Below are 69,708 nucleotides of genomic sequence, written 5' to 3'. Positions count from 1 at the left end.
GCCAGCCGATCTTAAGACGTCTAAACTGATTTGAGATCAGAACAGGTGGTCTAATACAAGGTACGATCAGCCGATCTTATGACGTCTAAACTGATTGGAGATCAGAACAGGTGGTCTACTACACGGTACGATCAGCCGATCTTATGACGTCTAAACTGATTGGAGATCAGAAAAGGTGGTCTACACGGTACGATCAAGCCTCAATAACAATAGAGTTAGTTTTGATGGCTGTCGCTGGTGAAGTTGGTCCTGAAGATATAGGTTCTGCCTCCAGAATAAACAAAGCTGTTGTCATTTACTTTAAAAAATAAAGTTTTAAGTCATTGAGAGTGGGTTGTGAGTACGAGACAATTTCTCATCTCTGACGCCTTTGTTTGCGCCGGCAACAAAAGTGACAATTTCGAATGTTCCGCCGTTCACTCTCTCTCTCCCTCTCTCCCTCTTTCATTCTCTCTCCCTCCCACTCTCTGTCTCTCCCTCTCTCCCCCTCTCTCTCTCCCTTTCTCCCTCTCTCCCTCCCTCCTTCCCTCCCTCCCTCTCTTTCTCCTTCTCCCCCTCTCTCTCTCTCTCTCTCTCTCCCACTTTCTGTCTCTCTCTCTCTCCCTCTCTGTCTCTCTTTTGCTCGCTCTGCCCCTTCAGATCATCATCAGGAGGCGGCCCCTCCTGTACGTTGTCATCTTCCTACTTCCTGTGCTCTACTTCCTGATTCTGGATCTGGCTTCGTTCTTCATCAGCGAATCAGGAGGGGAGAAGCTGAGCTTCAAGGTCACCGTCCTATTGGCCATCTCCGTCTTACTGCTCATCCTCCATGACATGTTGCCCTCCACTGACGAAAACATGCCTCTGATTGGTGAGTCTGCTTGTCAATCATGACATCATGTCTCTCATTGGTCAGTCTGTTCGTCAGTCATAAGGCATGCTACTGGATTGGTCAGTAGGATCAGTAAAAGGACCCAGGTAAACATGTTAAAATGGTAACATGGGACCAAAAGTGACGAATATAATGTGATTAAAAGATGTTAATCACCAGGTAATCGTGAAAGGTGATTCACAATAATTATTTACAATTGTGACTTTAAAGACAGCCACAGTTCAAAGATAACCAGAGCAATTGGAAAGCAAACAGACATACTCAAATACAGACTTCCATTTATAAATTCAAATACATTCTTACATTGATAAACTCAAATACATACTTACATTTATAAACTCAAATACATACTAACATTGATAAGCTCAAATACATACTTACAGTATTAAACTGTAATACATACTACTGTGTTAATCAGTAAATATGTGTTTCCTCTTAGGGATCTACTGTATTGGGGTCTTCACGTGTGTGTGTGTGTGTGTGTGTGTGTGTGTGTGTGTGTGTGTGTGTTTCCTCTTAGGAATCTACTGTATTGGGGTCTTCACGTTCGTGGCTTTGAGTCTGCTGGAGACTATCTTTGTGAGTTTCCTCCTGCGCGTGTGGACAGACGGGTGTGTGGGGTCCTCGGTGATGCCCACGGACAAGCCAGACGGGCGAGTGGGGTCTTCGGAGATGCCCACGGACAAGCCTAACAGCCAGCAGGGTAAAACGTCTCACTGCACACACCACAGGCCTAACAGCCAGCAGGGTAAAACATCTCACTGCACACACTACAAGCCTTTAGAAGACAAGTCCGTTTCAACTCACCAGCCTGTCACCAAAGAGTAGGAAATGTGTAACATAATCACATGCTATGTGGTTATACGTGTGTATTGGTTAACCAACAGGCACAGTGTAAGATTTCCGGAATTCCCTTTTAGGTCATGGTGTTTTAGACAGTTGACATCCTAAGTGCAGCTCCAGTGGCTGACTCTAGAGGGAGCTATTGAGAAGAGGGAATAAATCACTAATGTTTGCTGTGTTTCAGGTGTGAGGAAGGTGGCCAAGTGCATTCATGTGGTCTACTTCGTCTGTTACCTGTTGAGCATCACAGTGTTCCTCCTGGTGACAGGACAGAAGTGGTTCTACTGACTCCGGTTGGTCCAGAGCCAGAACCAACCTTTCCTGATCATCAGGTGGGTCAGAAGTGGTTCTGTTGGTAGTGCTCGGACTGGCGAAGGGACAGCATGAGTTCTGTTGGCTCTGTCTGAGGGGTTCTGTCCACTCCGATCCATATTATGGCCTCCCGCTGAACGGTCTGACTGTTACCACACACACACACACACACACACACACACACACACACACACACACACACACACACACACACACACATGTGATGCACACTTATAAATAAAAAATTATACCCTCTGAGTACATGTGAGTCATTTTGTAAATGTCAAAGAATTCTTGAAAATGGATTTGTGCCGTAACGAACCGACTCAGAGATGGTAATCTTGAGGAACAGAGTTTATTGCAAACGGAGACAGCCAGGAACAGACAAGACAAACGACAGGTTGTAGAAACGCAGATGACGAGGAAACCTATCCTCTGGCACAGGCAAAACCCACGGAGGGGCGCAGGCTTGAAGCACTGTTGGCTACGAAACTCAGGAAACTGGCACTCAAGGCGAACAACGAATCAAAACACGAGTCACACTGGGCGATAAACAAAACTATAACTAAGGCTATGGTCATAACTGTAACTGAGGCTATGGTCATAACTGTAACTAAGGCTATGCTCATAACTGTAACTGAGGCTATGGTCATAACTGTAACCAAGGCTATGATCATAACTGTAACTGAGGCTATGATCATAACTGTAACTGAGGCTATGATCATAACTGTAACTAAGGCTATGGTCATAACTGTAACTGAGGCTATGAACAAAACTGTAACTAAGGCTATGGTCATAACTGTAACTAAGGCTATGGTCATAACTGTAACCAAGGCTATGATCATAACTGTAACTGAGGCTATGATCATGACTGTAACTAAGGCTATGATCATAACTGTGACTAAGGCTATGGTCATGACTGTAACTAAGGCTATGGTCATAACTGTAACTAAGGCTATGGTCATAACTGTAACTAAGGCTATGATCATAACTGTAACTAAGGCTATGGTCATAACTGTAACTAAGGCTATGATCATCACTGTAACTAAGGCTATGAACAAAACTGTAACTAAGGCTATGATCATAACTGTAACTAAGGCTATGGTCATAACTGTAACTAAGGCTATGATCATAACTGTAACTAAGGCTATGGTCATAACTGTAACTAAGGCTATGATCATAACTGTAACTAAGGCTTTGAACAAAACTGTAACTGAGGCTAGAAACATAACAGAGGTAATCTTGAACGCAAACTATGGTAATAAACTATGGTAATACCCATCCAAATGTCAGGCAAGCGGGAACTCGAAAGTAATCCGTGTAACCAGACACAGAGTTAAGGGAGTGCAAGGTAAAGGTACAGTGACCTGGGTGATTAGTAAAAACTATGAAGCACTGGATCACTGTCTAGGAAGCTGAAGCCAGTGAAGCAGTGCATCAGAACTTCACTCGGTCTGCACTAATGCACTGCTCAAAGAGACTTAGTGGAAATATACCTTTGTCTCAGTAAGAACAGGTGGTCAAGTAAAAGCCATAACTTGGCTTAGTCGCAATTTATGGCACTAGTAATTTTCCATCATACTTTTCAAACCACACAGCCACCTTGTCTTCTGCCATAATCATGTTATATATTTCATGCATATATCCATGTTTTACTTGTACACCAGGAAAGTGGGTAATCGTTTAATGTTTGCACCGTTTTAAACTGTTCTCTGTGTCACCTCTGTTATGTTATGCCCAAACCTACCAACGCACAGTTTTTACATAATTGCAGAATTTGTAAGACGTGTTTGGGGATTCATACGCCATTGTGTGCTTCACATGCCGTAGTCCAACTGTTGTTTTCACTCAGACACTAAAGAATTTGCGGAAGATTGTACTATACTACTCTTTCAGTGGGGTTCGTTGCCACATTGCATTTACAGAAATACGTATTTTCTGTGGTTTTGAAAGAAAGCATCAATATAAATCAATGAAATACTACAGCATATTAATATGGCTAGGCTAGTTGATTGTAGAACTAAATTCATCATATAAAGCAGGAACATAGCATGCCCCCCCCCCCCCCCCCCACACACACACACACACACAGGCCAGTGCTCCCTCAAGAGCTGAAAAAAGGTTAACTGTGACTCCATGTTGATGTGAGAATAAGGTTTTAATAATGTCATGAATTATAATAATTAAGTAATGTTTGAATGATGAGGTAAGTGGAGTTGGTCTTGCAGTGAGTTAATGATTATGTGTTTGTACGTGTCCTCATGTACCCCTGGTCCTGGCCAACCTCTTCTCTGTTTGTGGTTCAAGGTCATTGTGGCTCTGACATCTGATATGCTCCATGTGTTTAATTTGTTGTGTAACAAATATGCTTACTTCCTGATGTAGTCAAATAATACCCTAATTACCCTTCATATTCCTAATGATTGTGTATCAGACCCCTAAATGAAGGTGTTTCAGTAACTTTGATTTGTGAATTGTTATTCATCTATTATAATTACATTCCTAAATGTATTCCAAGAGGCATAGTGTGAAAACATTAGCAATCTGAACCCAGGTGTACCTATTCTTAGTGATAATCAATTGATTTGCACTGATTATATCTTTTTTTGGTCACTCAATGTCTACAGGATGAACTATAAAAGATGTATGGTGGATAGGTATGTGTGACATGCCTTCACACTCATTACTGCTGTGTTCTGTGCTGACTTTGAGCCTTGAGCCTTAAAGTCACAACAACCCTTATCTCACTGTGAATAATTCACTCACTCCCCTCTAGAACTTCCCAATCTACAAATAGAAATCTACAAATCAGAAATGAGACCTTTCTCTTAAGCAATGATGTGTTTTTCAGATCAGATGTTCTACAATCCTGGCAGTGGTGAGGCTCCAGATGTTCCAGTGGAGTAGTGCATTGGAGAGAGATGCAGATGTTTAAAGGGAGTAGCGGCTTAGAGAGAGAGAGCAGGGGATTCATCCAGGGCTCAGTCATCGTGGCCAAGCTCAGACCAGAGCCCTCGGGGGTAGTTAAGTGAGGGCAGGAGAGAGAGAGAGAAAGAGAGAGTGAGGAGTGAGAGATGAGAAAGAGGGAAAGAGAGAGAGAGCATATGGATAGAGAGATTTTAAGGTAATTATGAGAAATATGACATCATATAACTATAGGGCTGTAACAAGGGGCAGCGAGCCTTGAAAGATTCAGAAAACCCAGTGCTAGATAGGAACCCATGGTGGTGTGTGGACCTGGATCCTTTATATTAATTTTTTTTTTTTCTCTGGGCTCTCAACTTTTAGCTATGCCTCTGGGTCAATATTTGTATATGCTTTCTGGCTTCACGTGGCTCAGAATTGGGCTTTCACATGAAATACGATACATATTTCCAAGACATTTTATCGCTCAGTGCAGTCCTTTTTGATATCACTAAAATTAAGATTTTTAGCAAAAACAGACACAATGTTCAAACGCAGATCAAAATTATTTTACTTAATCTTTTACTGATGAACTTTAATTTTTAGAGCATTTTTTATTTCGTCTTTGGATTGTGGAGTTCCACGTTCCCCAAGGGTAAGTATTAAATTATCCCAGTTTGATAGACGGTGTCACGTTAGCATTGTTTGTTTATTAGCTTGACTAGGTACGGCAGTGTCACGTTAGCATGTTTGTTTATTATCTTGGGTAGCTACTACAGTGCATCTGTAACTTGCTAGTTTGTGTTTTTGAACGTACCCAACCTAAGTGGCTGTCATTTTCAACCTTAATTTATATTTTATTTATTTATTATTATTAGTTATAAACGTATATTCGCTCGGTATGAACTCTTCAAGGCTGGCGCCGGTCGTAATGTTTACTGCCAAAATGGCGTCCGACAATCAAAAGTCACGTGACGCAGGAGCTCTATATAATGTGTGTGTGATGCATGTGTGTGTGTAGTAGGGCCATTCTCTAATATAGACACCTATATAATGTGTGTGTGATGCATGTGTGTGTGTAGTAGGGCCATTCTCTAATATAGACACCTAGAATGTGTGTGTGATGCATGTGTGTGTGTAGTAGGGCCATTCTCTAATATAGACACCTCTAATGTGTGTGTGATGCATGTGTGTGTGTAGTAGGGTCATTCTCTAATATAGACACCTATAGTGTGTGTGTGATGCGCTGTCCTTATGAAGTATGGTGGCTTTAGACCTCTAAGAGTCTGAGATCTAGGCAAATGATGACTCGAGGACTGAGCTAATAATGGATTCGAGGAGACTGCCACCGCCATCTTCAACAAGCGGACACACACCTTGACTCTCACAGTGTCTATAATTTAACACACACACACACACCGACTCTCACAGTGTCTGTGAGCTCTCTCTCACTCACTCACTCACTCACACACACCAACTCTCACAGTGTCAGTTAGCTCTCTCTCTCTCACTCACTCACTCACTCACACCAACTCTCACAGTGTCAGTTAGCTCTCTCTCACTCACTCACTCACTCACACACACCAACTCTCACAGTGTCAGTTAGCTCTCTCTCACTCACTCACTCACTCACACACACCAACTCTCACAGTGTCAGTTAGCTCTCTCTCACTCACTCACTCACTCACACACACCAACTCTCACAGTGTCAGTTAGCTCTCTCTCACTCACTCACTCACTCACACACACCAACTCTCACAGTGTCAGTTAGCTCTCTCTCACTCACTCACTCACTCACACACACCAACTCTCACAGTGTCAGTTAGCTCTCTCTCACTCACTCACTCACTCACACACACCAACTCTCACAGTGTCAGTTAGCTCTCTCTCACTCACTCACTCACTCACACACACCAACTCTCACAGTGTCAGTTAGCTCTCTCTCACTCACTCACTCACTCACACACACCAACTCTCACAGTGTCAGTTAGCTCTCTCTCACTCACTCACTCACTCACACACACCAACTCTCACAGTGTCAGTGTTATCTCTCTTTCTCTAAAGTAAATTCTATGTCTTGGCATACCTCAGCTTTCTCTAAACTGATCCCACAGCTGGAGTGACCCACTGTTAAAGTCACCTCTCTGATGTCACAGTGTGTGTGACCCCCCGTTAAAGTCACCTCTCTGAGTTTCATGAATAAATGACATTTCCAGATGTGGTGGGGTGATGATGCTGTGTGTGTGTGTTAACACTGCGCTCGTACAGCTTTGCTTTGACAGTATTTGATTGGCTATCCCTGGTGCCCCCTAACAGAGAGCCAACAGGAAACTGAGGAGTTTGAAACACACGGTTAGTTGGTCACGAATATAATAATAATAATAATAATAATAATAGTTCATTTAATTTATATGGTGAAGTTGTCCACACTAAGAGACACAGGGTTGGCTGCTCATGAATGTGGTGAAGTTGCCCAAATTGCCCAAAGCGAAATTTATGCTACTCCGATTCACGGAGTAGGAAACAGGGAACGCCTCTCCGAGGTGAAGCTCACTGAGGAAGCCTTCGATTTGAACCTGAACAGAAAGAGCCAGTTGCATTACAAATTCAGGCAGTGAACCCCCTGATTGACTCTGTGGGATTTTGACTATGAAGTTGATGTCAGGACATAAGCGTCATTTGGGGCAGACAGGAGATAGACACAGACAGGAGATAGACACAGACAGGAGATGGACACAGACAGGAGATAGACACACAGACAGGAGGTACATATGTGTCCAGCGTGCAGCTTTGGAGTGGAGCGCTGGTGGTGCAGCGGTAGTGTCCACGCTCCACACCACCAAGGACACCGGTTCAAACCTCAGCACAGGAGAGAAGGTGGTACTTGCTGCAGGAGAGAGGCTGGTGGGATGTCTGGATGGATTGCAAAGAGAAATACTTGGGGGGGCTTACTTGGCCCCCCGAAACTTTCCAGTAGAAAAGCTGGGGATTATAGACTTTTTTTTTTTTCAGTGGGCCAACTTGACTTGAACCCACACTACTACCTACTGTATAAATACATATACATACTAGTCACTGAAAAAAAAAAAGTCTATAACCCCCTGCTTTTCTACTATATTGTTTTGGGGGGCCAAGTAAGCCCCCCAATGTCTTTCTCTTTGCAATCCATCCTGACATCCCACCTGCTTTAGGGCCTCTGAGTCTACCAGGTACTCTCCACCTTCTCTCCTGTGTTGAGGTTTGAACCGGTGACCTTGGTGGTGTGGAGCGTGGACACTACCACTGCACCACCAGCGCTCCTCTCCAAAGCTGCACGCCGGACAGATATGTACCTTCTGTCTGTGTGTTTATCTCCTGTCTGTGTCCATCTCCTGTCCTGTCTGTGTCTATCTCCTGTCCTGTCTGTGTCCATCTCCTGTCTGTGTCTATCTCCTGTCCTGTCTGTGTCTATCTCCTGTCTGTGTCTATCTCCTGTCTGTGTCTATCTCCTGTCCTGTCTGTGTCTATCTCCTGTCCTGTCTGTGTCTATCTCCTGTCTGTGTCTATCTCCTGTCCTGTCTGTGTCTATCTCCTGTCCTGTCTGTGTCTATCTCCTGTCTGTGTCTATCTCCTGTCCTGTCTGTGTCTATCTCCTGTCTGTGTCTATCTCCTGTCTGTGTCTATCTCCTGTCCTGTCTGTGTCTATCTCCTGTCCTGTCTGTGTCTATCTCCTGTCTGTGTCTATCTCCTGTCCTGTCTGTGTCTATCTCCTGTCCTGTCTGTGTCTATCTCCTGTCTGTGTCTATCTCCTGTCCTGTCTGTGTCCATCTCCTGTCCTGTCTGTGTCTATCTCCTGTCTGTGTCTATCTCCTGTCCTGTCTGTGTCCATCTCCTGTCTGTGTCTATCTCCTGTCCTGTCTGTGTCCATCTCCTGTCTGTGTCCATCTCCTGTCTGTGTCCATCTCCTGTCTGCCCCAAATGGCGCTTATGTCCGGACATCAGCTTCATAGTCAGAATCCCACAAAAGTGTTACACATACACTGGTGTGCTTGCCCACAGTCCTCTGATTGAACGGGTCAGATGTATGATCCACTTCACCACAGTGGGATTAGAACCTCTTACCATCAACATCACAAACTGCAAACGTACCACTGCCCCACCAGGATCCTGTCCTCACATAACATAGTGGGGAACAAAAGCCTAATATGTCAATCATGCCACGCATGCACGCACGCACGCACGCACGCACGCACGCACGCACGCACGCACGCACGCACGCACGCACGCACGCACGCACGCACGCACGCACGCACGCACGCACGCACGCTTACGTTTTAACCGCTCTCTCCGAACCCTCTCTGAGCACCTCGGAGAGGCGGTCGTGCACCTACTCATTTTTCTAACTTCCCGTACGAGAGCCTCTCAGAGGTGCTCGGAGAGGATTCGGAAAGAGGGCTCGGAGTGCCATACATTTAGCTTTAGACACACAGGGTTAGTCATGAAGGTGGTGAAGTTGCCCACACTAAGAGACACAGGGTTAGTCATGAAGGTGGTGAAGTTGCCCACACTAAGAGACACAGGGTTAGTCATGAATATGGTGAAGTTGCCCACACTAAGAGACACAGGGTTGGGGTTAGTCATGAATATGGTGAAGTTGCCCACACTAAGAGACACAGGGTTGGGGTTTTCTGAATATGGTGAAGTTGCCCACACTAAGAGACACAGGGTTAGTCATGAATATGGTGAAGTTGCCCACACTAAGAGACACAGGGTTAGTCATGAATATGGTGAAGTTGCCCACACTAAGAGACACAGGGTTAGTCATGAATATGGTGAAGTTGCCCACACTAAGAGACACAGGGTTGGGGTTAGTCATGAATATGGTGAAGTTGCCCACACTAAGAGACACAGGGTTGGGGTTTTATGAATATGGTGAAGTTGCCCACACTAAGAGACACAGGGTTGGGGTTTTATGAATATGGTGAAGTTGCCCACACTAAGAGACACAGGGTTGGGGTTTTATGAATATGGTGAAGTTGCCCACACTAAGCTCCCCCTTCACCAGCGCTCTGTTCCGTTATTCATACCCTCCGTACCTACCATCCTTAGTTTGAGTATGTAGGGTGTTCCGTTTTCGATCGCGGCGAAAAGAAGTATACCCAAAGGACCCGTATGTGTACTCATAACGGACAAAACTTTGAGTGTGGAACCAGGGTACACTTTCCATTCTCAACGGCCGCCATCTAGTCTACGTAGCGGAAGAGACGGAGCCAGGCAGAGCTTTGCGTTTTATTTCGAAATCAATGGCGGACATAATGGCTACGGTGGCTACGATAGCAGAGTCAGAAGACCACAAGGCTACAGACCGTAAATGTCAATATCAGCAGTAATTAAACAACTGTACTGATATTAAATGTACTACTAACATGTCATTCTCAAATTAAAGCCAGTGACATGAGTATTTTGGTGGTTTTTAACGATGTATACGGACAGTTAGCATACCTAGCTAGCCTAGCTTGGTAGCATTACCATTGGTTCTGAATGGCAGTTATGCTAAGCAGCTGGCTATCCCCCCACCCGGGACTGGGGGTAGTTAAGTGAGGGCAGGAGAGAGAGAGAAAGAGAGAGTGAGGAGTGAGAGATGAGAAAGAGGGAAAGAGAGAGAGCATATGGATAGAGAGATTTTAAGGTAATTATGAGAAATATGACATCATATAACTATAGGGCTGTAACAAGGGGCAGCGAGCCTTGAAAGATTCAGAAAACCCAGTGCTAGATAGGAACCCTGGTGGTGTGTGGACCTGGATCCTTTATATTAATTAAAGTTTTTTTCTCTGGGCTCTCAACTTTTAGCTATGCCTCTGTGTAAATATTTGTATATGCTTTCTGGCTTCACGTGGCTCAGAATTGGGCTTTCACATGAAATACGATACATATTTCCAAGACATTTTCTCGCTCAGTGCAGTCCTTTTTGATATCACTAAAATTAAGATTTTTAGCAAAAACAGACACAATGTTCATACGCAGATCAAAATTATTTTACTTAATCTTTTACTGATAAACTTTGATTTTTAGAGCATTTTCTTTTCGTCTTTGGATGGTGGAGTTCCACTTTCCCCAAAGTCTTGCAACACAGCCTCCTCTGTCTAAGCTAGCCTGCCCACACCCCCAAAACCCACTGTTGCAGGTTACGGGGGAAAGTAACCTGAGGGTAGGCTTAAGGCCAGCTTTCGTCTCTCCCCCATCCTATTCCACAAATGCAGTGACACCCTGTCTTTTATAGTATCCGTTTACTGCTCGAGGTTAGACTTCACAATCGGACCCCGCTTAACATTTGTATTATTTAGGCTACGTGATAGCTACACTGCATCTAAACAATTGCGAGTAAACCGTTTCTTCCTCGGTAAGCATCTTTATTATTCCAGTATCAACTATTTATTGTTTCATTGTTTTAGTATGAAATGTTTGCAAGTAGCTATATAACGGGGCATTGTACATGGAAACCTGTTTTGCCCATTTGATAGGTCGTTACAGCTCACGTGAGACTAGCAGAGAATGCCTCATGTTACTTATTATCGTTAGGGATGGGTATCGTTTGGGTTTTTTCCGATACCGGTACATAACCGATACTTTTAAAACGATACCGGTGCCTAAACGGTGCCAGAACCGATACTTTTTTTTTTTTTTTTTAATTAAAGACATTAGGCTTATTTATTGCCAAGGCAAATAGTTTTCTTCAAATTTAACAATATATTAACTGTTTAAGGTATACTATAAATAAAAATACAAAACACTTGGCTTCAAACCTTTTAACTTCAACTATGAACAATATATTAACTTATAACAACTGTTTACAGTATACTTAAATAAATATAAATAAATACATAACACACTCTGTACACACACTTCACACTTCAGTAATACTTTTGCAGAAATATGAGCATGTTTGCCTTCAGAGTAAAAAAAAATATTAATTAGTTTGCATTTATTTAAACCCACTGGTTTCGTGAATGTGTACTGCCCCTTTAAGAGTTTAGCTTCAGAGCCTCTTGAGTTCTCTCCCCCAAACACGCAATTTTGTTGTTGCATATGCTGCACGTCGCGTTGTTTGAATCTTTTTGTGCGAAATACAGCCACACTTTTGATCGTTTACCTTTTGACATTTTCTCCGTTATATTGATGGCTAGCTCTGTTTGTGCTTGCTCTGTGCAAGGCTGCCTGCTCTTCGCTGTCAGACTGTTGCAATGTTATTGTAGCGTCCGAGTGCTCTCTTAAGAACTCACATTGAGAAGGAATATCTTTGGATGAGACGGTAGCTCTCCGTTTAATAAAGCGTATCCAACTTCTGCTTAGAACAACCACACTTATCTTGAAACCGAAACCACACGCAAGTCAACCCATTACCATGGCAACTACTCAACACAAATCTCGTTTCCACTAGTCCCATACGGAATGCAGCGTGAGCGACACAGGCGAGAGTCTACATTGGGAGATGGAGCAGTTTTATATGTGCCCCACGAAATCTGTTAGCAACACAAAAAAGTATACAGATCGTACTCAGAAAGATCTACGCCACTAACGTTACATCTCGTTAGCTATCGCTAGTTTTGTTAAATTATAAAAATTAAAAAAAAAAAAAAAAAAAAAAAAAAAAATCTGATCAGGCACCGAAAGGAAGCACCGAAATCTGCGTTGCATTTCGGTCCGGGTAGGTATCGGTTGTATGGAACCGGTGCCGTATTGGTACCGGTTCTCGGTACCCAACCCTAATTATCGTTGCTATTTGTGCTATCGCCAATATAAATATATTGTAGGTTCAGGTGTATTTAGAGAAGACTTCTAAACTCTTCACCTGATTGGACATCATTTGCACACCACCCTAAGGTCAGAGCAACATTTAACTGGCCTCTGGAAGAGGCGTTTGGATAGTGTGGGAGGTCCGTTGTATGTGTTTGCCTTTTCCATAGAGACTGTATTTCATTCATAAAAATGCCGACATTAACAGACATATTGTATGGGCCTATCGTGATCTTCTGCCTGTTATTCAGTGAGCTGGATTCAAGGAGTCTGGATTGGCTGGATGGTGAGTGTATTTTGATGTCCTTTTTTCAATTAAATGCTAATTTAATTCTATATGTTAGAACTTAGACTACTCAGACTACGGAAGCGTATTGCTGCCAAAAAAAAAAAAAAAAAGGTCTCAGTATCAAGTAATTACGTGAAAGTTTCTTGTTTTAACAATATCTTTTTCACGTTTTAACATGATAAATATCATGTTTTTACATGAAATTATCACGTTATTTCATGATAATGATATTTTCACGTTATAACATGAAAATATCATGTTATTTCATGATAATGATATTTTCAGGTTTTTACAAGATATGTATCATGTTATTACATGAAATGATCACGTTATTTCATGATAATGACACTAAACGAAACGAGAGGCAATAGGCTGGAAGCTATACTTTGGGTCCTTTGCACGAGTCAATCAACGGTAGGGCAGCTAGTGTTGAACATGGAGAGAGTGGCAGTGGACATGCAGTTTAGATGGTGGATTTTGTACCCATGGAGCCGTCCTCGGTGATGCCCACGGACAAGCCAGACGGGCGAGTGGGGTCTTCGGAGATGCCCACGGACAAGCCTAACAGCCAGCAGGGTAAAACGTCTCACTGCACACACCACAGGCCTAACAGCCAGCAGGGTAAAACATCTCACTGCACACACTACAAGCCTTTAGAAGACAAGTCCGTTTCAACTCACCAGCCTGTCACCAAAGAGTAGGACATGTGTAACATAATCACATGCTATGTGGTTATACGTGTGTATTGGTTAACCAACAGGCACAGTGTAAGATTTCCAGGATTCCCTTTTAGGTCATGGTGTTTTAGACAGTTGACATCCTAAGTGCAGCTCCAGTGGCTGACTCTAGAGGGAGCTATTGAGAAGAGGGAAGAAATCACTAATGTTTTCTGTGTTTCAGGTGTGAGGAAGGTGGCCAAGTGCATTCATGTGGTCTACTTCGTCTGTTACCTGTTGAGCATCACAGTGTTCCTCCTGGTGACAGGACAGAAGTGGTTCTACTGACTCCTGTTGGTCCAGAGCCAGAACCAACCTTTTCTGATCTTCAGGTGGGTCAGTAGTGGTTCTGTTGGTAGTGCTCGGACTGGCGAAGGGACAGCATGAGTTCTGTTGGCTCTGTCTGAGTGGTTCTGTCCACTCTGATCCATATTATGGCCTCCCGCTGAACGGTCTGACTGTTACCACACACACACACACACACACACACACACACACACACACACACACACACACACACACACACACACCACACACACACACACACACACACACACACACACACACACACACACACAATGACTGCCCCATCATCACAGACAGCATTCCCATGATTCCCCCTGTCTGGAGCTGAATGTATCTCATTAAAGTTTTCATTCATGGGCAGATGACACAACAATGTGTTATTTTAAAATCATTCAAATGAAAATTTAATTTACTGAATCATTCTGATTATTACTCATTTTTGCATTACAGAAAATCCTTTGATGTTGATTGTGATGCACACTTATCAATAAAAAATTATACCCTCTGAATACATGTGAATAATTTTGTAAATGTCAAAGAATTCTTGAAAATGGATTTGTCACGGAACGAACCGACTCAGAGATGGTAATCTTGAGGAACAGAGTTTATTGCAAACGGAGACAGCCAGAAACAGACAAGAGAGACGACAGGTTGTAGAAACGCAGATGACGAGGAAACCTATCCTCTGGCACAGGCAAAACCCACGGAGGGGCGCAGGCTTGAAGCACTGTTGGCTACGAAACTCAGGAAACTGGCACTCAAGGCGAAGAACGAATCAAAACACGAGTCACACTGGGCGATAAACAAAACTGTAACTAAGGCTATGGTCATAACTGTAACTAAGGCTATGGTCATAACTGTAACTGAGGCTATGGTCATAACTGTAACTAAGGCTATGATCATAACTGTAACTAAGGCTATGATCATAACTGTAACTAAGGCTATGATCATAACTGTAACTAAGGCTATGGTCATAACTGTAACTGAGGCTATGATCATGACTGTAACTAAGGCTATGATCATAACTATAACTAAGGCTATGATCATAACTGTAACTAAGGCTATGATCATGACTGTAACTAAGGCTATGATCATAACTGTAACTAAGGCTATGGTCATAACTGTAACTAAGGCTATGATCATAACTGTAACTAAGGCTATGGTCATAACTGTAACTAAGGCTATGATCATAACTGTAACTAAGGCTATGGTCATAACTGTAACTAAGGCTTTGAACCAAACTGTTACTGAGGTTAGAAACAAAACAGAGGTAATCTTGAACGCAAACTATGGTAACTATGGTAATATACTATGGTAATACCCATCCAAATGTCAGGCAAGTGGGAACTCGAAAGTAATCCGTGTAACCAGACACAGGGTTAAGGGAGTGCAAGGTAAAGGTATGTGACCTGGGTGATTAGTAAAAACTATGAAGCACTGCATCACTGTATAGGAAGCTGAAGCCAGTGAAGCAGTGCATCAGAACTTCACCTGGTCTGCACTTACTAATGCACTGCTCAAAGAGACTCAGTGGAAATGTACCTTTGTCTCAGTTACAACAGGTGGTCAAGTAAACTTAGTAGACTTAGTTGCAACTAATGGCACAAGTAATTTTCCATCATACTTGTCAAACCACACAGCCACCTTGTCTTCTGCCATAATCATGTTATATATTTCATGCATATATCCATGTTTTACTAGTACACCAGGAAAGTGTGTAATCCAGGGGTGTCAAACTAATTTCAGTTAAGGGGCCACATACTGCCCACTTTGATCTCAAGTGGGCCGGACCAGTAAAATCATCAAAAAGCATAATAACGAATACGTAATGACAATATTTCTCTATGTTTAAATCATTGGTGAAGGTTTTGGATGATAAACCCTATTTTAAGGTCTTTCTAATATATCACAAACATAAAGACATCAGCCCACTGTTTATGGCTCTCCTCAGCATATTCCCTCGCCTTGCGACGCGTTTGGCGTCTGCAGCGGAGCAGACATCGCATTTACGCTGTTTTTAAAGCCATTACTGGACCGTTTAAAAAAGTGACAAAACGTTGGTACTCATAAACTTCCATATTCTTAACAGACATTCTGATTCACAACGCTTGACATTTATTAAGAAAACAAGTGCAATTTCATATTGCAAAAGAGACTGCAATATGCAGTGGAAGGATGTATCCAAAACATTAAGATAAACAACGAAGGGGACACATCAATAATCAATGCAAAAGCATACAGGTCTCAATCAAAAACAAACCCTACGAGCTCTTCATTAAATGCAACCAGCTCCCCCTTGCATACTAGTCATGTTCTTTCACCGCTGGGTAAGATCTGTATATAATATTTCAAACTAGCTAATTACCTTCAAAGATTCTTTATGTTTAGTCTTTATTCCGTCTCTGTCGAGAAAATCTGGGGAGGTATCCATCTAGCATAGCTAGCTAGGGTGATGACAATCTACATTAACATTTTGACGGTAATATTAACATTTTATTTCAACATTAACACATTTGTTGGAGAAACTAGTTTTATACTAGTAGTGGTAATAATACTAATTGACATGTACCATAACTGTTCAGGGATGTTCTCTCAACTAGATAGTTAGCTAGATAGCAAGGTTCGCTAGCTAGCTGCTAGGTGCAAGCAGCTTCATTAACTGTTAGTTAATGGTTCTCAGTGTAATGTTATTTTAACAGTGCGGCCCCCAGTGGACTGATTAGGTATTGCAGCGCCTTTTGTGCAATTTATGTCTTTCTTTTCACACTAGCAAAGTCACCCGACGGGCCGAGCTGGACACCCTGGTGGGCCTGATCCGGCCCGCGGGCCGTATGTTTGACACCCCTGGTGTAATCGTTTAATGTTTGCACCGTTTTCTACTGTTCTCTGTCTCACCTCTGTTATGTTATGCCCAAACCTACCAACACTGCACAGTTTTTACAGAATTGCAGAATTTGTAAGTCGTGTTTGGGGATTCATACACCATTGTGCGCTTCACATACAGTGAAACTGTTGTTTTCATACACTAAAGTTTTTGCTGAATGTTTGACTATAATACTCTTTCAGTGGGGGTTCGTTGCCACATTGCTTTTACAAAAATAAGTATTTTCTGTGGTTTTGAAAGCATCAATATAAATCAATAAAATACTACAGCATATTAATATGGCTAGGCTAGTTGATTGTAGAACTAAATACATCATATAGGAACATAACATGCCCCACCCCACACACACAGGCCAGTGCTCCCTCAAGAGGTGAAAATAGGTTATTTGTGGCCCAGTGGAATCCAAATACTGATTGTGACAATTGAACTGAGACTTTCATTCCTGCTCAGTTGTTCTCCACTTTAGAATAGAATAGAATATATTTATTTGTCATTGCACAAGTGCAACGAAATTGAGGTGGCAGCTCTCAGACAGTGCTATTGAAAAATAAAAAACAAAAACAATACAAATATATACAATATCACTATACAAATTTAATTTGTGCATTATTAAGTGCTATGATGGCTCTTGGATAGAAGCTGTTTCTCAGCCTGTCTGTTTTTGCTTTGATGGTGCGAAAGCGCCTCCCTGAGGGCAACAGTTCAAAAAGGTGGTGACCAGGGTGTGTTAAGTCTCTGAGGATGCTGTGGGCCTTCCTGAGGCAGCGTGTTCTATAGATGTCCTCCATAGGTGTCAGAGAGCAGCCAATGACTCTTTGTGCGGTGTTAATGACCCTCTGGAGTACCTTTCTTTCTGCTGCTGTGCAGCTGGCAAACCACAGCGAGATGCCATAGCTCAGCACTGACTCCACAGAGCAGCGGTAAAAGGACACTAACAGTTCCTGTTTTAATTTATTTTTCCTGAGTAACCTCAGGAAATACAGCCTCTGTTGTGCCTTTTTCAGCAGTGCACTGGTGTTGTGTTTCCAGGAAAAGTCCTCCTCAATATGAGTGCCCAGGAACCTAAAGTCTGATACCCTCTCCACTTGCTCCCCATTTATAACAATAGGCTGCATGTCTGATGTTTTCCTCCTAAAATCTACTAACAGCTCTTTTGTCTTGGAGGTGTTGAGGACCAGATTGTTTAAGGTGCACCATGTTGACAGCCTTTGCACCTCCTCCCTGTATGCAGTCTCATCTCCTCCTGAGATGAGCCCCACCACAGTTGTATCATCTGCAAACTTAATGATGGCATTGCTCGGGTGGGTTGGGGTGCAGTCATGGGTATAGATGGTGTAGAGAAGGGGGCTCAACACCCAGCCCTGTGGGGAGCCGGTGCTGATGCTGAGAGCTGATCAGTGAGGGGATCCTACTCTAACCCTCTGGGAACGGTCTGTCAGGACGTTTTTGATCCAGAAGCAGATTTTTTGTGAAAGCCCTAAGTCCATCAATTTTGTGACCAGTCAGCTCGGTAAGATTGTGTTGAAAGCAGAGCTGAAGTCTATGTAGAGCAGCCTCTCTGTTCCACAGAGTCTTGCTACATTCAAACTGAAATCATTTTAATGACAAATTATCCATTTTCAAGAATTCAATAACATTTAAAAAATGATTCACAGGGTTTAATCTTTTATTCGTCAGCATAACAATCAACATCAAAGAAAGATTTTCTGTAGTACAAAAATGATAAAACAGAATGATTCAGTAAATACAATTTCCATTTGAACTATTTTAAAATAACAAATTCTTGCGCCATCTGACCATGAATGAACCTTAAATGAGCTACATTCAGCTCCAGACAGGGGGAATCATGGGAACACTGTCTGTGATGATGAGGCAGTCAGCTCAGACATACTGAGGACGGACAACAAACAGGTAGGTAAGGTCATCTGGACACGGGATGGAAATGTTGTTTGAGATCCTAGCCTCATCGTTCTTGAATTCTTGCACATGGAAGACATATCTTCCTCTACAGGCTAACAGCAGTCGGTTGCTGAACTGGAAGCTTCTCGCATTCTCTCTGATTTGAAGGCGGCCAAAAAATGTTTTGCACTTATAGCCGTAGTTGAAGCAGCTCTGATCGGTTGAAAAGACTTCAGCAGCCCATGGAATAGATCTAGATGAATAAGTGGATGAGATAGGTACAGGGGTGTTGAATGTCTTAGACCTTTCATAAGAATTATATCTGTCATATGTCCTGGCCAAGCTTGTGAGATTGGAGCTAACGCTCCAGGGATTGGCAGTGTAAATCCTGGGCTGGAACTGCTCACTCTGTCCATCCACGTGCCCAGTCAGAGCGGAGAAGTTCAGTGCGTGGAACTGGAACCCCAGTAGAATGGCAGAGTGGAACAGCTCTTTGTGGCTGCTGTAGAGGCGGGAGGTGAAGGGCAGCTCATACAGCTGCACTGGGGTCATCATGGGGAAACGCACGTGACCCAGCAGAGCTGCCTGCTGCTCAGGGTTCACCTCCTCACCTTGTGCCAGCATCCAGGCATCCAGCGCACCCAGGAGCCAGGCCTCGTCTGGCAGCACCAGGTCTGAGCGGACCAGCAGACCCTTCAGGAGCTCCTCTGGAAGGCTCTCCCACTGGGCTGAAGCCACCAGCGGCTCCACATTCCAGCCGAGGTAGCGCAAGACATTCTCACGGAGCAGGTCATCACCGGACCGCCCAGCGTACCTGCACAGCGCCACCTGCGTGCGGAAGGAGGAATCTTTAGGCAGCAGGGGCACAAGGAGACGTCCAATGTCCTCCATCAGATGCTCTGCGCCAAACTCAGAAGCCAGCTGATGAAGACACTGCATGGAGGAGGAGGTGACTGTGATACTGCGTGTGTAGAGGTACCTGTTGGGGGCAACCAGGAGGTCAGTGAGCCACTCCATGGGTGAGACAGCATGGGGGCCATGATGAATATTACAGAATAACGAAACTTTTTAAATGCTCAGGAAAACAAGAAATATTGGTAGTGATATGAGATTAATATTTGTGCAGTGAAATGAATGACATCATACCGTACGAATTCTCGAATGTAATGTCGGCAGTTCAAGCTGACTTCCATTTCATAGATTGAGTTGTTGGTGACCAATTTCGGGAAGAGAGAGAGAACCAGGCTGTGCACACAGATACTCTCTTTTGTGTTGCTAGCAGGGGCCTGAGGTGTCTCCACTTCCAGTGAATCTTCCGGAGGGTAGGAGAATGTGAGGGTGAAATCACAACCCTTTCCACTGTCAAACAGCTCCCCCAGCTGGTCAAATATCTTAATGCTGTGATCCAGAGGGTAGCTCTTTGTGTTGTTAAAAGCTGGATCTGTGAGGATAGGCACAGTCAGTAGCATGGTTAATCATGTTCCTTTGTAATATGATTATGTCCTTAAGCCAACCAGTTATTTGGTAAATCTTTATTGGTCTGATCGTCTATGGCACACATGTTTGTATTATTCCTTTGAGTTAATGAATGGAAAAATCTATTGAGGTGGATTCATTTGTTGATTAATTGATCTTCAATCTTCAAATCGCATCTCATAATTTATGACACAATTCTTACTATACTTGCTTACTAAAAATAATTGACGCATTCAGTTGAGGTAGTTTTCTATCTGTTTCCATTTTAGTCAGCAGTTTGTTTGTGTTTCAGTAGGGGGCTTACCAACGTCACACACCACACCAGCATCCTCTGAATGGGAGCAGTCAGTCACTCCCCAGCCTTTAGTGGCACAGCTACTCAGGGAGCTCTCACTGCCTTTGCATCCTAGGTCATCCAGCCAAATATTTCCAGAACCTGATAACCACACACATATACACACGCTGTGGTTGTTGTGTAATAGCTGGAACAAAGACACCTCTTCCTAAAATCTATGTATGCTGTGTTTGTTTAAATGCTCTTGTTAATAAAGAATCCGCAACATTTTACAGTTTGGTCCATGAGAGATTCAGCTGGGCCGTACAGGCTTGCAAACACAGTTTTCATTCTTAAAATGGCAGTTAGAAGACTGGTGATCCAGATGACTTACCTTGTCCGAACTTCCCTCCTGGTTCTGCAGAAAGGGCACCACGGAAACCCAACTGGGCGCACACCACATGCGCCTCCTGTGTCCCCCAGTCATCATCACACACCGTCCCCCAGCTGCCAGCATGGAACACCTCCACCCGCCCCTCTGATGGCCATCTCCCACCCACCAGACGAACATCGCCCTCCTGTACTTGCCGTCGCCCACCTGAAGAGGGAGACAACAAAAGGCCACCAGAGATCAGAAGACAGACAGACAGACAGACAGACAGACAGGCAGGCAGGCAGACAGACAGACAGACAACACACTTTGTAAAACACATGTCATTACTGGCAATTCACTTACTGTGTGTGTGTGTGTGTGTGTGTGTGTGTGTGTGTGTATATAACATGCAATATTAAAGCAGCACAACGGATAAATAGCTATTCGCTAACGGTATGCTAGCAGCTAAAACTAACAAAATCTCTTGAAATGTGCTGACTGACATTATGACAAACTAGTTACTCAACTACTGTCCTTACACAGTCAAACATCAAGCAAATGCAACACAAGACGGCAAATAAGCTACTTACTAGCTCGGCAGAACGTAAACAAGTCGGGCTGCCATAGGCAAAACTACATAACGAAGTTATGCCTATGGACACTGGTATGGCAATGGCACGGAGGCGATTCTCCATATTAAAAGTCATTGTAGCGCCCCAATTTTTTTCAAGCTGTTTTTTTTAAGGTAAAACTGCGTATCCTTACCCTAATCCTGAAGTATAATTGTTGCATAGTGTTACTTTAACATCACATATTTCTTCCCCACATGTAGGTCTGTATTCTTCATCAGTACTAACATGTAGAAATTAGTATATGCTACATATTGCATCATCATAGAAGATCATATCTGTGAAATTTTGCACAAATGTAATACTCTGAGTAGTCTAAGTTCTAAAATATAGAATTATATTAACATTTAATTGAAAACAGGACATCAAATGCACTCACCATCCAGCCAATCCACACTACCTGATTCCAGCACACTGAATAACAGGCCAAATATCACAATAGGCCCATACAATATGCCTGTTAATGTTGGCATTTTTATGAGTGGAATACTGTCTCAATGGAAAAGGCAGACACCTGCAAAAGTGAAGGTGGAACCTCTATCTAAACATCTCTTCCAGAGGCAAGAGAAATGTTGGTCTGATCTCAGGGGTGTGTGCAAATGATTTACAGACGACCTGTAAACGCGTCACCTGATTGGACATCATTTGCACACACCCCTATACCCCTATGTCTTGCCTCTGGAAGAGATGTTTAGATAAAGGTTCCCCCTTCACTTCTGTATGTGTCTGCCTTTTCCATTGAGACTGTATTTCACTCATGACAATGCCAACATTAAAAGGCATATTGTATGGGCCTATTGTGATATTTGGCCTGTTATTCAGTGAGTTGGAATCAGGTAGTCTGGATTGGCTGGATGGTGAGTGCATTTGATGTCCTGTTTTCAATTAAATGTTAATATAATTCTATATTTTAGAACTCAGACTACTCAGAGTATTACATTTGTGCAACATTTCACAGATATGATCTTCTATGATGATGCAATATGTAGCATATACTAATTTCTACATGTTAGTACTGATGAAGAATGTGACGTTAATATTGCATGTTATAAACACACTCACACACAGAGTAAGTGAATTGCCAATAATGTCATGTTTTTTTACAAAGTGTGTGTGTCTGTCTTTTGATCTCTGGTGGCCTGTTGTTGTCTCCCTCTTCAGGTGGGCGACGGCAAGTACAGGAGGGCGATGTTCGTCTGGTGGATGGGAGATGGCCATCAGAGGGGCGGGTGGAGGTGTTCCATGCTGGCAGCTGGGGGACGGTGTGTGATGATGGCTGGGGGACGGAGGAGGCGCAGGTGGTGTGCGCCCAGTTGGGTTTCCGTGGTGCCCTTTCTGCAGAACCCGGGGGGAAGTTCGGACAAGGTTAGTCATCTGGATCACTAGTCTTCTAACTGCCATTTTAAGAATGAATATGGTGTTTGCAAGCCTGTACGGCCCAGCTGAATCTCTCATGGACCAAACTGTATAATGTTGTACCACAATCAGATGAGATGATTCTTTATTAACAAGAGCTCTTAAACAAACACAGCATACATACATTTTAGGAAGAGATGTCTTTCTTCCAGCTATAACACAACAACCACAGCGTGTGTATATGTGTGTGCTCTTCAGGTTCTGGAAACATATGGCTGGATGATCTAGGATGCAAAGGCAGTGAGAGGTCCCTGAGTAGCTGTGCCTTCAAAGGCTGGGGAGTGACTGACTGCGCCCATTCAGAGGATGCTGGTGTGGTGTGTGACGTTGGTAAGCCCCCTACTAAAACACAGACAAACTGCTGACTAAAATTAGAACAGATAGTAAACTACCTCAACTGAATACGTTCATTATTTGTATTAAGCAAGTATAGTAACAAGTGTGTCATAAATGATCAGAAGTGAATTGTAAGTTTAAAGATCAATTAATCAACAAATTAATCCACCTCAATAGCTTTTTTCATTCATTAACTCAAAGGAATAATACAAACATGTGTACCGTGGACGATCAAACCAGTAAAGATTTACCAAATAACTGGTTGGCTTAAGGACATAATCATATTACAAAGAAACATGATTAACCATGCTACTGACTGTGCCTAACCTCACAGATCCAGCTTTTAACAACACCAAGAGCTACCCTCTGGATAACAGCATTGAGATCTCTGGCCAGCTGGGGAAGCTGTTTGACAGTGGAAAGGGTTGTGATTTCACCCTCACATTCTCCTACCCTCCGGAAGATTCACTGGAAGTGGAGACACCTCAGGCCCCTGCTAGCAACACAAAAGAGAGTATCTGTGTGCACAGCCTGGTTCTCTCTCTCTTCCCCAAATTGGTCACAAACAACTCAATCTATGAAATGGACATCAGCTTGAACTGCCAGCAGTACATTCGAGAATTCGTACGGTATGATGTCAATCATTTCATTGCACAGATATTAATCTCATATTACTTCCATTATTTCTGGGCCTTCAAAATGTTTTGTAGGTCTGTAATATTCATCATGGCCCCCATGCTGTCTCACCCATGGAGTGGCTCACTGACCTCTTTGTTGCCACCAACAGGTACCTCTACACACGCAGTATCACAGTCACCTCCACCTCCATGCAGTGTCTTCATCAGCTGGCTTCTGAGTTTGGTGCAGAGCGTCTGATGGAGGACATTGGGCGTCTCTTTGTGCCTCTGCTGCCTGAAGATTCCTCCTTCCGCACGCAGGTGGCGCTGTTCAGGTACGCTGGGCGGTCCGGTGATGACCTGCTCCGTGAGAACGTCTTGCGCTACCTGGGCTGGAACGTGGAGCCACTGGTGGCTTCAGCACAGTGGGAGAGCCTTCCAGAGGAGCTCCTGAAGGGTCTGCTGGTCCGCTCAGACCTGGTGCTGCCAGACGAGGCCTGGCTGCTGGGTGCACTGGATGCCTGGATGCTGGCACAAGGTGAGGAGGTGAACCCTGAGCAGCAGGCAGCTCTGCTGGGTCACGTGCGTTTCCCCATGATGACCCCAGTGCAGCTGTATGAGCTGCCCTTCACCTCCCGCCTCTACAGCAGCCACAAAGAGCTGTTCCACTCCGCCATCCTACTGGGGTTCCAGTTCCACGCACTGAACTTCTCCGCTCTGACTGGGCACGTGGATGGACAGAGTGAGCAGTTCCAGCCCAGGACTTACACTGCCAATCCCTGGAGCGTTAGCTTCAATATCACAAGCTTGTCAAGGACATATCACAGAAATAATGGTTATGGAAGGCAAAAGACATTCGACACCCCTGTACCGATTACATCTACTTATTCATCTAGATCTATTCCATGGGTTGCCGTAGTCTTTTCAACTGATCAGAGTTGCCTCAACTATGGCCTTAAGTGCAATAATTTTTCTGGCCGTCTACAAAAGAATGGCCATCTGGGAAAGTATGAGAATAGCTTCCAGTTCAGCAATCTGCTGTTGTTAGTCTGTAGAGGAAGATATGTCTTCCATGTGCAAGAATTCAAGAACAATGAGGCTAGGATCTCAAACAACATTTCCATCCCGTGTCCAGATGACCTTACCTACCTATTCGTTGTCCGTCCTCAGTATGCCTGAGGTGACTGCTCCATCATCCCAGACAGTGTTCCCATGATTCCCCCTGTCTGGAGCTGAATGTAGCTCATTAAAGTTTTCATTCATGGACAGATGATCCCAGAATGTGTTATTTTAAAATCATTCCAATGAAAATCAAACCTAATCAAATCACCCTAACAAATATTTTTTGTATTCCAGAAAGTAATTTAAATGTTGATTTTCATGCACACTGATGAATAAAAAGTATACCCTCTGAGCACAAGTGAATGATTTTGTAAACGTCATGAAAGAATTCTTGAAAATGGATCCTTGGATTTATACTTATGTTTTTGTTTATAACTATGAATCATGTTTTCGTAAGCTTAGAAAGAGCCCTTCATATTTCCATCGAGGTGACCTGCCATGTTTTGACAGTAGTCCAGATCAGACAACACTGGCCTTAGAGAGGGCCCCTTGAGTTTTAATGTTAAAGTTGCAGCTTGAATTTGATGGTGACGTTTGGAAGACGAAGAAGAGGAAAGAGGATAAATCAGCGGTTACTGGTACTAGCTGAGCATTTCAGCCCACAGCTGCTGAAAATCATTGCCAATACAACTGTAATGTTCAAGAGGACCTCTTATTCTAATTTTCAGTGTTCATTACTTATTTTGGGTCTACTAGAACAGCTTTAAATGCTTCAATGATCCAAAACACATTTGAGATGTTCAGTATGAGACCAATAATCACCCAGTCTGAAACTTTGTCAGGGCTCCTGTCTTAAAGGGTTAGCTCCTCTCTTAAAGCTTTAGCTCCTGTCTTAAAGGGTTAGCTCCTCTCTTGCCTATAAGGTCAAGGAGTAATTTAAAAATAGAGGGACCAAGGTGGAAGTGGAAGCTCAGTGTTAAAGCAGCACAACGGAACAATAGCTATTCGCTAAAGGTATGCTAGCAGCTAAAACTAACGAAATCTCTTTAAATGTGCTGACTGACATTATGACAAACTAGTTACTCAACGACTGTCCTTACACTGTCAAACATCAAGCAAGTGCAACATAAGACAAAGCAACACGGCAAATAAGCTACTTAATAGATCGGCAGAAAGTAAACAAGTCAGGTCGGCGGGTTGCGGCAGGCAAAACTACAGAACGCAGTTATATGCCTATGGACCCTGCTATCGCAATGGAACGGAGGCGATTCTCCATATTAAAAGTCATTGTAGCGCTGTTTAAGCTGTTATTTTAAGGTTAAACTGCTTATCCTAACCCCAATCCTGAAGTATAATTGTTGCATATTGGGGCTTTAAGCTCTTACAGTGGTCCTGAAGTGCTTTGCCCCATGTAAGTGAATGGGAGTACGTAACTTTGCATAAGCACTAACAGTCGTCTGACTGGGGATCTGCGATTTAGAAATTCACTGGGGAAACGACAAAACATAAAAAGAAAAACTTTGGTTAAGTAAATATTTATTACAATTAAGCATCAAAACCAACAGTATTAAATCAACAATCATATGAAATTAGAAAGTGCAAACTAAACATGGAAGACAAAACATCCAGATAAGAGATGAGTTCAGTAAGTAGGTTGTGACTGAACCAACGTCCCACTGGTTTCAACAGCTTCAGTCCTTGGCCTTTGGAGAGAACATGGCGACGTAGGGCCGTCGTCTCCTCATGCGGGGGTCAGGCTCTTTGTCCTCCTTGATATAGCCTGGTAATAGCAGGGCGCATTAAATATGGAAAGCTCAGAGCTTCAGTGGGTTCTAACTGGTATTAAGTGGAAAGTGAAAGTGATAGTGACTCTATGGCAGAGGTGGTGTAGACACACACACTCTGGAATCCACCTCTGCATTTGACCCATCCAGGGAAGTGACACACACACAGTGAAGTGCAGTTACACACTAACACACTAACACACACTAACTAGTATTATTGTCGGCGTCAAACACACGCTAGTTTACCTCTTTCCACACACGTCTGAGTCGACGGGAATCCAACCTCCCAGAAGTTCTCCGGAGTTGAAGGAGGGATGTAGCGGAACCTGTGGCGGGAGCAGGAGGCCAGCTTCTTCTCACGCTCTTCTTCTGGGAGATCCGCGTAGTACTGCAACAAAGCACAAGGTCAGCGCAAAGTGAGGTCAGGTCAGCGCAAGGTCAGCGCAAGGTCAGGTCAAGTCAGGGCAAGGTCAGGTCAAGTCAGGGCAAGGTCAGCGCAAGGTCAGGCAAGGTCAGCGCAAGTCAGTGCAAGGTCAGGTCAATAAGGTCAGGTCCAGGTCAAGGCAAGGCAAGGTCAGATCAGCGCAAGGTCAGGCAAGGTCAGATCAGCGCAAGGTCAGGCAAGGCCAGGTCCGCAAAATGAGCGCAAGGGGATTGGGGTCTGTTTCTATATCTAAGAGCAGCATCAGCTCCGTGCTCATGAGCAGATAAGAGGTTGGTTCTGTTACCGAAATCAAATGGTAGTCCGAAGTGAGCGCTGTCTGATACCATAACCAAGGCGTCAATTCTGGCGCTACAATTAGAGTGGGGTTCATTCCGTTACATACAAAGCTTTAAAAATAAACGTAGTACAGAGGTACAGAATATTTTGCCTGCCACTCAAACTTGTGGCATATTATTGAGGGACTGGTAACATTAACTCACTGAAAAACAAGCATTTGTACTTCAGACAATATCAGTAGCTTACAGGGCATTATAAAGCATCTTCTCATAATCTCATCTCATAAGAGTAACCCCCCCCCCCCCGGGGGTCGATGATTTAGAAATTCATTGGGGAAATGACAAAACATAAAAATAAACACTTTGGTTGAGTAAATATTTATTACAATTAAGTATCAAAACCAACAGTATTAAATCAACAATCATATGAAATTAGAAAAGTGCAAACTAAACATGGAAGACAAAACGTCCAGATAAGAGATGGAGGTCAGTAAGTAGGTTGTGACTGAACCAACATCCCCCAGACTGAGTGCACTTACTAACCCCCCCCCCCCCCCCCAGACTGAGTGCACTTACTATTTCACACTCCTTACAGGTGTGGCCCTTCAGCTTCCTCCTCTCGTCTTTGTTACGCACCACGTCCACGTAAGCGTAGCCAGGCTCCGTACTGCGGGCGGAGATAAAGAGCTAATGAAGGCTGTGTGTGTGTGTGTGTGTGTGTGGAAATAAAGAGCTAATGAAGGCTGTGTGTGTGTGTGTGTGTGTGTGTGGAGATAAAGAGCTAATGAAGGCTGTGTGTGTGTATGTGTGTGGAGATAAAGAGCTAATGAAGGCTGTGTGTGTGTGGAAATAAAGAGCTAATGAAGGCTGTGTGTGTGTGTGTGTGTGTGTGTGTGTGTGTGTGGAAATAAAGAGCTAATGAAGGCTGTCGGCGGACACCACCGAAGGTCAAAGGTCGAGCCCAGGAGGATAGTCTCACCTCTTCCTTGGAGTCCCCTTCACTTTCATAGCTGCCGCATACGCAGGGTCACAGTTCTTCTCTGAAAGAAAACAGAGATGAAAAGGTCATTATTCCCATGCTCCCAGTCATCTGCCCATGCCAAGCATAGGTGTATTTCTCCTTGATGTGCATCACGTTTTGGAAAAAAGGCTCCTCTCAGGAACTGCAGATCAAACAGTTCAGTTTCACCACCATCTTGTCACTTCTAGGTCAGACCTGCTTGAAATGTGTACGGTTGTTCTAAACTCCTTAATACATTTTTTTTTTCACATTTACATTTAGTCATTTAGCTGCCGCTTTTATCCAAAGCGACTTACAAGGATGTATACACTGATGGCACACTGCACATCAGGAGCTATTAGGATTGTTGATTAATACTGTTGGTTTTGATTTACTTAACCAAAGTTTTTCTTTTTATGTTTTGTCGTTTCCCCAGTGAATTTCTAAATCATCGATCCCCAGTGAGACGACATTGAGTGCTTATCAGGGGCTCAAGGACGCATCGACAGGGAATCGAACTAGCAACCTTCTGATTACTAGACGACTACTCTACCTCCTGGACCACTGTCGACACAATAGTTCTATTCACCATGCCCAGCTTTCTCCACTTCCTCCTCTTCTGCGTCCTCCTCGTCGTCTTCCTGGTTCTCCTCACAGCCCTCCTGGTCCCGCTCCTCCTCAAAGCTTCCATCCTGTGGACACGACTCGTACTCCCCGTACGCCGTCTTATCAAAGATCTCAGCCAGACTGTCGTTAGCCTTCAGACCAATCCCTGGATCAATACACATCAATCCCTGGATCAATACACATCATGCCAACATCTCTTTAGCGCTCTTTTTAAAGATTTAAAGACTAAAGATATACACCTGAGTCATAAGTTGGACTGCCATTGGTGGGCAGAAATGAGTGTGCGTGTGTTAAGCTATGCGTGTGTTAAGCAGTGCGTGTGCTAAGCTGTGCGTGTGTTAAGCAGTGCGTGTGCTAAGCTGTGCGTGTGCTAAGCTGTGCGTGTGTTAAGCTGTGCGTGTGTTAAGCTGTGCGTGTGCTAAGCAGTGCGTGTGTTAAGCTGTGCGTGCGTTGGACTGCCATTGGTGGGCAGAAATGAGTGTGCGTGTGTTAAGCTATGCGTGTGTTAAGCAGTGCGTGTGCTAAGCTGTGCGTGTGTTAAGCAGTGCGTGTGCTAAGCTGTGCGTGTGCTAAGCTGTGCGTGTGTTAAGCTGTGCGTGTGTTAAGCTGTGCGTGTGCTAAGCAGTGCGTGTGTTAAGCTGTGCGTGCGTTAAGTTGTGCGTGCGTGTGTTAAGCTGTGCGTTTGTTAAGCTGTGCGTGTGTTAAGCTATGCGTGTGTTAAGAAGTGCATGTGTTAAGCAGTGCATGTGTTAAGCTGTGCGTGCGTGTGTTAAGCTGTGCGTGTGTTAAGCTGTGCGTGTGTTAAGCAGTGCATGTGTTAAGCAGTGCATGTGTTAAGCTGTGCGTGCGTGTGTTAAGCTGTGCGTGTGTGAGGGTGTTTGTGCATGTGTAAAGCAGTGTATGTTGGTTTTAAGTGGGGCAGAATGCCACAAATACCTGATCTCAACAAAAGAAAGCTGCATTTTGTGAGTAGACTGGGACCTTGAAGATGTAGTGCTCGTTAAAACCGTACCTGATTTATCATGTCTGTTTGTGGCCCGTACGAGCATGCTGTGGCTCAGGTAGGTGCAGTCAGTGTCTACAGTCTCCGCCATGGTCTATCGGTGGACACACACACACACACACACACACACACACACACACAAAAAATCAGAGAGACATCTCAGACATTTTGTCAATTTTGTTTCCCCCATTAGCCGAGTTTCCTCATATATTTAGCACATACAATTGCCCATGTGTACGAAAATATGCTAGTGAAATAAACTTGCCTTTGCAATGTTAACTTTGTTCTGATGTACACCACGTTTGCTTATTGTTACTTTACAGTTCATTCAATGCTAGAACCACATTCCTTCATAGACACAGCATGACATGGGCCCTGTGAGGCCTTCTTTACCTCTGGCTGAGGAGGGCTGTCAGTGCTGTACTGAGAGAGGCCCGCTGCTGGGTCCACACTCCAACTCTGCTCTGCAAAACAAACACAACAACGTCCAGTTGGTTATTTATCCATCTATGACCTCTGTCATCTATGACCTTTGCCCACGCCGTGCTGTGCTGACATGAGCCTGGGATGTGGTCGATGGCTGACTGAAGTGTAGTTAGAGTCGAAAAAAAAACGCACTCTCAAGCTTTTCTCATTGCTATTTCATTTAGACCAGTTTATTTCCAGACGCGTTTCGGCCTAAGCCATCGTTCGTGTTTACATTATTTTACTCGCACCAAAAATCGCAATTTATTTTGGAAGTAGAGCGCACCTATCCCTACTAATGACTGAAGTGTAGTACCTGTGGCCTCCTGCAGAGGGCTCTTGACGTGAGCGCAGGGGTTAGGACGGAGGACTGAGGTGTGCTCTGAGTCTGGCTGTGCTTCCCTGCTCTTCTTCCTTACTGGAGCCTAACAGGGAAACAGCCACATATAAATCACAGCTGAAGGCCAGGGATGACTGGCCTTTATGAGCTCAAATATTATGAAAAGCTGTTTCTGAAGAAAGCCCATAAACAAGGAAATAATAATAATAATGCATAATAAGAAGCTTAAATAGTTCACAGAATAAGTAATCCAATTTTTTAACTGAACAAACGTTTTCAAGACCTCTCACACACACACACACACACACACACACACACACACACACACACACACACACACACACACACACACACACACACACACACACACACACACACACACACACACACACACACACACACACACACACACACACACACACACACACACACACACACACACACACACACACACACACCAGTATGGCAGGCTGTTTGAAGAGCGCGTCTCCATCTTGCGTCTCCTCTGGCCCTGTGGTTCTGGTCGGAGCCTGTGGCTGGTGGCTCAGACGGGGCCTCCTCTTCGGCCTCTCCTCTGGGGACAGGTCCAGGGGCCTCTCCGTGCCCCCTTCCTCCTCCTCCTTCATCTGATTTTCGATAATTTCATTATAAATTAACTTAAAGAGCAGAGTAATTAATTCAATGTAAACACTTACCCAACGAACCTTTGAAAGCCACTTCCTAACTGCGGGCTGGATTAGTCATGCGGTATCCTACGCAAAACACGTAGTTTATAACGTCAGAAGCCGACTGTTGATGAAATAGGAGTTACACTTACGCTTACGCAGCTGACGCTCGTGGCCTTCCTCTTGGCTGGCTCAGAGGGGGGGTTGTGGGAGGCTTGGAGAGGGACGGTGCGGGGGGAGGCCACTGAGGGGGGGTGGCGCAGGTGGCGGGGGGAGGAAGACATCTTCCACAGGAGGGAGGGGGAGGTGGCGTCTGGTTTCATGAGGCTGGGAAGGGGCACAGAGAACAACAACAACAACAACAACTGTGACTACTAAAAGTTTGGAAACCAAAAAAAAGAAAGAAATAGGGGCCACGTTGAAAAATCCTGAAGTATTAATAAACGTTATACTTTTATATCAGAATCTCTATGTTTGTTGGTAGTATCGGCATGAACTCACTTTGAATGTCTTTTGGTTTCGTCTGGAGAGGTGTTCCGTGCAGAGCCAAAGACTGCGCTGAGCACACTTTGAGAGTCCTGTTCACAACACACACACACACACACACACACACACACACACACACACACAAGTTTACACAACTACAGTCACAACACAATCATGCATGAGTTTTGGATCTACTTTTAAGTTGTCATGTAAATCTGCAACAGAAAAAAAAGAGCCTTGAGCACATAGCGACAGACTGAAATAAAGAAACGCGTCTTGAGCAAATAGCGACAGACTGAAATTGGCAGGTAAAATGCAGCATCCTCAGGCCACACATACCTCTTCAGGTATCTCCAGACGACAGGTCTCTGCAACCACAGACCTCCCGTTGCCCACTGAACTCACTTCTGACACACACACACACACACGCAAACAGGCACACAATATATAAATTCATGTTTCCATAGTCTTTGTATACATTGAGCAGAACATAATCCATAAACAACATTGGGAATGCATGCAAGTCTTTATGAAAGCACAGAATGATTGACAGCTGGATGGGCCCCAAGCAGTAAGTGATTTACATACATTTTAATTTAGTTTTGTTTGTGTCCACAACTTGTTCTCATTTTGCTAATACCCATTGATTTCTGGGATTGACCAGTGTTTTCTTATTTTTGCTTTTCTCTTTAGGTAAGAGCAGCCCTCACATCCTCACATCCCACTATTTTGTTTGTTTTAACCATGAATATCATAAAATCAAATGTACACACCTTTACTCTGTTTAAGTTTATATAACAGAGTGTCAATTTCACTATTGCTGAAGTTCTTCATACAGACGTTTTTCGCTGGAATGTTTGGTGCATGAAGAGAATGTTACTGCATGAAATGAAGAGAATGTTACTGCATGAGGCCCAAAGTCTCTCTACTGAGCTCAAGCGAAGAAGCCATTTGCACGAGGGAAAAAAGAAAGAAGGTAAACCGTACTTGTAGTTGGGTTCCCATCCATCTCACAGGTCTCAGGAACCAGGACACCGTTGTCATAGCAACGCAGAGGCAGTGAGGAAGACAATCCTAAAGGACAATGATTGCTAGGTTAATGTAGCAGGCTAGACACATATGCAATTAGTAGCTGCTTAAAACAGATTTTTTTTTTTAATTCAGATAATTTTTGGGAGGACTGGATTATTTAAGGTTCCTATAATCTATTCTCTAGTTTGCGGCCTTGTTCAATCTCTGTGTACTAATTGCTAGTACTGACAGACGCAGAAAATTGGTATGCATTGTATACAGTTTATCCACCCAAATGTGCATAACGCTCTCGCTGTGTGCCTTACAGTTCTGTAAAAAGCACAGGCTTAGTCTGCATGTTTGAGTCCAGACCCATGAGCCCTACCCTTGGCAGACTGTGTTAAAAGCACAGGCTGAGTCTGCATGTTTGGGCCCTACCCTTGGCCGACTGTGACAGAGGCTTCTCTGCGTAGCGCACGTGAGTATGCTCCCTCCTCCTCTTCATCTTGCTGATGGAAGGCAGAGTGACGGAGTGCAGCGGAGAGTCGGGGATCACTCCATCCTCTGCTTCTGAGGACACGGCTTGGGGAGATCTGCGCACACACACACACACACACACACACACACACACACACACACACACACCAATTGATGTTTCCATAGTCTTTGTATACATTGAGCAGAACATAATCCATATATATCATTGAGAACTGCATGCAGAAGTCAAAGAGGAGCAATTAACTGAATTTGATAAAAAAAATCTAAAAGGTGTATTGGATTAGAATGCCCTAACTGTGTATGACAGAGTATGTGTACAAAACAGTGTGTGTTAATTATGCCCACCTGCATTCTTGAAGACGCTCTAACTGAAGATTAAGTCTCTTGTTCTCTTCCTGAAGGGAGTCTCTATCCACTCCTAAAACACACACACACACACACACACACACACACACACACACACACACACACACACACCACACACACCACACACCGTAAACAGAAATCAGTAAACAGAAATCACTTTAGCCTAGACAACACAAGGAATGAAATACAATCTCAAATAGTCCAATTGGGAGGCATTTCTTTCCATAGGTCAGAGAATCTCTCTCAAGCTGAGATTCATTTGGGCACGGCCTGTGTTGATGTCCTAAAGCTATTTTGTGGAATGGGTCTAAATATCTGGTAAGGTCTCAAGGTTTAAACTCACGGAGTTCTGAAATGAGCAGCTGGTTCTGTTTGCAGATGGTCTCAAACTCCACCTGCTTCTTCTTCATGTGCTTCTCTGTCACGCACAGCGATCACACAGCCCCGCACGCAACCTGGAGAGAGTGATGAGAGAGAGAGAGGGGGGGGGGGAGAGAAAGAGAGACAGAGAGATGAGAGAGAGAGAGAGAGAGAGAGAGAGAGAGAGAGAGAGAGAGAGAGAGCGAGAAAGAGAGAGACAGAGAGAGAGAGAGAGAGAGAGGGGGGGGGGGGGGGAGAGAGAAAGAGAGAGACAGAGAGATGAGAGAGAGAGAGAGAGAGAAGAGAGAGAGAGAGAGAGAGAGAGGGGGGGGGGGGGGGGGAGAGAGAAAGAGAGAGACAGAGAGGAGAGAGAGAGAGAGAGAGAGAGAGAGAGAGAGAGATGAGAGGACCATAGCAAGAGAGCTGTCAAAAAACAACCAAATGAACACATGTGTCCAGTTTAACAGAAAATACAGCTGTTTTTGAACCACACTGCAGTCTGACCTACACTCCCACCACAGGACTACTGTGCATTCCAAAGAGCTAAGAGATATGTGTTACATGTTACATTCAGCTAGTATGATAATCCTTAAATGTTTTTGGTTTAATTTGCTTCTGTTATTTAATTTATTACGCCAATGCAATGTTTTGGTTGTCTAGTGGTTTTGCCTTGGTCAATGATCTGAGGATCGATTGCTTTGGTCTAGGAATGTTTTTTGGTTCCGGTAAAAATCGCAAGTTTCTCTCTCTGTTTTGACGAGTGTTGAAAAAGTAGAGCATTGAGCTTGACAAAGGAATTTATAACTGACTCTGGTGGTTTCTAAGTAATTCAGAGGTATAACATATGCACGTGCTAAAGGCACACCTGTCCTCCAGAACTTTGACGTTGTCCTGTAGTGTCTTCTGCTGTTCCCTCAGCAACTGGTTCTTGTTGTAGAACTCCTCCAGTCTCTGGGCATCTCTACGTTGAAAAGGAGCGACATTTAGGAGTTTAGTTTTAGAATCAAACTCTTCAAAATCATCAAACGGACATATTCATGTGAACATATAATATGATACAAAGCTCTCACATGCTGATGAGTTTTCAAATGAGAAACAGGTTCTACCTCTCTCTTAAAATAAAAAAAATACAAATGCAGGTTAAGCTCTTGAGGTCAGTTGAGACAGGTAGCGCTCCACTGAACCATGGAACAGTCTAGAACTGCATAGGTGCCTTATGGGGAAAAGGTTTTTTTTTTGTCAGGCCCCTCGCAAAGACACCTGAAACCCCAAACACACTGACGGAGAGGGCTCAGGCGGAACCATGAGGAACACTGCACAGCCAATCGGAAAGGTTTGCTCGAGTGGGAAACTAATGACAAGCTCTGTGGGAAACTCTGAGAGCAAATCTGATTAATCTGGACACACACACACACACACACACACACAGTGGAGCAATTAGCTGAATTTGACAAAAAATCTAAAAGGTGTATTGGATTAGAATCCAATTACTGTGTATTACAGAGTATGTATACAGAACCTTTGAGCCAAATCTGATTAATGACTGAATGCTTATAAATGCAAGACTCTAAAGTGTTTTGGCCAGCTGGCGGTGACAGAGGCGACTCCGGGAAAATTGATGAGTTATTTTATTTATGGTTCCTTTTTCTAGTAAAGTGAAAAGAGAGAGAAGTAAGGTTTCTGTGTATACACCCTCAAACGTGATTTTCCAAACAGAAATCCCCGGTACATTTAAATTACACTGGAGGAAAACTTACAAGCATCGCTCTTTCTTCAGTTTGGACACCTTTGTCTGCAGACCTGTAAAGAAAACAAAAAACGAACTGTATGCCTGAATCACTGCTCAAAACAATGACATACCTGTTAACTTGTATATTCCCTCATTGTGTTTTACCTTTTGACCCTGGGAGCGCATCTATGCATGCGCGGTGTTTTTGAATGTATACAGTTGTTGACCGGGCGCAATGAGAATGGTAGCTACGGAGTTGTCCTGTTCTGAACGTGAATAAAGGCACTAAAGTTATATGAACGTCGTGTTCATTTGGTTTAACAATACCAACATGACGGAAGTGTGGAAATGTGTTTGTCTGCAGAATTTAGCATAGTTTGTTCTACTCTTCTACTCATTGGCCCAGTTCAGTTGGTTGTCCTCCGGATCTACATGTTTGGCTACAATCCTGTTACGAATTGTCCTTCACCACTGTTTGGTCGGCGTTCTGCCATCCTAGGTGACCACAGCCCTGTTTGTTGGTCGATCGGTGAGCACACAGCGCCCTGGCTTTGAATGCCTTCGTTCGACCTCACACAGAAACCAAAATCAATACGGCAAACCTAACCCAGCCAGCAGGCCTGAATGAGGTGATTGTGAGGGAGAATGTCTGAATGAGCAAAGATATTCAGTAGCTGTTTTTTCAGGAAACCAGCGAACTGTGGATGAGAGGGGGGAAGCGAGAGAGAAAGAGAGGGGAAGAGAGAGAGAGAGAGAGAGAAAGACAGGGGCCTCCTCTTTCACCAAATCCATTAGGGAGTTGCTTGTAGATACCCCATTCTAAACAATGATGTTTTTGTGCACTGAGAAAGGGCTGAATTCTGAACGGAGTCGTTTCTTGGAGTGGTTTGGTCACTTGCTGAGCACGGTTGCATCCACCAGAAGAAAAAGACCATAATAGCCTCTTGGCCTTGAACCTCAGACTTATTCCACAGATAAAGCTTTCTGGAGCTGAAGTTCTGAGAGATGTAACTTCATGATCCATGATGATATTACACTGGGAGGACTTAATCATTTGATTCAGTCTATCCCTGTACTGGGAGGAGAGCTGTAATCTAGAAACGGTCTTCTCAGAGATCTGCCATATAAATCAGACTTCTGTCCTCTACACAAAAAAAAAAAAAAAACTAAACAGAATCCTTTACTAACTTTGTGTGAAATCGGACACATTATGAGGACATTTGTTGTTAGCAAGTCAAGGCAATTATTTAATTAGCATGTAATCCATCCCATATCTGGTCTAATGTGTGCATTAATGCGTGTGTGTGTGTGTGTGTGTGTGTGTGTGTGTGTACGTGGTTAAGTGAGCCACACTGCTGCAGTGTTTCGGACATGACTACCTTGAAGCGCACCGTCATGGCACTCCCTCAGACGGCCCCACAGCTCGTGAAACACCTCGGAGGAGTCTGAGAGCGCGCTGCTGCCAGGGCTGCCCCCACTCAGGCCAGGGCTGCTCATCATCTCTGGAACTGAGGAGGGAGAGAGAGAGAGAGAGAGAGAGAGAGAGAGAGAGAGAGAGAGAGGGGGGGGGGGGGGGGGGGGAGGGGAGAGAGGGAGAGAGAGAGAGAGAGAGAGAGAGAGAGAGAGAGAAAGAAAGAGAGAGGGGGAGGAGAGAGAAAGGGAGAGAGGGGAAAGAAGAGGGAGAGAGAGAGAGAGAGACAGCAAGAGAGATAGAGAGAGAATGAAAGACAGGGGGTGGGAGAAACAGAGAGAGGGGAGGGAGAGAGGGAGAACGACAGAAATAGAGAAAAGGATAGAAGGGGGAGAAGGAGAGAGAGAGAGAGAGAGAGGAAGAGAGCAAGAGAGAGAAATAGAGAGAAGGGGAGAAGGAGAGAGAAGAGAGGGAGGGAGAGAGAGAGGGAGAGGGATAGAGAGTGTGTGTGTCAATATTCTATATGTGTTGTGCCCTCTTTACCACACACATTAAGCCGAATCCTTACTCAAGGAACCTCCCTCAATCCTCACCGCTCTGTACAATTATTAAAAGCTCTGCTGATGTCAATTAGTGGGATACAATCTGGCTCTGCCGTATATGGCGCACTGTCCCTGTAAAATAAACATACATAAATAAAATAAAATAACTAAACCTCCTTTTAAAGCATTTTATTCTATTATTCAAGTTTAAAATATGCCAATACAACCCTGTCGAACTAAAATATATTCAAGTATGCTCATTGCCACATTATCAGTTTTCATAATGATCATTATGGCATGGGAACCATTAACCTGCTCTACTCACAGCATTATGGTAATTCCTATCTACTATTCTGGCTTCCTCCCATCTCTCATCCAAAAGATAATGCTCGTCTTGTCTCGAATTACACACACTGAAATCTGTACACAAATGACATCCAAATTAAGCCCATAACTGAACAATGATGAATGGCTAAGAAACAAGATCGCCGCATACATTAAGGCCAGTATTTAATCCGACACACAAAAACTATTTTTCCCTTCACATTTGTAGCAGCAAGATTGCACCATTTATCACTGTCATATCTCTATCACATAAACCACAAACAATGAATGAAGTCTGTGTGGGGCTCAAACAGTTCAGATAGCAGCGTTCAGATCCAGAGAGTCAGGACTACTCCTCTCCAGACCTCTACTCCTGAAAGAATGCTGGCATCACTGGCACAAAAAAAAAAAGGTGAGGACACTCACAGCACTGGACATTTCATCTCAGGATGCAAACAGCATAACCCTAACCCACAGACATACCCAGTCCTCTTCAACAAAGTGCTCTGCTCCAAATGCCATTTAACACAATACCAAAGACATCCCTGGCACCATGTCATCTACCACATTCCTAGTACTCACCTCTGGGTTAGTGGAGTCAAATCAGAAGGGACAAGAATCCAGAGCCACTGCCGAGACGACCAGGCAGTGTGCTTCTACATTCACCCTGCATACCTCTGAACCTATACAGCACTCTCATCTGACTGGCAGGGCTGATTAGCACATTCAGTGGGACCTGGGATCATACCAGCGCTCGGCTGGCTCCGGCAACTGGTCTGACGGGTTCTCCCCATCTGAGGAAAACCGGTCCGGCCGGTTCCTCCTTGTCCTGTTTCAAAGGCCAGCCGGCGCAGCGTGTAGGAGCCTGGTGCTGAGGGAGAGGCCCTGAGCTGCTACACACTCCACACACACACACACACTCTCTCTCTCTCTCTCTCTCTCTCTCTCTCTCTGAGCTGCTTCTGCTCTCTTGCTTTTCAATGTCTCTCACTCCATTTATCTCCCTTTCACTGGTTCTCACCCACTGTCTTGTGGTCGGACACACACACACACACACACACACACACACACACACACACACACACACACACACACACACACACACACACACACACACACACACAGACAGAGAGAGACACGACACACACACACACACACACACACACACACACACACGGATGATTGACTCTTCTCAGGCAAAGCCAGGCGTGTGAATACACAGAACTCCTTTATTAGACAGACATCAGACAGATTAAGAAGTGGTAGCCTGGAGGCAGAGAAATCCCCAGTGCCACTCCTCATGACCGGAGGGCCAGGAAGAGAAGAAGGGAGTGATGACAGGGCAGACGCCGTCATCTCCGGACAAACACTCCCATCAACCCTGACCCCTTAAACTCTACACACAACTCATAACTGTCAACAGAGCCCACCACCACCACCCCTACTCCACCTATGGCACATCATACACCAGAGGTTCTACACTGTGCGTCGACACACTCATGACTTATCAGACTTGGATCTTATCAAGCAAACACTACTTGATTGTATTCCCCAGTTCAGGTTTAAAAAAAAAAAAAAAAAAGGTAACACCTGTCCTTTAATCAGGCCATTTGTTCATCTGTGACCCACTGGTTACTGCTACCGTTTTGAATCCTCCATTTGTTTTTCCAAAGGTCAGGGTACATGTGTCATGTAGCTATTGTAAATCTTTACATCATAAAATGTATGATTAGATTAAATCCCTGTTCAGGGAAATAAACAGGGTTTATAGGGACACTCTTCCTGCTAAAGCCTGAAGGGAGGTGGCTGATTCACACACACACATGTGTAGTTAAGAGTCAAGCAAGGCAGGGAAAGCCCCAAGGCCAAGGATTTTCAAGAGAAAACAAATCAAAGAGAAGTCTGTTAACCACCTTCCTTTTTGTTCACAAACTAGCATCCTGACACTCATCATTTTGAGTCCTGTCTTCGAGACAATGAAGGCTCAACATCATATAAAGTCAAACATCTAAACAACAGCGTCACAATTTGCAGAGTTGCCAAGATTGTGACTAATCAGTTATCCCACTGATTCAAAAGAGGCTGCTGGCACATTGCCCTTTAATCTGCCCAACGAAAAGAACTGTGCCATTGCACCGGAACTGGAGAATATAAAGGGGGTTTGGTGAAGGCACTTAAGGGGGAACTCTCTGCAGCAAGACAAGCACTGACTTGTTGGGTGTGGCTGGCATATGATGCATAACATGCTTTGGGACAAGCTGGTGCCAGCCAAAAGCATTCCAGGGGAGGGTCTTCATCGTTGGTACAAATCACAAAACTACTCATTTCAGATTGGGGATGGATGTCAAGAAATAGTTTGAAAAAGATGTTTAATAAATAACACACAAATAAATAACACACACAACAAATGCAGACTGGCTTGAGTGTTTCATGGCAAACCAGTTCAAAAATACTTTGCTTGAAACTAAGGATGATCTACTTGCACATTTTAATTTCACAATATGTTGTAAAATAAAATTGTTATAAATGTTATAAAATGTTATAAAATTGAACATTATTAGTAGGGGTGGGTAAAAAAAAAATCGATTTTTCTCAATTCTCTCTAAAAGGATTCTGTCTCAAAAGTTTGTAACGATTTTGTTATTATTATTTTTTTTTTTTTTTTTAGTTTTTTTACACATCCATTTCATATTGAAATGCAAGCTGCATCGATTATTGCATTGCTCATAGAAAGTCAAAATTGTGACAAGAAAAAGCTTTTTCTCTAATAAAGAAAATAGAGAAGGTAATTCATCTGTTGATTTTCTTTAATTATCAAAGACAAAGTAGGAAGTGATTTTAGACTGAGTTGCAAACTGAAATGATTTAAAAGTCGAAATGCATCGATAATCGTTTTATCGGTTTAGAATTGATAATCGATAATTGGTTTAAAATCGATAATGAGTTTAGAATCGAATCGTTGACCTCTGAATCCGAATCTAATTGTGAGATGCCAAGAGATTCCCACCCCTAATTATTAGCCTACTGGCAATTAGTTGAACAAAAATATTACTCTGTAGTACACTTACAATTAGCCAGCCTCTTTTATAGCACGCTTTCTCTAAATATATAAATAAAGAAATTCAGGCGTTACAGTTGAGTGACTCACGCATACATTGAAGGTGACACATCAGACAAATGTCCTTATGATTTTAAACTTGACTTACTGCCCACAGTAGTAAAACTGAATTTTGAATATTGATAGTGTTATGTAAATAGGGCCACCAACCATCCGTCTCAGTATTTGCGTGTATAGGCTATACGTTCAAAGTTCATTCAAAGTTCATGACAAGCACTGGCCTCACCAAACTAAAGAAACAGCTTCTCTTACCCCCTTTCCACCAATACAAACTAGGTGCAAGTTCTGGCCTGGTGTTAGTGCTGGCTCAGACTTGTGAACCTTATAAGAATCGGTTTGCTTTTCAATGGGCTAACATAGGGCCACGTCATCACGTCACTGTATAAGGAGGGAGCTAGAACACGCCTTCATTACGTCAAGTCCAGGCTTTACTGCCATCCTTTCCAACACCTCCCCGACGAGACAGGGAGTTCACTTTGACCATCACAACCACTGATGTGAGAAATTAGCAGCTCGCTAAACATGTTTAGTTTTATAAAAATAGCAATGATAAAGTTAGTTAGCTAGTCATGCCCGAGGTAAGCGGTTCTTGGTTCTAAACCAGCAGAGTGTTTCCTAGGCGAGAGCCAGTTCTGTGGCTGTCAAAATGCTAAGAACCGGTTTGAGATTAGGCACCAGCCCACAAACGGCCTTGGTAGAAAAGGAGTATACAACTAGAATGCGTTTCGTGAACGAACTGCGAGAGTGTGCTTGCTCTGTGACAGAGAGAACAAGTGCCAATGAATTAACATGTATAAATTTACATCTACTCAATCAGTGTAGTGGGGCCTTCTTCCAATATATTTTAGCAAGCAACCAAGCTCAACCATTATATTTTGGCTCCACTGACGTTTAGACATATGAGGGTATCTTTGTTGTTCTGTTTTTGTTTGTTTGTTTGCTTGTTTATTGTGAAAGGGTCTAGTGTGTTACATTTGGTCATAGCCTAATAGTTCCAGAGTTTCGTTATACTGACTTACTGAGCTAAGTGAATTGTTGAAATTGTTATCTTGGTAAAAGGAAACATCTCTGCAACAATATTGGAATGAATGCGGTTACATAGCCAGCTTTACTTAAAGTTTATTGTAAGATAGGCCTATATGTTAGACTTAATGCAGTTCTCTCTCAACAGTGATGTCTGGCTTGTTATATGTTTTATCCATATAAGGAGGGGGCAGCTAAACTCGAAGACTCTCAGAAAATATCTAAAGTGTAGCTCACTAAACTAGAAATATATTGAAATGCCATGAGATGTAGGCCTACCACTAACCATTTCACATTTACAGACATAAACCTATAGACATGACACAAAACATCTTCCAAAGACTTTATTATCTCAGCTGCATTATTCAGTAGCACAAAGTAGTCTATTACATTCATATGTACTTCATGTAACCCTGCCATAGCGATACAACACCTTTTTGACAGCCTATATAGCCTAATTGCAAAATTAAATATATAAATAAATACTACACTGAAATAACGCAAACAAAGTGAATCTACAGTGAGCCAACGCTCGTCCACTGACAGTGTGGAAGAATGACAGCGACGTGAGCCAGGCCACATTCCAAGATTACGTTACTAGAAATGTCACTTTACATGAGCTTTGTTCATAAGCCATGCAGTCCATAAAATAGGAATACTCTGTGTACTAACAGTATAGTAAGACCGGTCATATGTTCAGAGAGCTTTCTAGCAACCAACAAGTTACAAGTAGGATAAACATATTAGCGAAATCTGCGTTGTCGACAGACCATCGTTTTGACTGGAGTTTTGATGTGCTTGTTAGCACCAAGTGGATTACCTCATCTACAATACATATGGGCTTGGACTCAAATCACTAGTAGGCCTACTTCACGATCTTCTATGGTTACCAGCAGATAAGGTAAATAATAATCGCCATATTTGCTTTAATGTTTTATAGAGTAAGAGGCTATGTGTAGGCTATTAGCTAATCAGAAATGTTGTAGATGCCAGAGTTGGCAACTATGGCTCAGATTTAGGTTGTTATCCATCAACATTCATTTTACAACTTACATTAGTTTCGTTGTCATTCGACTCGAAAATCTCTGGCTCAATTTGGCAAAGCACTACTGCTCTCTCCAGGGTAAACATACGTGGACCTCTCGGTGCTGTCATTTTGCCAATCTGGCTGGCTGAGGTAATCGAGTGATTAGAGAAGGCTAAAAAGTGGAATACTAAGCAGTTTGTAGCGGGAAAAATTGAGAGTGAAATGTAACAAATTATACTGTATAATTACCAATGTCACAAATAGCTTAGCGGTAATATGAATAGCTTAAATGGGATGGCTACATTAGCCAGCTAGTTAGGAGAATCTCCGCTCTCTTTCTCTTATACCATCCTGTTCTGCAGCGAAGGCACATCACGTAATAACGTTATCATTTCTCAAAATAGTTAAATACAAATATATATATAGCTTTTAAGATAAAAATATGTCCAATAAGGCTTAAAGAATTAAATCAGGTGTGTAGATGAAGTTCAGCAACAGCATTTCTAGTGTTTATATCCATGATTGTATGCTGGTCGTCGCTGGCCGTCAACTGCCGTTACAGGAGAATACAGAGCTTCGCCTTAGTGGGTGACGTCACAATGGCTCAACCTTCCCCATGTTAGTCAATGAGAGAAAAAGGGGATGAAAAAGAGGGATAAAAAAGGAGTGGCAAAGAGTATCGCCACGAAAAGTCATAGCAGCCTGCACCGGATCGGGCCGGACATTTTGGTGTTTGAATGGCGTCTCTAGCTCAATCGGGCGAGGAGTAGTTAGCTGCAAGAAAAACGTACGGAATAAATAAAGAAAACTTGACGATAACAATACTGTGCTTCCCTTCGGGCAAGCACACTAATTATTTGGCCCGGGGACCAGTCATCAGCCAAATCACTACTGTTCTGCATTGTACTAGAAAATGCCAACCTGGACAGGGAAACGACTGATTTGTGTTCGCGTTGTTCTTGTTGTTCTATACAAAAAGGGGCCACAATGTTAGGAGCCGGTGAATGAACAAAGTTACCCATGAATTGGGGCACACAATAAACCCAGAAAAGTTATCAACGCATCCTGTTTGGACAACTCCAGAGTGTCCACCTCAAACGTCAAGGGCTCACATACCACAACACGATTTACACATTATCATTTTAAGACATCAATTGCTGAATGATACCAAAGAAGACAAACAAAAAGAATGGTCAAGGCCGCTCCATTCACATATAGCAAGCCACACAGCTCCAACTCCATAATTCAGCATAGGCTACAACAAGACAAGCATGGTTTGATACAAATCAGTTGTGAATTAAACACACAGACTGATTTTTTAAATGATAGATTTGGCCCAACTGCTGTTAATTGTTTATTGTCGTGGAGGAACACAACTCACCTAGTGGTGTCGGAGAGAAATTCCTCACATGATTCGTCCTCCGTGAGCACCACCTAGAGTGCAGGAAATTACTTACAGTAATTATTTCGCGGACAATGCTTATCCTGTAAATACTGACAACTGAGTGAGGTAACGCACACCTCAAATTGCAACAAAAGTTAAGAGACAAGAGTGACAACGCTAGCTAACTTTGTTAGTATATAGACCTATCGTTATGACAACAAAAGTACGACTATCAAGCTACATATTTGAAGATACAACTGGCGTTTTGTTATTATTATCCTCTAAATGAACTGACAAGTATTCAAAAAGTCAGTAATGTTAAGCGAACACCCCGGTTATGCCATCATGCAACCATACGTTAGCAATGAAGGTATATAGTGAGCCGTTACTGTTAGCTAACATTAAATCAACACGGCATAGATGTTTAACAAGATATTGCGGTAAAGCATAACTGAGCAAAGCGAACTTATATACAGTCATTGAAATGTCCATGTGAAGCCGTATACATGCATGAACAGTAAAAAGACGATACGTTACCTTGTGAAAGTTAGTTATTTCAGCTAAACCTCTTTCCACAAAGTTTCATAGAGCGCGCGTCACATTGCATTGTGGGATACAGGGATATTTAGATTTCCGGTTCCTCTAGACGTTTTTTAAAGAGCTGAATGTTTGTGGGTGTTGTTAGCTCTATGACTGTAAACACTTATATGTGAAATGCCAATAGTGTCTAAATCCTTAATGGCATTTTGTATTGACATCAGTCTGTATGCCAGACGTTGAACTAGCAACAGTTAGATGAGATTTGCACAAAGCAATGACATTGTAATAACATACGAGTTATATGATGTTTCGGCTCTAATGATTCACTTTAACACTCTATCAGACGGCGGGTGTAGACTTGTGCATTTCATATCATAATGCCTCATTGTAGTGTTCCCTTTTATTCAGAAATGTTGTCACACAAATCAGTGATATACACGCTGAATCCCACCTACGACAATGTGTATTTCATGTGATAGATACACTTAATCATATTAAAAGAGAGAGGAAAAAACACAATGACCCCCTTTTCTCCTCACTTCCCTCTGCTCGGCTAGCTCCGGAAGTACAGCCAAACTTTACTCCACAGAAGAAAACAGCAGTTGTTGGGGAGTAGAAGTAAACGATAAAGTGAGTTTTTATAAGTAATCGGTTTATTTGCGACTAAGTTACTATTCTGCAAAATCAATGTATATCGTGAATGGTCGCACATATATTTTAAGCTGTGACTGCCAAACAAGCTCCTTATTCCTCGTTTGTTTGCTGGCTTGCTTGTTGACTGTGCTAGCTACCTATAGCTAGGTTAGCTAGTTGATGATCAGTTGTCGGAAAAAAGCTAGAAGTACCAATTTGTCATCAGTCCGCTATAATCGTTTCACGACACACTTAGACATTAGAGACGTGGAATAGCCTGTCAAAGAGCATGTAGACAAAGTAAGGTGTGCTGAACACTCATGATGGCAATTTTGAAAGATGACTAGCTAGCTAGCAACTAGCGTAGATAGTCTTCTAAAGCGGACCTGTGACTTGAGCCAGATAAGTAGCCAACTAAACATTAGTAGGTTTCTAAAGGGAGCATCTTCTGTGAGATATCGATCTCACTTAGGTTATCTCATCTTAGGGGACTGCAGAATGGTTAAGTGACTACCAGCTCTATTGAGATGAGTTAGCTTGTAGTTATTATTTTAAGCCAGGCTTTTTTGCGAGTGAGCCATTCACTCACCCAGTCTCCTTATTAGCTCTCCGGCTAGCCTTCAGAATTAATAGTTACCAAGCCGGGGTTTTTCAGTTTTATTTTGCTTCAGCGTACCTTGTTTGAACTATAAGGGCTCACTATTTGTAAATGTATAATTTGATCCTTCAAAATGCATGCCTGTCTCAGGGAGTATTCTGGAGATGTAGGCACAGGCCTTGTGTTTTCGTATGACGTGCCATTTAAAATTTACCAAAATCGTGTGCTGGCATGATATTTAAGGTTTGAGGTACAAAATTACCATTCCATGCAATGAAAATGAAAATGTAATAAAAATTAAAAAGATAGTTGTTGGAGTAATCCTATGGATGTCATAATGTATAGAAAGCCAGTGATCGATTATAGGTACATTTAACGTTGATTTAACGTTGATTGCAGTCATAGATTTGATGTGTGTTCGAATACTGAGTTGCACTCATATTCTGGTCTACTTTAGTTGTAATGTAAACAGTGAATCACCTTCATTTAATGGTATAATACTTAGCCTAAATAATTTGCTCAGTAGAGATTTATTTTGAGATTGGTTGTTATAATGAACCGGAGATGGTGACAAAATGTCTGTAAACATCTAGTGTAGTTCGATTTTAGTTTCGAAGCTAATTTTTTTCAATGTGTCTTTCTTTTTGCAGAATGCCAGCTTATAAGAGAAGGGTACAATCAGTTGAAGGACTTACTAAAAAGAGAAAGCTGGACCAGCAACCGGGGACAGAGGCCAGCGATGCTACCGAGACTCCACGCAGGTCACTGCGAGCAGCAGCATCACAAAAAAAGAGGATGGAGGATCAACAGTCCAAGGAGTCGCTCAAGGGAGAGGAGAATACCAGTGGCTCCCGTCAGTCAGCCAAGCGCAGGGGACCTGTGAAGGGTTGGAAACGGCGGAGGCAGGCACAACACGCAGCAGAACAGGGAGCTACAGTAAAGCCAGAACACTCCGAGGATCCTGAAATTTCTGTACAAATTCGAGAGTCAATTCCGAGAAAGAGAACTAGAAGGAAGAACCTGAAGGAGAAGGAGGGCGAGGGTGCTGTAAAAATACGACGTCCTGTTGGTCGCCCTCCGTCCAATGGCCTAGGGAGCTACAAAAAGAAGTATAACCCAAAGGAAACAGACATTTCTGTCAGGTTAGAATCAACAGGTTTACAGCTGGTACTAGACCTCATACAGATAGATCACAGCTACGGCAAGCCCATTAAAATTACAACTTTGAAACCCCAGCCAGTAAAGACTGTTGTTCCTTCACCTGAGAGAAAGGAAAGCCAAGTCATGGAAGGGCCTAAGGAGGAAGCCATATTGGAGCATCAATCTGTGGAACCCACACAGGACAATACAGTGGCCACAACAGATACACAGCAGATAGGTAAAGAAGAAAAGCCAACGGATCATAAAGAACCAGATTCTGTGGCCTGCACCACAAGTGTGGACGCTCTGAAGGACAGTCCAGTACCTGCATCAGAGGTCGGGGAGCAAGTTGAAAAGGTGGCAGTTAAAAAGGACAGTCCAGTACCTGCATCAGAGGTCGGGGAGCAAGTTGAAAAGGTGGCAGTTAAAAAGGACAGTCCAGTACCTGCATCAGAGGTCGGGGAGCAAGTTGAAAAGGTGGCAGTTAAAAAGGACAGTCCAGTACCTGCATCAGAAGTCGGGGAGGAAGTGGAAAAGGTGGCAGTTAAAAAGGACAGTCCAGTACCTGCATCAGAGGTCGGGGAGCAAGTTGAAGTCCTCCAAGTTGAAAAGGTAGCAGATAGAAAGGAAGAACCACCGACTCCTGCTAGTGAGAAAGTAGAGGTTCCAAATACAGAAGATGCAGCCGTGACTGACCAGACTGCGGAATCTCTAAAGGATATTCCGGTGTCTACCTCAGAGGTGAAAGAGGAGAGTAACGGTAACCAGGAAGAGCACAAGGAAGCCGCCGCAGTTTCTACTCCTGAACCGGACGAAACATTGGAAGAGCCCATTAACCCCTCTGATCAGCTGAAACCAGTCCCAGAAGAGTCTAGCACTTGCACCGATCCACCCAGTTCAAAAGAGACTGACGTGACGACAACATCACTCATTTGCAGTGTGGCTGATTCTCCAGAGGGACCAAATAACGCGCCCCCCTCACCAGAGCTGGAATGTTCCTCAGACACCCAACCGATGGACATAGACGACATCGAGATTGAGATCGAGAACTGTGTGGTGGAAGTGATGAGTGAGAACCTGCTCGGCTCACTCGATAGCCAGCATGATGCCCTGGATAAGGTAGCACTTGGACTACTGAGGTCCTCAGGTGCGTCTAAGGTGGTGAGGGCCCTGTCAAAGGACTCCGTCACCGGGAAGAGCACGGCAGGGGGTCAGCCCAGGAAGCAGGCCATGAATCCTCAAGCCAGGACCAAAGCTCGTCTGGCTGCGCAAGCAGAAGCAATGGCCGCAGCCTCGAAGAGAGCTGCTCACAGGCAGCTGAACATCCTGGCCCTGTGTGAGGAGATCGCTGATGACATTGCGTCGGACACTAATTTAATCAAGGAGATAACAAAGGAGAAGGAGAAGGAGAAGGAAAAAGAGGTTGCTCAAACTGTAGCAGCACTGCCGTCACAAGCAGCAGCCCTAGCGGTCAGAGATGAAACGACTGCAACCCCTGCAACGCAGAAAGATGTAGCCGAGTCCAAGGAATCGGAAGCAACTCAGTCCCCTCTCGGCTCTAAAGGGCCCCCGCGGACCGGCGAGCCCGAGGAGAAGGCCCCGGAACCACCAGCGGCCCAGCCTGAGGCGGAGACGCCCAAGAGGCGTTTCTTCCTGAGCCAGATAACCGTTCCACTGAAGGTCCACGAGAAGAAGAAGCTCTCGCGGTACCAGCGGCTGCGGCAGGTGGAGCTCCAGAGGGACAAGCTGACATGGACACGGGTCAAGAAACTGAAGTCCGATCAGGCCAGTCAGAACCAGCCTCTCGGAGAGGAGCCTTGGTTTTCGGCTTCTACCACTGCTGCTCCTTCCACACCTGCTCCTGTTCCTGCTCCTGCTCCTGCTCCTGCTCCCGCTCCCGCACCTAGTCTTACTCCCACTTCTGTTTCTGCTCCTGCTCCTGTTTCTTCTCCTGTTCCTGCTCCTGCTGCTGCTTCTGTTATTAATACTCCCACCCCAGCTGCCTCCTCTAGACCCGACCGGACCCCTAAGCATCCTGTTTCGAAGGAGAATACCCCCAAACCGTCTAACAAACCTGTACCCAAGAGAGCGCTCCCTCCAGTTCGTTCTCCTCGATCAAATGGGCTGACTGTCCCAAAGACGCGTCCTCCAGTCGAGTACAAACCTTATACCCCCAGGCCCAAGTACTCTGCTGATGACTTCGTGCTGGATGGCTTAGATGACGAGATCCCGAAGCCTGCCGTGCCCAGCAATGGGAAACACGAGGTAATGAGGAAACGTTGTGGCTGTCCACACCGTTATCATCAACATGTCATATTTTAAGGATAAGGGATTTTGATTATTGTTGTCGTAACTATTTATCCATGTGTAATCTTTCTGACATGTTTTTTTTTTTTTCTTTTTCTGTTTCTTGTCATTATACCTTACAGAGCAATGTAGCACAGACTTCTATCACCCAGTCCAAAGGGTCCACAGTGAGTGTCGCACAGAAGCAGCTTTGTGTTAAATCACCTGCAGGTAAAGCCGTCTTAAAGCGTTAGGGGCATCAGTTCAGCCCAGTTTATCACACCTAAGAGACCATGTTGTTTGTAAATTAAATAGAGAACTCGATACTTCAAATGTTCTTTAATATGTTTTGCAAAACACTAACTGCATTTTATCAAACCATGTAGATAAGGAAGTAAAGCCACCAGCTCAAACGGATCAATCAAAGCCATCGTCCGGAGAGATTGTCCAGTAAGATACAGGAATTTTTCTTGTGGTCATACATTCATTCATTCACAGCATCAGCTGTTAAATATAATTATCTTCTTTATGATGTGTTTGTTCCTGCTCATTGCATATCGTGATTGACTGTGCAACGTTGTATGCTCATGTGTTTTTTAAACATAGAAAGTAAGTGTTAAATATAAAAAAAGTAAAATATTGTGCTAATTTGAGTATATGTATTTTACAGGCCTAACTGTGGTCCTCAGTCTGATGCAAAGCTCCAGAAAGATGTGAAGAAGGAGGCCAGCAAAGGAAGCCAGCAGACCACAACCGTGAGTCTTAGGCCGAATCTCGATTCTTCTCCTTGCCCCTTTTGCTTAATCTTGTCTTAGTCTTAACCCTAGCACTTGCAAGTGTAAGGGCCAAGGGCTGAGATCTTTCCCCTATGAAATGAGACGCCACTAGGTTTCGGGTACGTCATGCGTGACTATGAGCTATGAAACTAGCGATTTAAAAAAAAGTCTAATGAAGAACATGGTTGCAAATATATGTGTATACAACTGTGTAGAGCACGAAACAAGACTGTCGTCATTTTTAAATTAATTATAAGCCAAAAATGCTTACATGCAGTGTATGTAGCATGATAGCTGGCAAGCTACCATATAAGCCAATGGAGTGGTGGTATACGCGCTAATTGTATCGGTAAAACTACCGTTTGAAAGTTTCAGTTAAGACCGACAATTCTATGCATCGCTCGTGTAGTACATTTCAGATCAAACCGAGTCATTATAAACATATAAAAAGTTGTGTAGATAGCTTTATTCATGTAAAATATTCCTCGCTTCAAGCAGCCATGTTTTTTTGAAAATTCCCGAGCTGGTTTCGCGGTGTGCTCTGGGATAGCCCTTGGAGTTAAGGTAGCCCTCCGATCATCTCAAAAACGAGGGCCATACACCCCTTAACCTTACTCCTTAATCTTGATCAAATTGGGTATTGAGACAACACTAGCTCTCACATGAACGCGCAATTTCAAGGGTAAGGGGTAAGATAAGGGGTAAGGGGAAGTATTGAGATTGGGCCTTAATATAGCGTCAATATCGAACATCCCCTTCTGCTACAGCCTTTTATCGAACAGAGGGGCCCCAGATGGACGCACTGGGTTGATTTTCACCCGCACAGTCGTGTCTGGCTTTCTTTTTTTTCTGGATTTATTTTTGGGCTTTTATCAATACTTGAAGTGAAGAGTGGGACAGGAAATGAGAGGGAGAAGAGGTGGGGAGTGGACAGGAGAAATGACATCAGGCCGGAATCGAACCTGTGTCCTCCACGGGCATCAAGCCCGATTGTGGTCGGGGCTACTGTTTGCGCCACAGTGCCCCCCGTCATGTCTGGCTTTAAATGACGGATTATGCAGAGTAGTCATTGCTCACCATTCTCCCAGGCACATCATTCACATCGCTAGTTAGGCTTCTGTTCTCTGGAAAGAAACGTAGAAACGTCTCTGCAGTACATTTCTCCTTGCACAGAGCTAAACCGAGATAAACTCTACTGACAGTGAATGTGATGGTGCTGTCCTGCCCTGCCTTAGGATCTAACTTCTTTGTTACATTGTGTGTGTGTGTGTGTGTGTGTGTGTGTGTGTGTGTGTGTGTCTGTGTCTGTGTCTGTGTCTGTGTGTGTGTCTCTGTGTTTATCTGTGTGTCCGTGTGTTTGTGGTGTGTCTGTGTCTGTGTGTGTGTGTGTGTGTGTGTGTGTGTGTGTGTGTGTCTCTGTCTCTCTCTCTCTCTCGCTGTCTGTCTGTCTGTCTCTGTGTGTGTGTGTGTGTGTGTGTGTGTGTGTGTGTGTGTGTGTGTGTGTGTGTGTGTGTGTTGTAGGACTCTGGACAGAAGCCCTTTGGGTCAGTGCTCTGCAGTGTGTGTGGAATGCTATACTCTGCTTCCAGCCAAGAGGACGAGTCTCAGCACTTGCTTTTCCACAACCAGTTCATCAGCGCCGTTAAATACGTGGTGAGGAGGAGCACATATGCACACACACACACACACACACACACACACACACAAACACTCTCAGACACACACACACACACACACACTCACACACACACTCACACACACAATGAGATGTCCACATGGAGCACACCCTTGCTCACACTTACCCATGCCTACAGACCAACACACACTTGATTAGAAAGCATCATTTGAAATGTGAACAAGAGTGGAAGACACCTTCAGACCCTCAAGACTGTCATATTATATATTTGATATACATATCAGTCCTGTCAGATTTCAGTGACCAATACCAAACCTGGTTTCTGACTCCCTCAGGGCTGGAAGAAAGAGAGGATTCTGGGAGAGTACCCAGATGGCAAAATCATTCTTGTACTTCCCGATGACCCCAAGTATGCACTGAAAAAGGTACGTTTGTCAGCCCTTGCTCTTCAACCCCTCAGGCCTACTTCAGAGAAGCAGAATCTGCCCTTTATTAAGATTTGTAATTACTAAATGGGGTATGATATTATTGTTGTTATTATGTGTCTGAGATGGTAATGTGTCTGGTGATGGCTTTGAGTAACCATAGTAACCCTCCTCTCATCTCTCTGCCCAGGTGGAGGAGATCAGGGAGATGGTGGACAATGACCTGGGCTTCCAGCAGGTCGAGACCAAGTGCCCCTCCCAGACCAAGACCTTCCTGTTCATCTCCAGTGACAAGAAGGTGGCAGGCTGCCTCATCGCGGAGCACATTCAGGAAGTGAGACATGTCTGAGTTGTCTGCATATGTGCTCGAGTCTGTTTTTCCACAGCGCTTTTTTTTTCTCTTCAGGTTTTGATGCTAGATAAGCATTCCATGTGGTTACCTTAACAACAGGCTGCAGTGTGGCCTAGATTAATAATGTGCGCTGTGATCTAGTTCAAATCCTCTTGCATTCAGAGATCTGAATAAATGGCTCTAATTTTATCATCTGAAGAAGTGTGAGTGCTTGTCCTTAGGATGAGAAGTCCAAAGAAAAGTTGTGTTGGTCTAGTCTGTGAACTTCCTCGGCAATGAAAAATGAACATAGGATGAACAAAGAATTTTAACTGAAATCGTCAAATGATATGTAGTAATGGGTATAACAACAACAACAATAATAATAATAATAACGTTATTGTTTACATTCATTGTTTACGGCGTATGTGGTCAGTGACTGTCTTGCCGTCTCCCTCTCCGTTCTGCAGGGCTACCGGGTGATAGAGGAGCCGGGGCCGGAGGGCTCGGAGGGGGAGAAGATGATGTTCGAGCGGCAGCGGGCCTGGTGCTGCTCAACCAACCCCGAGCCAGCGCTCTGCGGCATCAGCCGCATCTGGGTCTTTAGTCTTATGAGACGGAAGGGCATCGCCTCGCGCATGATCGAATGTCTCAGGTGAGTCCTAGCCCCATCATCTGACTACTTTTGAATACTTAAAGACAAACCCAACAAATGTGTTGGAGAAGCAATAGTTATTAATTTAAGTGACGCAAGTTAGTTTTCATGCAGTAACATCATTTTCTGTATCAAATTGTAGGAATAACTTCATCTATGGTTCCCACCTGAGCAAAGAAGAGATTGCCTTTTCAGACCCCACACCTGACGGAAAGCTCTTTGCCACCCAGTACTGTGGCACCTCCCAATTCCTGGTCTATAACTTTGTCAGTGGGAACCGTTCAACTTGACCCTGCCATTAACCCCCCCATGTGTGTAACCCCTCCCCCCCAGATCACTGACTGAACCATGTAAGTTTTGGGATGAGAAATCATGGCCTGGATTTAAAACGAACGGCAATTATGTATCAAGCTCATTCTGAATGGGCTAGAGCACACAGAGACCTGCAGTGGACACGGCACAGCCAATCTCACTTATGTGGAACGCTGTCACCGGTTTGAACGGAGCGAACCAAGCGAAGCAGACGCTGTCGGCCCTTCGGCGAGAGACTGGCCAAGTGTTTTTACCACAAAGTCTGGCCAGTGAAATTAAGCCGAAAAGCATTTCACGTTATATAATCACTTGCTCCGTGAGAGAGTCTGATGGTGTTCGCTCAGGTTCAAGTTTTTGAGTGGATCATGAACTTCGCTTGGACCTCCCAACAGGTGTCATTTATCCCCAAGCACATCAGCAACCCCAAACTGGTTTCCTCTCTCCATACTCAGTCGTGAGACTTTGCACCGACGGTTCGAAACGCTAGCTGTGGGCAACGCCTTCTGGCCGGGAGAGGAAACCCTCACAACTACTTTTAGAATCTCAGGTTCCAAAACATCAATGAGTGATCCTTTTTGTTGGTTTAAAACCTTTAAAATTGTACTGTTAAACATTTTAAAAGAGAAATATTTTCTTGGCATTTTTCTTTTTATGATGACAGAATTTTGGTGTTTTAAAAGTTTACACAAATGAAATTGACAGCAATAGACACATTTGATAACAGTAACATTGTGTAATTGACCTAGTGTACAAAATGGAGATTAGATGACATAGCTATACAAATAGCTGTATAATGTAACCTGTTAAAAAAAAGTCTAATAAAAGGCGTCCTTTAACAGTGTGTTAGAACATCATTGTTTTTATTGCATAAATCCAATAATGCCGGCTGCTTTTCAATATTGTCCAAAAAGTCAACATGAGCAGTTATTCATTGTACATTCTGCAAAAAAATTTGGTTCAAATCTTTAGTAAGCTTTCTGGAAAATGCATGATTGTGATTGATACACCGCTGTGAAATAATGAGATTATATTGGATTAAAGAGAAAGAGGAAGATTTTAAATTTTGTCAAGTAGGTTCTATTGTAGTTTATAAATTACAGCCATGTGGCGCGGCATTGTTCATTATGTGAATTAAACCATTGAACAAGACGGAGCAAACCTTAAACATTATAAGAAGGGTGAGTATCCACATTACAAAATGACACAGGTAACCATCTGAACTGAAAGGTGCTTCACAAAGAATGAGCTACGGTGCTCTTTGGTGGGAAATGTCAGCGGTGCAACAAAAGATCAAATCCAGGGCACTTCATGAAAAATGACTGGTTATTGTGAATGGATATTTCATTATGAAAGAAGAAAACAGGATCACATGGCAAGTAAGTGTTGAAGAAAAGGAATTCACTCCCTCTGCTGCAACACTAGATTAGATGCACTTCAGTCCGTGTGTTGGTTGGTGTTCTTCCTCTTACACTCTAAGAAGAAGCGTCGGGCAGGTTTGAGGGGGAAGAGAGAAGAGGAGTGGGTGATAGGAGGCCTGGATCGAACTGGGGAGGAATTTTACTAGGTTTATGTTAATGTATACATTGTAATCTCTCATCATTAGTTTAAATGGTATTTAGTACCCCTTGGGACACTTTGTCAAACCATCAGTAACTCAGCATGTGTGGTAGAACATGGTGTTAGCCTGTGTTTGATTCTCAGGAGCATATAACCTGGCTGGCAGTAGTATGTAGTAGTATGAAACTCATACATTACAAAATAATAAAAAAGTATCACAATTTAAACTGCAGTAGTATATCTTTATACCAGATGTATTATGTATTTTGTGTCACATAATAACACAAATCAAGCCTTAATCTGACACTGAATTTAATAATTAAATCTATATATTTATTTTTTGTCTCAGGAAGATTATCCTAATTACAGACTGTACCTGTTCTCCTCAGTGGTCCTAATCACTCATCTCCCCATGCTTTTCTCCTGGCTCTCCCCCTCTGTTGCTGGTAGTTGCCGCTGCTTGTGGTGCTGTGCTGGTGTCATCTGTGGGTGGTGACACCGTGTGGTGAGGAGAGGTACTGCTCCTTGTGTCGAAGGTGCTCTTTGCCCTGACGCGTGCCTCCCGGCCTCCCAGCTCAGCATGCACCTTTCTTTCTTTCTTTCTTTCTGATAGATTAAAATTCGTACCAAGATGGCGGCGTCTCGGGAGTTTAGTGGGACATATTTTATGTGATTTAAGCTATCTACACGACTTTTTTTTATGTCTACATTGACTCGGTTAGTTGTGTTATTGCTAACGCTTAGACAACAAATCCATTGAAACACATAGTAGCTAGCTAGCCTTGCTGCTAATACGTTCTTGAGCAGGCATATCTCACAGATATTAACAGCGCATTCATTTTGAAAGAGGAAAAGAGAAACGCGATCTACTCAAGGCATTTGTCGATCGAAAATATGTTTTTGCCGTCCTTCCTAAGGGATCCGGTAAAATGTTTAATGTATCAGATGGTCATACTATATTGCTCTAATTGGTTGTAGGTATCAATTGAGTGAAGAGGCATTTTTTTCCTGGTTCGATGAAACACGCCCCATAATCACATCCCAATGAGTCAGTATCAGACTCATATTTTGACTACAATTATGAGTATGACATCGTCAGGCTACTAGACAGCTAGCTAACACTTGACTCTGCAGAATACAGATGATGAATTTCAAGTGAATCCACAGGTCTTTTTTTCTTGAGTTAACTGAAGTTATCAGCATGCAATTAATCATACACTGAAAAAAAGGGAGAAGAGGGGTTGTTGAATTTGTATGCTTCTATTAAGTATACAAAACATGGTAGATTTATGTTCCGTCTATAAACATGTATACATCATGTAAAACTATTGTTCTCTTCGGGGATGTACAGTCTTTGAGATTAAGTCATATTTAGAATACATAAAATAGTTATGTTTGGTTTGATCTCCGATTCGCCGCCCATTTTTAAACTGCAAACTGACATCTTTCCTTATGCCTCATGGTGCTGGACTGAAGAGTTGATTAGCTCAAGGTTAGGACTTGAAGACTTGTATTAAAAGGTAGATAAAATGGTTACATTTTCCTGAAATTGCACAGAGTTAGAGGGAATCAATTTAGATCGGTTGCTTCAGTAGCTAATATCGAATAGTAAGCTTGTGGTAATTGGCAGGCCAGCTAAAGTTCACCAATGTTAGCTTTGCTAACTAATGATAACGTTGCCATCATTGCCAAAGGGCATACCATGTTATGTGTCTTATGAAATAAATGCACTTCACTTCATTAGTCTAAATTATTTGTGCTTGTATTTATCGTGTCAATTTACCGAAAACATGCTTAGAGAGTTGAACTCTGAAGTTCAGTTTTTTTGCAAGAAGGTAGTTCTGGCTTGTTTTATGCTAAGTCAAGTTCGTTGACGTTATTCACTGTCGCTAGCTTAGTTCAGTTAACTTCATGTGGGACAGGTAGGTAAACAGGTATTATTGAGCTGTGTGCATTCAACATGTGTTTTGCACCATGAAAATCTAGCGCACATTTCGACTGTTTAAAGTTTAAGTCCAGCGAAAATTGAACCCATGGTATTTTTCATGTCGGTGATAAGGGGGCGATTCTAGGGACGGGTAAAGTTGGTTCCTTAGGATCAGACATTCAATTTAACCATGACTATATCTGCAGGGTTGCTTGCCCAAGTAGTGCAATGAGTGATATTGGTTTATGCCTCTTATAGAGCTCTTTGTGTCGCAGCCCATATTTTGTTTAAATTAAACATATTGTTCAGATATTATAGTAATAATAGTAATGTCCCCATCAGGCCTCAGATTGCGATTGCGATTGCACTTCAGGCAAAAAATACACCTATTTACATGTTTATTTTTTCCCCAGCATTTTGTTTTGAGGTGGCCAAAATCTGCTTTGTACCAAAGGCTTTGTAGCAAGGGGTGAGTATCCCTTTTTGGGTTTCATTTCACTGACTTAAATTTCACTTTTAAAAAAAGTTCAGATTGAATAGGTGTGATGATGCTATCGTTTTATTAATTTCTATACACAAATATGGGGCAGACAAAAAGCTGATTATCCAGTAGTAAATCCTTCACCAAGTGACACTCTTCCATTTAAGTTCAAGTTATGTACTCGAAAGGTTTTTTAATAAGCTGGCTGTTCAAAATAAATGTTTGACCCAAAAAAAGGACATTATTACTACTATTACAGATTATTATTATTATTTTTTTGTTCATTAAAATAACACCTTCTCCCTCTTTATCTCTTTCTCCCCCCAGTGAATGTGGCAGTGTAAGGGTTGTTTAGTAGCCGTTGAAAGTAGGCATGACTTGGTGAACCACTATAAACTCAAACATACATATTTTGGTCGCACTGCAAGGTATCCGTGCACATACGCAGAATGCCGATGCACATTTAAGACATGGAATGCTTTAATTGTACACCAGAGTAAAGTGCATTCAACACAAATTAGTCACAACTTGTCTACTTTCAGCTGTCATGTTTGTACATGTAATGGTTAATCTGCTGAAAGGGAGTTCTTTCTTCATATCTGAAGAGAAATGAAAATGTCCCTTGTATGTTTGTTGGATGTAGTTTTCAAACCTGTATGGAACCTACAAGTCTCATAAGAGTTGCAAACACACACCTCACACCTCGCATCCTTGTTGAAGATGCAGTATTAAGTGCATGTGCCAGGTACCACATTGATGTTTTTTTTTACAAGACCTTTACTTCCTTTTAAGCACTGCATCAGTTCCAGTATCTAAATGTCTTGTAAGTGAGATTTTAGAGCGTCACAGCGTTGAAGTTGATGACACTGTCATAACTGATGTCGTCTCAGCAGTTTGCTCATCTACCCCAGTTCCTAGAGCAATTGAAAAAGCGGGCCCTCTTAGCATTTTTATATCAGCGTAAACAATATTTCAAACAGGAATTTGGTGTTGTTGAGCTAATTACCTACGTGCTTCATCGTAAAAAAAAACACCTTTCAATATGTCCCACTGTTAAAATCTTTGCAGCAATTATTAAATTGCAAAGTCGTTCCTGATAAGGTAACTGAAAACCATAGAGGACGGCAGGATATTGAACCTGATCCTTCATTTGAATTGAGGTCGCCTCAAGATGCTTTGTATTTCAAAGAAAACTACTTTTTGAATGCTGAGGAATTACTGTACATATATCATTGCGTCTATACGTGGATGATTTTGAAACCTGCAATCCGCTGGGCATTCAAGCTTTGTGGTGTGTATTGGGTATTAGGTAATCTGCCACCTGGCTCTCACTCAGCTTTGTCATCAATTTATCTGGCAATACTTTGCAAAAGTGTTGATGTGAAAAGATACGGCTAAGAAAAAGTGTTAGAACCACTTCTGCAAGATTTAAAAACTCTGGAGACCGATGGTGTGTATATCGCAAAAGTCTAAGAGGTACAGTGCAGTGTGTTATAGCAGATAACTTGGGGGCACATGGTATTGCAGGCCTTACTGAAAGCTTTTCAATTGATTACTTCTGTCGGTTTTGCATTGGAAAGGGTTGTGACATCAGGTCTAATTGTGTTGCATCTGGTGCTTTTAACCTTAGAACTAAAGATACTTATGTGGCACATGCAAAAGCAGCTATTGAGAATGGTGCTCATTGCTTTGGAGTGAAAAGTGAGTGTGTGTTAACTAAAACTCTGGGTGAATTTCAATGCTCTTAAAATGCTGTCTTACAACCTTGGTGTCTTAGAAGAAGAGAAGGAAAGACAATTTGCTTAATATTTTTTTTCTGGGTCTTCGATACCTTAAAATACGTCACATAACGGTAATTTTTCAAGGAACCATCGATGTAGCCTGAGTAGCTGTAATCATTCAGATGTGTTTTGTGAACGGGGAGTTGTTCCTTATGGTGAAATTGTTGTGTGGCTTGTATAGGGACCACTACAGAGCCTTTGAACTTAGCCCGTAACCGTCAAGAGAACTGAAGCTTGTGGCACTGGATGAACTCACTGACAACTATCCTTTGGCCGACTTTATGATCGGATCAAGTCGTATGGTAACCTTAAAAAGGCATATCATCATAAAAGGTTAGTAAATAGGCCTACCTAAAGCAAACTTTTTAAATTCCGTGTTAAATCACACTTTTGGACTTGAACGTTCTTTCCATGCTGATTTGGTTGTATTACAAAAGCATGGGAAGGCATTGCATGTACTAAATATTGTCAGGGTTCTGTCTTGTGTTTTATGTCATGAACTTTTAGTTTGGTTTCCCCTTGTGTCTTCTGTGCTATAGCCTCCTGTGTTCTTTGTTTCTGTTAGACTTCTCGTTTCCCCCCGTAACTTCCTGGGCCTCCTGTTCTTGTGCAATTACATTTGTAACTTAAAAGGGTCCAGAAATAGGTCAGTTTGTCAACTTGGTTCCCATTGCCCATGGTTCTTAGCATATGTTTGACTATTACTAAAAATTTGATTATTTTGTATTTATTTTTTTATCTTCACAGAACAAGACGAGTAGAAGGATGACCTCCCCAGCCTTTCTGAAAGTAATCCTGAGTAACAACAGTAGCCAGAGATTTACCTTTCAAAATGGACTGCCAGGATCTGTTTGTGAGCTTGTTTGTGAGGTACGAAGACAGTGTGGCCTCAACTCCTCTTTCAGACTACAGTTTATGGAATCTCTATTTGGAAATGACTCTATGAGTCTCACCTCAATGGACGAAGTGCAGGATAGAGGCACGATCATTCCTTTAACAGAGACTTCACTTCCCCGTTGTTCAAGTAGTTCTCCCACCGCAGCTCCATCTAATGTTCCTGGAGAATCCTCAGCCTCATCTGTCGATACTGACATACTGTCATCATCTGAATCAGATGCATCTGATTCAAGGTCAATTTGGCCCAGCATCTTTTGCGTTCCTCAGTTTGCCTATGATGCAGAGCTGAAACTGGAGCAGTGCAATGCCGCTTACAGGGAGAGGGGTATCCAGCTACTCCCTGATCCGAAACTTAGATCGAATATTCTTGAAAGACTGATACAAGAAACACTTCGATACAAGATGTATGTGTCAGACAAGCAATGTAACACAGTTGGAGAAGCCCTCATTACAAAACATCCGTGCCTTACCGAAAACGGCTCACTCTCGAGATCTGCAAGATGGAAGTATAGCTTGAAAAACAAACTAGCCATATCCAGGAGGACACATTTTATTTTTCTTATTTGTATTTATCTCTATGAGATGTTTTGTAATTCTCACAACCTGTTTGTGAAGTGACCTTGGGTGTCATGAAAGGCGCTTTAAATAAAATGTATTATTATTATTATTATTATTATTATTATTATTTGAGAAAGCTGGGATGCCCTGAGGTGATGGTGAACTCCATCAAGGGCAAACCAGCGGGCAGAGCAAGTGCTGCCTTAGGAATAAAAAAAACAAAGCGGTCCGAAGTTAATTACTGTCCCCCTTATCCTACCGGAGAGTCTGAAGTTAGTCTTGAGAAACTTAGAGTAGAATTTCTTTCAGATGTGAAAGTGAGAAACAATAGGGAGGTTGTGAGGGTTAAAATGGAAAAGACTTTTGAATACAGGAGGTATGAAGTGGTACGTGACACACCCATGATACAGGACTTCCGGGCAAGATGGCCAGTGCTTTTTGAAGTAGATGAGGTACGTCCTTCATGAAATTTGCTTAGAGCGTAGCTTTAGAAATGGTTTATTGATTGTCTGTAGTGCAATGGAAACTAAGAATTATGCATTATTCCCTTTTAAGTAATTTTGCAGATGAAGTTGATCATGTTTTCAAGCCTCAGCTGGGGACAACCGGTGGTTGGAGCCGTTATGTTTTCATCTTGTCTATCCTGTTCAAATTTTTCTTATTTTTAGATAAATGCAGAATTCAAACGCATTTCAACGATTCCCCTGCAGTCCATATTTCTGTCGCAGCTGGATATGCTGTCTGATAAGCTTCTGAAGTTATTCGACAATAGAGGAGGACAAATTGGCAAATGCCTAAAAAGCATTTTGACTCGCATGATTGAAGTAAGAGGATTTTGAGAATGTACTGATTGGTGGTGTTCACATTGAGTTTGAACAAAAGAATAATTTAAAATATTCCTTTTTCCCTCCTTGATTTAGGAAGATGACGTTGATGCAGGGCGGGAATGTATTATCAGGGGTTTGTGTGTGTACCTTAACGAGGACCCAGCATGTCTTGTTAGGGCGTTTGTGGTGAGTACATACACTACACACTTATCAGTTATCACCCCATGGGCCTCATTTAAAAAACGTACTTACGCACAGAACTGATCTTAGACTGTGCGTGCGATCAAAACCACGTCTTATTACAGATTTATAAAAACCGTCTTAGACGTAGAAATGGACGTATGATCGGTAAACAGTTTTACGTAGGAAATCCTCTGTCACATTTTGCACTGTATGGAAATCTAATAAATTGCGGGTACGTAGTACGTAGCCTACTGCGAAGAACATCGGGCAAAATTCTGATAAATGATGACGGGGATTGCTCGACTGGTTTCCAATTTCTCATCGGAACGTTCCTGTAGCCAAGAATCCAAGAACGGACAAAAACTGAACGTGTATGGCCTGGTTGCATCTGATGCCTCTGTAGACGAGAGGCCAATTGGGCGTAAAACAATGTATTCTCATCCAGATTGCGCACACTCAGAAAGCCTATAAGCCCACTTTAATACAGCACATGCCCGTGCGCGGTCGGTAGTGGAGCACACCAAAGCCATAATTCTGCTGACGCAAATCGAAAATAATCACCATAAGAACGAAGACAGAACGCGAGTAGGAGTATAAATCTCAGTCAGCCGTTGTATATTATAGTTATTAGAGAAATCAAGGCCTGGGCTGATTAGCACGGTTTTACTCGATTTCCATTGTACAGACAGGCGATGGTGGTGGATTGGTGTTTTGGGCCATCGGCCCACCGGGGATTTGCCACGGTTTTCCCGATGGCCAGTCCGCCCCTGTTTCATGTATACGTACTTTATATCAAATGTAGTACATTTCAATAAAAAAAAAATCTTAATATTGAACCTAAAACAGCAGTTAAAAAACATTTTGTGAAATAAATGTATAAGAGGAGTTCATACATTTCTGGTTATTCAGGTCTTGAAAAAGCTAATTCTAGAATACTACTACTGTAGGCATCGTTGACCCTCTTTGTTGAAATATGTCCTGGCAGCATACATTTTAAACTCAATACCTCATATTTAGATTACATGAGGATGGCAGATTATTACATGAGAGTCAAGGCCTGAAAACTTTATACTATTTGAGAAATCCATCTTACTCAAGGTCAAAGTAGCTACGTTGAGCTGATAGTGTACCTCTGTCTTTTGGTTTTGGTGAAGTTAATGATCTGTATTCTAACAGCCCTTGCTAGCCACAAATAAGCCATGGGATTTTTGAAGCAATCACTTTCACTATGATGGAATGATGTAACTAAATGAAAAAAATGTCTACTTTGTAGAAATGTGTTGAAGGGTATGTAACGTTGCAAAACCAAATCAGTGTCCATGCATCTGAACACAATTCAGTGTGAACTTCAACTCCAGGCTTACGTACACACAATTAGTCACTGACGACACAACACCAGACAACATTTGCATCATACAGATGCTCCTGTTGCTCAACTGGTGGCGCAAGGTGCAAAACAAAAACCACAAACAGTAAACATGAGAAACAAATCTACTACAGTGTACTGCTTGATTTGTAGGCATGTCTGCAAATTTAATAAATGGGGAATGTGAATATACCATTAAAATAACACCTGCCTGCACTGATGGGGATAGTATCATTACAAAAGCGATGGTATCCTTGAGCCCCCTTGAGCTTGCTCTGTCCGTGACATTGGTGCCTCCACAGGGAGATTATTAGGCGATAAATGTAACCCCCCTGACACTGTCCACCTGTGGCAGCAGGTGTGTGACCTGTTGATCCAATCTCCTCAGGAGGTCTTTAGCCAGTCCATGGGTGGTGTTCTCAGGTGTGGCGGAACTAATTGCTCCCCGGGGAATGTCCTAAGTGGATTGATGACCTCTAAAAACATGTTTATCCTTTCGCTGACTTAACCAGTTTCCCAGAGGCAAAAGCAGTCTGGGGCTTATCTCCTTTATCTTTTACGTGACCTCTCTGGCAGCAACTAAAACAGAACAAATAGGTTCTATTGGATTTGACAAACGAATCTGAATACATACTTGATGCCTTCATCAAGGACATACTAGTCCATAGCTATATCCACTTTCTCACAAATGATATCCTTATTCTTTAACCTTTCACCCTCCTTGTAGTTGCTCTGCTATGGCCTAAAACATCACAAATTCCCTAACCTCTTCAGATGCTGGAGTGGAGCAAATGTGCTTATACGTATGTTTACACTAGAGGTGGCAATTCACAGTCAAAACTGTTTGAGTTACAGGACAATTAGACTGCTACTGTAGCGGAATTCAGTGTTACTTGACATCCACAAAGATGGCTTCTTCACAGAATAGAGACAAACGTGTGAGTAGCAGCTCTTTAGTCTGCTCTCACAAAGACACCCTTCTGGTACCACCAGTGAATTCCAGACACTTTGCGAAAAAAGGAATTGAAAGAAAAATTTGAAAACCAAGTATAAGGTCTTCAGGTAAATAGAGGTTGTTCTGTAATATTCTTTAAATTCTCCCAAATTTATTCAAATAAAAGCCATCTGATAACCAGTTCAGCGTGTGATGTGTTTGGTGGTTTGGTGTGTGAAATCATCATTAACTGCTCACATGTCCAGGACACATAAACAGTATTTGCATAAGTGACATGTACGGAAAAATAATGTATCAGTCCTCTGTCACGGCATCACGCAAGGTCCTTCCCACAGCTACGACAGTGCAACACATGAAAGTACTGAATTGCCACAGAATGTCAGTAAAAGCTTTCTTAGGAATGTGCGTTTATTCTACCTAAAATTGCAAGGGCAGCTCTACTCCTCCTGTCAGCTTCAGCAATACAGACAATCGTCGAAGAGATGCAAAATGCGCATGAGTTGGGGCAGGATTACACTTTCAATAAACTGCATTCACTTTTGGTGACATGACCCTCGAAGCATCCCAAAAGACATATGAACGTGCCATCACTGTTCAGGAATGGAGCAAAAAAAGTTGAGAACCACTGCTCTATGTCATCATAAATGATTTAGTCATATAAGGACTTTTATTTTGAAATGAGAGACACACCGTTAACTTATTTAGCTACCACCAGTTAGAAAGACAGCATGAAAAGTTTGCGTGTGTGCCTATCGACAGTGGGCTAGCTCTTGGCGCTACGAGCTTTTCAAAAAGACTTGTTGGATTGGGCTACAAATAGGCCTACTGCAAGTGCAGAATGCTAATCTATTAGTAAGGAAAGAGTGAGTCTTTAAAAAGACTGTTCATAAAGCAATGAATATATGAATGATCGAGGAAACGAGAAATCGCACAAACCCTACAGGGTGCCGTCTCGTGGAACAGAAACGAACCTGTTTTTTTTATTTGTTTGTGTCAGTCCAGCCCCTTGCATTTCGCCACATCATTAATCATATCCTCCTGGTAACACATAAAAAAAAAATGGACCATATTAGTTTAAAAAGATAAGCAAACTTAAAAGATACAAAAATGTCAGAATGCATGTAGTAATGTACAAACAAGATAAAAACAAAATCAAATCAACCTTGACAAAAGATTCTTCTTGGTGATGCATAGGAACATTCGACATTCCCTGCATCTAATAGGTTTAACCTTTGCAACCCTTATTTCTGCATCTCTATGCATGCTTGATATCCATTATTTCTGGCATGTGTGTGGCTCCCAGTCTGCGCACAGATGGCTCTGGTTGTGGGATTCTTATTTTGGCTGGTGGTTCGTATTCATCGTCACTGTCTTCATCGGAATCAGGTTCTGGACAGTCTGGACTGTCCATCAACTCCTCGGTCAGGTGCAATTTAAAGTCCAGATACAGGTTGGTGTCCTCTGTTTTTCTGTTAATTGCTTTGCTGTCAGACTTGTTTTGGAACCAAGAGTTTGTAATGGCAACATCAAAGAAGTGACTAATCACTTTTTTTTGTCCACTTTATGGTCCTGTTTGCCATGCGGTAGAAGCTCAGCATGCGATCGCAGAGGTCCACACCACCCATGTTGTCATTGTGTTGCTTGATCACTGCTGGCCTTCTCAACTGGACAAATGTAAGTTCTGTCTGGTATTCAGGCTAGTGGTTGACCTTAAGTCCTTATGAATTCTACTTCACATCTTTCCTTGACCGTTTTCCATCGAGGTCAAGAAAACTAGTTAGGAAAAACCGATAGGACGGACTATCTGACCGCCCAAGTCTGTGGAGGCACTTGATATATGGACAAGGGGCCTCTTCCTGAGCTGGTGCAAAAATGTTTTCTCATTTGAACACTAGGGGTACTGTAACAAGCCAAAAAACACACTTTTCCTAAGTACTTTTGATGCTTTGGCCTTATAAAGTGGTTATGTCTGGTGATATCTCAGAAGATCCCAAAGAGGGACCTGACAGCGTACCATGTCAACTAAAATAAAAAACCTCTAAAAGTTTTCACTGGCCACAGACTTGGTTGAATCTTCACCAAATTTAGCACAGATCATCTACAGACAAAGCCTAAAAAAATATCAGACTGATTTTACTGGTTTCAAAACAATTCCTCCATTACAGCCTATCAAATCTGGCAGCAAAGCTGTCAAGGAAATGATCTTGCCCAACTATACTCAAGTTATGTAAAAAGCAACAAAAAGTTTTACTTATGTTCTTAATTTAAATACCATGAAATAAAGTATGTTCTATACAGCCAGTGCATGCCTTGTACACCATATGTGACTTTTAATGCATTTAAGTCATGGGTTAGTTGTGATTGGCTCTCTCAGTGTACAGTGATCCGTTTTGCATATCGCCTTTCAGACTGAAGAAGTTCCTCCCATCTTTGGAACTATAAGAACAATGTTTTCACTGTCACAAAGTAGTGTTGTCTTCTGTTTAGTGAAACACACTAACCATATGAGCTTGGGTGAGTATTATATTACATATATTACATCTATTTAAAGTGTCTTTTCTTTACTTTTCATTTTCCAGAAAACAAAGTATTTAAAGTTTGTATTGGCAGATGGTATTGATACTTAATGCTGTTATGGGCAGCAGTGTTGTGAAATGTTACTAACCATTTAGCTGAGTTGCTCATGATATGAGTGCATTGCATTTGTCATTTCTCTCATAAATATTTGCAGAGTACCATGGACAACATAACTTCTGAAACTACTTTCATTCTGAAGATGTATGAAAATTTGGACCATCAGAGATATTTATATTTTGCTGGTTTTCTTCTACCGTACATTTTAACCATTGCCTTGAATACACTTTTAATTGTAGTTGTTTATAAAGAAAGAGCCCTGCATGAACCAATGTACATTTTTATTTGCAATTTATCAATTAATGGAATATACGGAAGCACATCTTTGTTGCCGCATATTTTGACTAAGCTTGCTACACAGTCATACACAATATCTCTGGTAAACTGCCTCATTCAGATATATTGTTTACACACTTCTGGTTTTGTTGAACTGATGACTCTGGCTATAATGGGATACGACAGATATGCTGCCATATGCACCCCATTACACTATCATGACAAGATGTCTCCAAAAAAGGTTAAAATTCTCATTGCAGTAGCCTGGCTTTTGCCTTTTTGTTCTTTTCCACTATATTTAGCACTGACAATCCAGCTGTCCTTCTGCAACAATGTCATTCGTAAAACACACTGTTTAAATTATGATCTAGTAAAACTTTCCTGCACTAGTACTTTGATTAATAACATTGTTGGACTCCTAGTAACGGTTGTTATCATGTTCCCGCAGCTCTGTGTGATTTTGTTCTCATATGTTAAGATTCTCATAATCTGCAGAAAAGCATCTATGGAGTGTCGAAACAAAGCACTTCAAACATGCATACCACATTTATTGATTGTTTTGAACTTTTATGTTGGTTGTTGTTTTGAATTTCTTAATGCACGCATGACAGAAAACCAAGTACCATATGGTGTATCAATATTTATGTCTCTGTTTTTCTTGATTTTGCAACCACTCCTTGATCCTATAATATATGGTATCAGCACAATGAAATTGTACATTGTTAAGTTTTTTCATAAGAGGAAACTGTCACCGTTATTCTAAGAGATAATGTCGTGTTTTACATTTTGTTGTTTTTAAAGGTTAAAAGTCCTATCTTCATACAAAATATTATTTGTTGTGATTGTACTGTAAGTTGTGTTTCATTCTGTTTTTAATGTTAGAATAATGCACCTAACAGACTGAATAGTAGCCTAATTCTCCTAGGACTCTGTAACAAACTGCTTCTGCACTTTTATCACTTATGGTAACACCACTCACTGTACCAAATTTCCCTTTTTTTGCACTACATAACCTCACTTTATGTAACTTATGCTGCTATATGTTTATCTGTATGTTCTACTTGTATTATGTAATGTCTTGTCTGTATGTTTGTATGTCCTCTCTGTTGTGCCTGTGCACTTATATGTTTCACCGTAGGAGAGTGGGAAACGTTTTTTCGAATACTTTGTATGTCTTGATATTTGAAGTAATTGACAAATAAAGCGATTGAAAAAAGCGGACTGGAGGGTCTTCTAGTTCGTCTTCTCTGATGAGTCCAATTTGCAGCTTTGCCCAACACATGGTCGTCTGATGGTTAGACGGAGACCTGGAGAGGCCTACAAGCCAGAGAGGCTTGCACCTACTGTGAAATCGGACTCATCTGAGAAGACGAACTTAGAAGAACCTCCAGTCCGCTTTTTTCAATTCTTATGGTCTTTTACAAACCTCAGCCAGGCAAAGTACAACGTTGTCCCGGAAGAAAAACTTGCTTCCTTTTGCTCTGACAATGTTCCCCAACTCTGAGAAGTGTTTTTCCCAGCAGGGCAATGCTCCATGCCACACAGCCAGGCCAGTAAAGGTGTGGATGGAGTACCACCAGATCAGGACCCTGTCATGGCCAGCCCAATTTCGAGACCTGAATCCCATAAAAAACCTCTGAAATGTAATCAAGAGGAAGATGGATGGTCACAAGCCATGAAAAGAAGCCGAGCTGCTTGAATTCTTGCGCCAGGAGTAGCATAAAGTCACCCAACGGCAATGTGAAAGACTGGTGGAGAGCATGCCAAGACACTTGAAAGTTGTGATTTTAAATCAAGGTTATTCCACCAAATATTGATTTCTGAACTCTTCCTAAGTTATAGCATTAGTATTGTGTAGTTTAAAAATGAATATGAGCTTGTTTTCTTTGCATTATTCGAGATCTGAAGACACTGCATATTTTTTGCTATTTTGACCAATTGTCATTTTTCTGCAAATAAATGATCTAAATGACAATATTTTTATTTGAAATTTGGTAGGAATTTTGCCAGTAGGTTATAGAATAAAACAAAAATGTACATTTTACTTTAACACATACCAATAAATAGT

At 42.7% G+C, this 69,708-nt stretch overlaps 5 protein-coding genes across 5 annotated transcripts; 3 read left to right on the top strand and 2 right to left on the bottom strand.

The window, feature by feature from the left end:
• Positions 1-18,782: 18,782 nt before the first annotated feature.
• On the bottom strand, positions 18,783-22,025 carry LOC308378381 (galectin-3-binding protein A-like; the record flags this gene model as incomplete). Its single annotated transcript, XM_080855279.1, has 5 exons — positions 18,783-19,779; positions 19,947-20,241; positions 20,581-20,712; positions 20,945-21,148; positions 21,932-22,025. 5 exons carry the CDS (start codon positions 22,023-22,025, stop codon positions 18,783-18,785), a joined length of 1,722 nt encoding a protein of 573 aa, XP_080711405.1.
• Positions 22,026-22,315: 290 nt separating this feature from the next.
• On the top strand, positions 22,316-25,100 carry LOC308378236 (galectin-3-binding protein A-like; the record flags this gene model as incomplete). The annotated part of the gene is made up of 5 exons (XM_080855096.1): positions 22,316-22,409; positions 22,714-22,917; positions 23,167-23,298; positions 23,639-23,933; positions 24,092-25,100. The coding sequence occupies 5 exons, from the start codon at positions 22,316-22,318 to the stop codon at positions 25,098-25,100; spliced, it is 1,734 nt and encodes a 577-aa protein (XP_080711222.1).
• Positions 25,101-26,674: 1,574 nt separating this feature from the next.
• rbbp8 (retinoblastoma binding protein 8) lies at positions 26,675-37,537 on the bottom strand (the record flags this gene model as incomplete). The annotated part of the gene is given in 20 exon segments (XM_080855278.1): positions 26,675-26,763; positions 27,014-27,155; positions 28,064-28,154; positions 28,467-28,527; positions 29,077-29,259; positions 30,127-30,211; positions 30,511-30,581; positions 30,899-31,007; positions 31,381-31,548; positions 31,740-31,914; positions 32,089-32,165; positions 32,413-32,480; positions 33,061-33,147; positions 33,523-33,677; positions 33,928-34,000; positions 34,292-34,375; positions 34,378-34,403; positions 35,174-35,269; positions 36,066-36,108; positions 37,417-37,537. Coding segments are annotated over 20 exon segments (2,004 nt in total).
• Positions 37,538-45,943: 8,406 nt separating this feature from the next.
• Positions 45,944-54,952, top strand: esco1 (establishment of sister chromatid cohesion N-acetyltransferase 1). The gene is made up of 10 exons (XM_080855276.1): positions 45,944-46,036; positions 47,288-50,042; positions 50,207-50,294; positions 50,450-50,513; positions 50,734-50,818; positions 52,361-52,492; positions 52,811-52,900; positions 53,091-53,234; positions 53,702-53,886; positions 54,029-54,952. Exons 2-10 carry the CDS (start codon positions 47,289-47,291, stop codon positions 54,174-54,176), a joined length of 3,690 nt encoding a protein of 1,229 aa, XP_080711402.1. The 5' UTR covers positions 45,944-46,036; position 47,288; the 3' UTR covers positions 54,177-54,952.
• Positions 54,953-67,467: 12,515 nt separating this feature from the next.
• On the top strand, positions 67,468-68,403 carry LOC308378235 (olfactory receptor 4B13-like; the record flags this gene model as incomplete). Its single annotated transcript, XM_080855095.1, has 1 exon — positions 67,468-68,403. The coding sequence occupies one exon, from the start codon at positions 67,468-67,470 to the stop codon at positions 68,401-68,403; it is 936 nt and encodes a 311-aa protein (XP_080711221.1).
• Between the last annotated feature and the right edge of the window lie 1,305 nt (positions 68,404-69,708).

Source organism: Sprattus sprattus, assembly GCF_963457725.1.
Source record: "Sprattus sprattus genome assembly, chromosome: 17".
Lineage (NCBI taxonomy): Eukaryota > Metazoa > Chordata > Actinopteri > Clupeiformes > Clupeidae > Sprattus > Sprattus sprattus.
This window is presented reverse-complemented; position numbering and strand designations above follow the sequence as displayed.

What these genes read in the sequence shown, in the direction of transcription:
- esco1 (XM_080855276.1), top strand. Translation starts at nt 47,289, where the DNA reads ATGCCAGCTTATAAGAGAAGGGTACAATCAGTTGAAGGACTTACTAAA. An exon ending in TTGTGTTAAATCACCTGCAG is followed by an intron (nt 50,295 to 50,449) that starts GTAAAGCCGTCT and finishes CAAACCATGTAG; the next exon opens with ATAAGGAAGTAAAGCCACCA. An exon ending in GAAGCCAGCAGACCACAACC is followed by an intron (nt 50,819 to 52,360) that starts GTGAGTCTTAGG and finishes TGTGTGTTGTAG; the next exon opens with GACTCTGGACAGAAGCCCTT.